Source organism: Centroberyx affinis, unplaced genomic scaffold (genome assembly GCF_046629955.1).
Source record: "Centroberyx affinis isolate AG114_WGS23_722 - 3 ecotype Tasmania unplaced genomic scaffold, CSIRO-AGI_Caff_v1 ptg005173l_1, whole genome shotgun sequence".
Classification (NCBI taxonomy): Eukaryota; Metazoa; Chordata; class Actinopteri; order Beryciformes; family Berycidae; genus Centroberyx; species Centroberyx affinis.
Genome location: NW_027282570.1, coordinates 3704 through 75792, shown reverse-complemented (window position 1 = coordinate 75792; position 72089 = coordinate 3704). Strand labels below are relative to the sequence as shown.

The window sequence follows — 72089 nt, the reverse complement described above, 5'->3', positions numbered from 1 at the left end:
TGAGTGTGCAAAAACACCAGCTGCATGGATAGTACTGAAGTACAGACAAATGACAGTGGAGAGAACGGGAGAGAGGTTTAGTGGGCTTAGGTGTGAAATTATGCAAATAAAGCAAAGGAGCCACACTCAATTTATAGAGGAGCAAACTAATGGCTTATGTTCTGCTCACCTTCTATGCTCGAGTCCCCAGTTCACTAAATGCTGCCAGCAGCGACTTCTAACTTGTTTCATTAGTACTTAAAGCAGAGCCTTAATGTAGGCTGAAGTGTCCTGTTGTATGGTCTCCCTTAACTTTGCAAAATTTTGCTCACTTGGACTCATAACCCAATATATATGAGCAGTCTGACAGTCTGGCAGTCTGACAATCAAGAGCAAGCATCCATACAGAAGACCAATTCAGATGTCGAAAGAATGATGTAATAACCTAGGAACGTACAGGACATCAGCCTAAACTGTCAAATTTACAGGACCATCAGACAGGCAGCACCATTCACGAAATGTTACAGCACTGAGTGTGTGAGTGCAGATATGTCACTGAGGTTATTAAGTGGGTACTTCTTATCACCGATGCTTCATTAAATTAGGCCCATGACTCCTCCAGAACACTGTATTAGTCACCTACACCACCCTGTAGCCTGTATGCCTGGGCTGATCCCCAGTTCCCAACATTACCCAGTAATTTGCAAACTTGCTATGGGTTTCACCATCAAAAGGCTAATGGGACGGCTGACCTCCTGGCTTGGAACAGCCCGCTTAGCAGTTCAGAAATTGTACGTTTAATTATGTACGATAATTATACCAAAGGCTGTGAACGGTGTGACGAGCCAGTCCTGCTACCATAGTTATATTATATAACTCGTCTTAGTCGCTCTGCAAACTTTCCATGGACAAAAAACAATTAAAAATGATTTTATTCAACCAACCTGTTGAAGCTGTTTAGATCCAGCTCTTTTGGAAACATATCAGGTTGGTGCACACATATGCTGACTCTTTAAACGATGGCACAGTATGTAACAGAAATTTATAGCTAGTTTCCCCTGCGGAGTAAGTTGTGGGCCTAAATTCAACGAAAGATGCGTCATGGGAAGCGTCCCTTTGATAACCTCAAGGCCATACCCGCTCTGACCCCACACCCGCCTCCCTCTAACATCCGAAGCAGTATCCTCAATAGGCTCTCAGCCTAAAAAGCACAAAGGATAGTTACATCAGATCCTGTGTGCTAGTATAAGTGATGATGCATGGGCAAGAGCTGTGGCTTCAATCAAATCCACAGGTATATACTGTAGGGAAATGAACACAGAAAAGCACAAAGGCCCTTTTTTTTCTACCGCCATCACTGGAGCTGCCATTCAAAGCAAACTCAATTCAAAGCAGGATCCACAGTGAAGAGAATATTCACAAAAACCCAGGCTACACCTACGTAATGGCTACCTACAATGAAACCTATGAGGCACAAAGACCTCCACTTTGAACATTTGAGCCAAATATGATGATTTCCATATTACCTGTTGTGGAGCAATAAGCAAAGATCCATGACCTCTCCATGCTGTTTAGGGAACAGTGAGTATCGTGATGGGATACAATAAAACCTCTCAAGACTTGATAGAAAACAACATCCAGCAGCAAATTCTGACTTGTTTCCCTGGTACTCAGAGAAGATACCAAGATAACCAATATTTTCACTTTGATACTAATATCAGCCAACGCATTTCGATTCCAGAACAACAAAAGAATCCAAACTGTAAAATTAAAATTAAGCTGTTTAAAATGCAATAATTAGCCAGAACCGTCTAATCAAATTGTGAGGCACTGAAGCAACAGGTTTTGGTAGAGGCGGTATGAGAAATAATAAATAATAAAAAGGGTTATTTTACAACTGGTTCAGATTTATTTCCTGCACTGCTGTACGTCTTGTCCGCCACACGCTGGATTTAGAGTGGAAATGGTTGCACCTACATTTTAAGGTCAGACTGGAGAGGGTCAATCAAGGGATTTACGACATGTTGTGAAGAAATGACAAAGGGAAATCTTTGGATTAGCGAAAGACTAATTTCTCTACTCTAAATAAGGACTCATCTTATCCATTCATCCCATTCCTGCATCCACTGCATTAATTCAACTACTGAATTCCCCCCGCTGCAGGGAAATGTAACATGTACTTGGACACAACCCATTTTACAACAACCATCAGAGCTATTATGAGTTATCAACCTCAGGAAAGCAATAGAGTGCATTATCTGGTCATTAACGTGGGCAGGTTCAGTGCTTCACCTTAATCCCTGATGCTGCAGAGTATCCTACATCAGTGATTCTCAACCTTTTTCATATCAAGGACCCTAATTTAGTCCACATAGGGCCACAGACTCCCATTTGATGAGATTTTGTTTCTCGCACCCAAATCTGAGAATATTTTTTATTGTTAGATATGATTTTGTCCAGAATTCCATGACTATCTGTATCGTAGGTAGAGAGATAATGAAACTATGATCAAAACAGTCATTCTTCTACATTCTCTAATTGTGTTAACTTCTTGTAAATGAAATAATGGTGAAGTTTCACAATTCATTAATTTGCTGGGGACCCCCTGGAACCCCCTCAAGGACCCCTAGTGGTCCCCGGACCCCAGGTTGAGAACCACTGTCCTACATGACGTGTGCGAGGGCTCATTCACATTAAACCATGACGCTGATCAGATTGATTATTCCAACCCATTATCTTGGACGTCACCTCCCCCCTTGAACTCTAGCGACATTTAAGAGTCACTAAGCGGCTTGATGAAGTTGTCAAGCCTCTACCAGATGCAGACGGAGCGATTAGGTGAGTCAATACATCGGCGGTCTCCAACTACGTGCCACCATGACCCAAAAGTACGTAGGTTTTCATTCCAACCAACCACTTCACCAGCTGCTTTCACTGATTAGCACGCCTTCGACCACAGAAAAGGAATAATTCAGTGAAATCAGCTGGTGGAGTGTCTGGTTGGAATGAAAACCTGCATACACATGGTTCTTTATGGCACATAGGCTAGTCCATGGAGACCTATCTTTACATGAATACAGTTAGAGCTGCAACGATTTATCGATTAATCGATTAGTTGTCAACTATTAAATTAATCGCCAACTATTTTGATAATTGATTAATCGGTTTGTGTAATTTTTTAAGAAAAATAAGTCAAAATTCTCTGATTCCAGCTTCTTAAATGTGAATATTTTCTGGTTTCTTTACTCCTCTATGACAGTAAACTGAATATCTTTGGGTTGTGGACAAAACAAGACATTTGAGGACGTCATCTTGGGCTTTGGGAAACACTGATCGACATTTTTCACCATTTTCTGACATTTTATAGACCAAACAACTAATCGATTAATCGAGAAAATAATCTACAGATTTACTGACAATGAAAATAATCGTTAGTTGCAGCCCTAGTTCAGATCCCAATTGACATGATTTTCAAGACCTGCTGTTTATGCTGCGTTCTGAATGCTGATGGAGCTGGTAGGGAGTTCAGTGTCTTGCTCAAGGACACTTCAGCAGGGCGGATGCTTGCCCATGAGGGAGCTTGAACCCAGGATATTCCAAATGTCACCGCAGACAACAAGCTCGCTTTTGGTCACGAAGTCACCCTAGCGACAGCAATGCACTTAGATCAGTGGTTTCAATCATGTGGCATCGTGACGCAGAAACACGCAGGTTTTCATTCCAACCAAAGTGATTTCACTCCAACCAGCTGATTTCCCTGATTAGCACACCTTCAATCAGAGAGGGGGGGGGGGGAACTAATCAGTGAGTTCAGCTGGTGTAGTGTTGGTTGGGATAAAAACCTGCAGACTCTTGGGTTACAATGGCAGATGATTGAAAACAACTGACCTAGATTAGAGAGGCCATCCTTACATGACATCCTTACAATACATTACAATGCTTTATGAATATAGTATAACCAGTTTATGAGGCTGCTTTAAGTAATGTATTTACCGTTGAAACCTATTATTTCTTTTGTTCATAAGAAATTGAATGTCTTATGAGCTGCGAAGTGCTTATTAGTGTGCCACAATGTCTTATACTGTAAGTCTATTGTTTTGTTAGTATGACACACTAATTCTCTCTTCATAAACTCATCATATTGCCTCATATAAAGTGAGATCAACTACATCTTTATAAGTAAGGCATGGTACATTGCGATATGTATCTAATTTTAATAGGAGATGTAAAATAACTGTTGCATAATATATTTGAAGAGACAAGATTTTGGTTTCAAGAGCTTCATTATTTCTGTGTTCATCTGAGGAATTATATAAGATGACTATTCTAAAAAATAAATAAATAATTGTGAGCGCAGTTCTTAAAGATGACTTCCCATAATGGGCTTTACTTTCATGTAAGCAATCATTTTGTGGGGATAGACGTCATTATTTTCAAATGGTGGATGCAGCATCTCACTAGTTGTTTCATTCTGAAATGAGACTTCATATATAAATTGTTACAACATGTTATATTTTCTATGCATGTGTATAAGCTCCTATAAATAATTCTAAAGGGCATATTTTTAGTACATAGTGCTATGTCCAACAGCAGTGCGAACCCATTTCATGTCGATTGTAGATGCAATCTACAGAGTAATTGTATTTCTCAATATTTCTCTGTGCAACCCCATTCAAATGAAAAAGGTTGCCCACGCGCATTTGTATGTGTGTTACAGCTTCCCATGCATTTAAATAACTCATTACATCGGGTCATAAAGACGGGTAGTGTTGTGCTTCAGTCACTGCACTGGAAATATGATCTTTCATCTGCACACACACACTTACAGACACAATGGGACGGTGGGTTTAAAAGTAACACACCGACTTCTTTTCAAATAAGCTCTTTGATCAACTTACTGTTCATCTGGCAAGAAGATCGGTAGCAGTTTCACCTCTGATCCTATCTAGTCTGTATACACTGTTGGATGTAATGTTGTTCTAACAACTAATGAGTAATACAGTATGTTATTTATTTTTGAGTGATGAGCCCAACACTGACTGTAGGGAACTAAATGATAAATACAAAACACACCGAGGTGAAACTGCTGCCAATCTTCTCAGGCAACAGTTGATCATCATACTTACTTAAAAAAACTGCTGTATTTGTTTAAAGTAAATGATATGAAAGCAAGGTATTACTGTAAGTGAAGCATTGGCACAAGGAAATGTATCGAGTAAATACATAAATCACATTTCATGCCTACTTTAAAGGTGTTCATTCTGTCGATGTTGTGCATACACCCCAGACTGTGTGTGTGTGTGTGTGTGTGTGTGTGTGTGTGTGTGTGTCTTATCAAATGGATCCACTATGAGATAAGGCATGATGCTAGTGGGGTTGCGTTCAAGAAGGGGAAAAAAAAATCAGGGGTTTTAACAAATTGTTCATGAAACCGTACGTAGCCGGCAAAATTGATCAATAGGTCATCTTATTGATTCAGCAGAACTGGACAGAGACAACCGCTTCACTCACATCAACACATGACATTCTCGGTCTATATAGCCTGGACTCCCACTTTCTTTCTTTCTTTCTGTCTTTCACTACCTCTATCTTCCTGTCAGTGAGTCGATGAGTAAATTTACAGGAAAGTAAAACGGTGCCCATTCAAACTTCTATCTAAAAAGGCAGAAACACAAATTCCTCAATATAAACGGTTGATTTTGATAAACCTTGCAAGTTACATTCAGCAGAAACACCAAGTCTCATATAAGAAGGCAGAAGCACTATCCTAAGAAAGTAATGGCATTTCTCTCATTCATGTTACACCGGATTTCTCAGTGTTTTAATTCATATTTAGCAACCGGCTTATATATGGCCATTGACTTTGACTCTCACTGAACTGACCCACCTACAGCAGCTGTGGTGCCTAAAGACTTATGAGCTCATCACTGCTGAGTCATTGCCCTTATATCCACACAGAATTACTAATGAATTTTATTGAATCTCTACACGTACACTTACCAGTAAAAAGCTTGGATACACACATTTTTCCTCATTTTTGCTGTTTTTCACGTTTTAGAATAATAGTAAAGACATCAAAACTGTGAAATAACACAAATGGAATTATGCAGTGACCAAAACGTCTTAAACAAATCAAATCATAATCTTATATTTTAGATTCTTTAAAATAGCTGCCCTTTGCCTTGATGGAAAGGCAAAGGCTTTGGAAAGAAATTCATACATAGGCATCAACTTCACTATTTATATTTGTCTAAGAAAAAAAATTCTAGCATTTAAGCATAAGCCTTTAGATCAAAATGGCTTTAAGATCATGAAAAACATAGTTCATTCAATCAGGTGGGTCCAAACTTTTGACTGGTAGTGTATAATTAGATTAGACATTATAGATATGATGTGATATGATGTGCTGCCATCTCCCCAAAATCTCAGTCGGGACCCTGCCTGTCCCTTGTGTTCAGGCATAGCTAATTTTAGGCATATTTTGCCGGGATGTAAAAGGAGTCTTTCCCAAGGACGATAAACTTGGCGACATAACAAAGCACTGAAGTGTCTGGCAGCAGCTAATGAGTGCAAACTGTTACAGATGAATTTGTCAGGAAGGAAGGAAGGAAGGAAGGAAGATATTAAAATTAGTTTTGTTCGTGAGGGAGGAAAGACGAGGAGTGAAACATTTTTTGGAAGGCCTGTTGTAGGTCAGCTGAGGGTGGGCAAACTGGCAAAAGGCAGTAGATTTGGGAATAATCCCACAAGAAATAGCGAGCACTACCTCAAGGCCAGACTTGAGCTGATTATTAAAGCCAAGACTTCCAAGTTGATACTCGCGACCTCATGGAAAATGTTCTTTCCAAGTTTTGTTGCAGAGAATGAATGTTTCTAGACCACAAGAAAGAAGACGGCAGCTCGGGGCTTTCGAGGGAGAATGTTATGGATTATTGCGATACCAAACAGGATGAGAGCTGGATGATGTTGCTTGCGAAATGGATATTGTTAATGGCTTTGGAGGACAGGTAAGAGGCTTGTCAGAATCTGCTGCACAGCTGCTCTCATCCTCATAATGCAACAGTAACATGTAAGGTTTTCCTCCCCCTAAAAAACAACTATGCAGTATTAGTCCTTTATTTACATTGTTGAGCATGCAATTTCACATTCATCTTTGTGTGTGTTTTGTAGTATCTTCGCTCTTAAAATCTTTGTACTTTCTTATGTTTCTGAGTGTATTGGCATTCAGGACATACTGGAACTTAGGCTGGTCAGGTTAAAATCTGTACTGAATGGACATGCTGGGATACAGGCTGCTGCGGTTTGGATTGCTAACTGAATGGCGATCAAGCTCAAATTGCAGCTGGTTAACTTGCTGTGTGCATTAAGTGGTTAGCTGATGCTATCAAGCTGCCTAGGTCAATTGTTTCCACACACTAAAAAGAGGTGGTGCTGAATTGTTTAGAAAAGTACCGTAGTCAGTACAACTTCCATCAAGTTTTATTATGTTTCAATCAATTTTGCCACTTGAAATGTGGGTGAATGTGTTGTGGAGAGCATTCATTTTGCAACCAGTAATTATCGATCTCGCTGAGCAGAAGGAGTTTATCCACCATGTTTTCAAAAAACGTGTTTGCATGAGTTTTGGAGATGGATGTGCCATTCTTGCAGTGAATCTTTAGTTTTCCTATTCATTCTCATGAAGCGAGTCGCCATCCAAGGCATCTTCAATATTGAGCCGTTGGCAAGTAAACTAACAGCATTAATATCCGTCCTTGGCATTCTGTTGCTTTAGAATTGTACTTCAACTGTAAAATATTACATCAAATGCATCACGTCATGCAGGACACAAGAATAGACAAGAGCACGCGGAGAAAGGCCTTTGGTGTCGTGGTCAGAGACGCAGATGACTGTGTGTGTTTGGTGGAGCTCACGGTGTCATGGGAAGACGCAGGAGATGAGGCATGCGAAAGGAAAATGCTTAGGCAGAGAAAGTGGAGCAGCAGGGTTGGAAAGCTAGAGCGCGCCCCGTGGAGTCTGGATGCCAAGGGTTTGAAGCAAAGCCAACTTTAAGACTACCAGGTGGATTTGGCATTCAAGGGCAGACTGAAGGAAAATTCCACCCCCGGATCCTCTTACACCGTTCCTTATCATCAACCTGTGATGTTTAATTAATGCATTCCAGGTTATTTTGTGATGAAGTGTTGAAATTTACTTTTTTGGGGTACCCAGTTAGTGATTGCACACATTTCCCAGAATGCCTTTCGACATCCCCCAGTGAAGCTGTTGGTTTTACATATAGGTGGAGAGAGCAGTAAGGATAGCAATAGTGACAGCACGAGAGTGAGTTTTTATTTTAACCTTTATTCTTAGTCCTCACCTTTTTGATAGTATTTGCTTTTACATTGGTTTGGTGGCATAATTGAATTCCTAACCCTCCTCTATCTGTTACTTGTATGTTGCTATGTTGCTTTTGTTAGTATGTAGCCTATATTAGCTTGGCAGCACAACTGTACAACTGTGCAACCTTGTACTCTAACCACTCCCACAGAAAGGAAGGATACCAGTTGGGCTCTAAATATGGTAATTTAAATATTTAATCTCAGACAGGAGTAACAGCAGGAGTAGCAGGAGTGTGATTCTCAGCATATATAACTATGCTTATTATTAGCTGATACAATTCAGTTGTGAGCTGCTGAGTGGGCCGTTTCAAGCCAGATATGATTGGGTTGTGAACTGAGTATAATCCTATGTATAGGGCGAGGGCAGTAAAGGAGACTACAGTTCTGTTTAGTGTTCAAAATGCATTTGGAGCAGGACGGTTCTGGGGCCGCAGAACTTAAGGTGCCCACTTGATAACCCTAATAAAATATCTGCAATCAGATCTATGTCATCATAGCCTGATGTCCTCTACAGTAACCATTTGTGGGTCAATATATCATTCTTTTGACATCTGAATTAGGTTTCTTACAGGTACATAAAATAAACTAATTAAGGATTTGGCATGCAAACTATTTCACACTATTAAGGCATAACACTGTCATGTGAGCAGTAAGAAATGCTTTGGAAAAGTATACACAGAAAAGTTCTGGTCCCTCAGTGGCTCTTTGAAGTGTATAGTGGTGCTACAGAGTACCACCATTACACAAAGAACCATTAATGTCCCTATAAGGTTCTTCAGAGGTCTGTGACTGGTTCTTCAGTTCTTCCTGCAAAAATAGTTGGTGAGATGGGGTTTGCTGCTGAGTCACTGGTGCAATTGCGGTAAACAATGCCAATAAGAATCCTTAATTATGGGTGCCATATTGCACCAAAACGTTTCCCCTATGATTACGAGTCAAAGAACCAGTTTTGGCTACTGATTAGAACCTTTTGTTGTTAGTGTGTAGGCTGCTGCTTTCAGCATTAGAGGCTTGTGCTGATAGCGCTTTCTGTGTGGATTTCTGTTTAGCTTGCCTCAGGTGTACAACACTTAATTAAAAAGCTTTGTTTAATGTAAAACCAACTGTTAACAGATGTTTGCATCTACAGTATAAATGATAAAAGAACTGAGGCATTGTAATACATATAAACTGATCCTGAGGCACTGTGATACGCAAAGTTTGCCCACTGGGAGGTAAGAGAGAGATTTCAAATACAATCAAACTGCAAACTGGACCGTAAACCACATGGCTCAAACCTGAGCAGTGGGGACTAGTTTTAACAGCCATAAAAACTGACAACATTTAGGAAGTGTATTTTATCATGCTGAAAAAAACACAACCTTGTTGATCTCCACGACATGCTTTTAGGATGACAAGATAGCTGGTTTGGATACATCACACACAGCAAACTTTGAGCTTCCTGGCTCTCCAGTCTGCATAGTAAAACAAAGCACTGACTCGCTAAAAAATGGATGACGACCCGAGGGTGGAATTTGCAAACCAAATAGCACAGATAGAAACGGAGCTCACCCCAGAGCCCACTGATCACGCACTTAAAGGATCAGTTTCTCCAGGAAGCAGAGGAAACTCACACTAACCTCTGTTATTCAACGCCTGGTGTTCCCTGAAGGCAATGTAGCATCAAAACCAGTTTCACTGTAAGACAATGGAGTGAAGACGATCCAAGTGCTAATCTGCACTTGGGAAAGCCAGGCCAGGTCCGTGACCTACACATCAGTTCACAGACCATGCTAAAATTAGACTGTTGGTGGCTGTCGGGGATTTTTGTCGTTCTGTTGGGAAACAGCAAATAACATTCTCTGCTTCCATCAGCTCATGTGAAGAAGTTACAGTAAAGAACGGACAGGATTTGTAGAACATTATCTTTACCATCCCATGATGAAGTTTGATTGCACCCCGCTGCAGCTAATCGCATTATTCAACATTTGAAAATCAGCTTGCCATCAGCTGTGATCCGACTCAGGAGCTGCCAGGACTCTACCTGAGAGTTTCCAGTCGTTTTTCCATAACAACAGCCAAGAGAGACTGAGCAGAGAGCAACAGTGTCCAGAAACCCTGCTGACAAAGTTCAAGCAAAAGTGAAAGAAGAACCACATCAAGCAAATGATAGCACATTTCCCTGTGGCCATTTTGCATCCCTTTTCATAAGGATTCATTATGATACAGAAACGGCACAAGTGAAAGAAGCTAGTAGGAATGGCAGGAATGGCAAAAAACTCCCCAAACACCAGCACATCAGCAGAATTAGTTTTAATTCAATTAAATTCAATAGACTTTATTTACCCTCGTGGGGCAATTGGATTCTTGGCACTCATCAGATTAACACAAAATGCTGGCTACTCTTTTAGAGTGAGCTACTTTGTACTATGAACTACTTCTTCGGTTCAACATTCCTTACCATTTAACTCCTAGCAAATAGCCAACACAGACAGCTCTCTTCATATTGGAGCAATGGATGTATTAAAATCTACAGTTAAACTGCGCAAAGGTGAGAAGGAGCCAAAGCTCAGGTTTAAAAAAACAACCCTGAACCCTCCTTTTGAATACTTCTCAGTATAATGACTGATCATTAAGCATTCTGTGCTCTTTTGGGCAGAACAGAGCAAGGACAGAATCCGGTCATTCCCCCTCCTTCCCACACACACACACACACACACACACACACACCCACACACACACACACACACACACACACATCCACAAGCGCAGACACCCACACTCAGCCTGACCTACTTACAGCCCCAGATGAGCAGAAACATTAAAGTTCATGTAAATAATAAAGCAGCATTATATGATTATGGGAGCCTCTGTGGGTAAACGTTGCCCCTCCTCTTTGCTTTTCATTTTAATTCTACATTTTCACACGGGCCCACACTGTCCATACTCTGTCCAGTGCTGACTGAAGTGGCCCCTCCCCTTTCTGTCTCTAGAAACTACGAAAACAGGGTGAACAACAGACCTTACTGTGTGTTTGTGTGTATGTGTGTGTGCGCATGAGGATGATGTGCTATACATACACATGAACATGAAAATTTAATTTATGTTCTTACCAGCCCTTGGTAGGACTGCCAGTCCTAAGTGACTTATGCAAACAAAGGATATGTTCTTGTTGAATCCTACTATGTACTTGTTTTTAAGATTGGCAAATAAATTCAATCAATCAATCAACAAGGCCCAGTGAAGGAAACACACACAGGCTGGAAATTCAGGTTTATCACTACTGACTAAAATCATAATTATAAAACCAGCTGCATAAACCTTTCAAGCTGGAGTTGGCATACCGGGAAGGGTTTCAGTGGTACTTCTTTCTGAATGCTCCATGTCAACATACAGTGTGTGTGTATATGTGTGTGTGTGTGTGTGTGTGTGTGTGTGTACTCTGCATTCATTCTCTGTTTTCAAACCACCATGTTTAAAGCTGCATTGCTCAGTTTTCATGATATTCTTTGAAATGAAGCTCTAAGGCGATAATGAGAGAGTTATAATAAAACACTAATGAATGCCTGAAACTACACACTCGGCTACAACTTCTGAACTGTAAATACTAACATCTGCATCTAATGTTTGACCTCAGGCCTATACCCCTGATGTTTGACTAAGCAGCGGATTCTTTGACCACCTCCATCATCACTGCCAATTGCGTTTGACCTGTGAACTCACCAGGATGGGGAAGCCAGTCAGGAAGTCGTAGATGAAGACGATGCCGCTGATCAGGTAGGTGATCTGCAGCGACGTCTTGAGAGGCTCGGATCCGTCGATGGACGATCGGCGCTTCCCCTGGGCGTCCTCCACCACTATGGTGGGCACGTTGAACTTGTTCTTGTCGGCGTTGTGGCCCGCCTGAATGGAGAAGGTCTGGAAGAGGGCGATGCCGATGCAGATGACGCCCATGGCCACGCTGCCGCCGATCAGCAGCAGAAAGCACACGCCGAAGCCCAGGCCGATCTCCGTCACGATGAAGCGGCAGTCGGAGGTGTAGAAGCGGTCGATGGTGTCGTGCCAGCCCACGGCCGGCAGCGTGGACAGGATGAAGGAGACCATCCAGATGCCCATCACTGTGTGCACCGCCTGTTTCTTGGTGTTACTCAGCCTGGAAGCAGAAGCAGAGATGTTCAGCACAAGTGAAGCTGCTGTCAGACGTCCAGGTGAAATAGACCTTGGCCTTGTTTAATCCTGCTCCACTAGCAGAACCGTAGTGTAATCATATAGACCTTGATATGCTGTATCGTATTTTGGGACATTAAACAGTTCAAAATGAGACAGTTCCCAGCTAATAACAGAACCAATAATCACCAGAATATTTGACTTGTTCACTGACCCAAACACTTACGAAATAAATTCAAATGGGATACTATGATGAGAGCTTTTGTGTGAAGAAAATGTGCTGAACATCTGACAATATGGTTTTATATTGTATGGAGGAGGCTGATGGTGAAGAATAGGGGGCATGATCCTTATGAAACCACACCACACCTCAGCTGTGGGACATAACTGGAAATTAGTAAACTTAGTACTTTGCAATGCCAGAAAATGGCAGGGCCTTGCCTGGGAAATATAATCTGAAAAAAAGACAAAGACCATGATGAAATCAGCAAAAAAACATTTTTTTTAGTACCATCCCAGAGGGTCATCACTCAAATAAACTGGAGTTGAACGGAGGGAAATCAATGGTTTGCTGATGGCAAAAGATTGCTTTTCACGTCCCTCGGTCTATTTGTCATCTAGGTCTATTTCAGCGCAAAGGGATTTCTATTTCCTCTCACCTCCAAGTAATTGTTACAGCCGAGCAATTTGCTGAATGTGTTTGTGTCCTCTGGCGGTGTGGCACTTTCAAGGTTTGCAACAGCACATGTACATCTAAAAATATGGCAGGCAGTGACTGGTGTTCCAATTTTCTAAATGTTGACTAAAGACTGGGCTAGTTTACCAAAACATTTGCACCTAAAGTAGCGGTGAGTGAAAAAACACAAGGAGGGCCATCCGTCTTAGCTTGTAGAGTAGATGGAGTCTAATACATGGCCACAGAAAAGAGAACACCTCTGAATCTGATAGCCCCTTCAGTCCATTTGGCGTCTAAAATTTGGCCTACATCAAAAGTGGGTATGATATCAAGGGACATGTGGACAGAATGCTACGGTTCATTTAAATGGACCTCTCCTGCTTCATCTGTGTAGCGATGACATACTGTAAGTTCTCTGTTTAGTGTCAGTTGTCCGGGAGCAGTTTTGGCAGGAAACCCAAGCTGTCTCCCTCAAGAGAACCAGAGCACATGCTATCAGTCGCCTATCCTCTCCTGCCTCTCATTTACATACTCTGTGGAAGCGCCGGCTGCGTACAGAAGATCTCCGCCGCAGAAAATGAACCGAAGACATATTTAAAAAAATATTTGTAGTTAATAACGCGTGCCGGCACAATGGGAGTGAAACAGAGGCCTCCGTGTTTGCACTACGGCTCTGTGCAAAGTGAAGTAGGTCTTGTCGCTGTGAGTAATAACGCTAGCCTTTCCTGGATGTGCCTGAGGTTCATATGATGGAGAGTTTACGTCACCATGCTGCTTGAATCTATTACCAGAGAGAGAGCGTTGTGAGGGGAAAAGCTCCTCGGAGATAGTGAGCGCAGGCTGATGAGAACAGATGCTGAAGTACAAGGTTGGAATTCATAATTCAGGCCTTCAGTGTGCGTTAGTGTCAGAGACGAGGCAGCCATGCTAGCTCAGCAGGGCGAACGTGGAGCGATTCAAATGAAAGATGAATAGCAATTATATGGCGCATCACCTGAGCTATCACTCCACTATGATGTTGGTAAAGGCGACTTGAAAAGAAAAAGAGGAGCTGCAGAGAGAAGAGTCAACACTTCCAGACAAGAGATGAGAGGGAATATAGTCGGAGGGAGAGAACAGAGAACAGACAAGAGAGATAAAAGCATTTGTGTAAAACCTCATATCGCTGTTTGGGCATCAGCCAATAGTGACAGCTGCACAGGCAATATAGATAGCAAGATTGAGGATAGATGAACAAGAAAGTTTGCATATCTTATTTGAACGTCTGCTTATCTGAGTGGAGCTGGGAAATTGGCCTAGTTGACTGTAGGCTGAGCATCTGTGGGCCTGACGCTACAAGAAGTAAAATCACTCTGTTCTTCAGTGGGGGAGGAAGACAGAATACTGATCAGAGCAGCAACTTTGCTGTTTTCTATAATAAATCTTCCAGCTTTTTTGATGAAATGATGATTCAATTCCATTCCAATTCATCCGGTCTTTACCACGGAGCTGAAATGTACCACAAAACCATTCCTGTGCCATTTTGAACAACCGACAAACTTGCTTGTGTGGTTTCTGCAGAAATGAATAGCACTTTCATATGTGCTCCGGCTGCTATTTGCCATGGCATTTGCTCTAGAAATGCACTCATCTGCAAATGATTGTTCTGCGCTTGATGACCAGAAAATGGAGTGGAGATCTGCATCGCCATAAATAACAGTGACGAGTGCAACAATACCAAGACCTTGGAGGTTTGCTTTAAGGTGAGATGTCAAGTCCCTTGGTGGGTTTTATCTCACCTGCACAAATTAGTTACTTGTCTTGCATCTCTTCTTTCTGTTTTCTTTACCATTGTATTCTTTCTATCAGTTCTATGTTTCATTGCTGTGCAACTATCAATGTCATGTATCTAAAACTGACAAATACCAGGCTACAATCAAAGGTATCAGCATCTAAGAATTTTTGTAAAAAGTCAGAAATCAAAGTAATCCCACTTTTTTGCACAAAGGACGTTCATTTGCACCAGTAGAATTCACTATTAGCAAATGGTGGGTATCTCATTTTGAAATGAAACTGCATTTTTAAAGCAGTAGTTAAAGCATATAGTTTAAGTGTATATTGTTGAGTAAAAACAATGGATGATCAGTACTGAGTAATGATTGCTAAAAAAAGAGTAATACACTGTCAACGGTATTGGTAATGAAAAAGTGGCATTAGCTCATCCCTAAATACAGTCAGAAATAACAGCAAAATCTCATATAAAAGCATGCAGTAATGTTGCTCTAAATATCTGATTTTGTGTTAACAGCAGACTTGTGGCGGGGCTAACAAAACTGAAATGGTGTTGCCCTGGCAGGGTGCTGATCGTTAGTGAGAGGTGAAGTTGATCCTTAATTGACTGTTCTCATGTTATTCAGTGTTACTTTGTTAATTTCACTTGTTGTGAGGAGCCAAATGGAGCTGGATGCTGGAGTTGGCAGATGTTCGCAGTCTGGAGGATCGTACACGGTGTTACCCTGAATAACCGCTACCAGCAGATGTGTTGGCAAGAGAGAGAGACTTCACCTGATACACAGCATCCCTCTGTGAAACTGAAGGAAATAGGCTGACAAGTTACTCTGTTCTATATCCCATCAGAGAAATATGCTCAAAAATGTAGTGAGAGGCCAATATTTCTCAGCCTAAACGTTGTCTTTCCAAGTAGCTCTGGAAGATGCTGTATTATATCAAATGAAAAGCCTTGCAAGAGCTTAAAGATTTTCAACAGGGAAGTATCTTCCAACTTCCATTGCTAAAAATGTTAGACAAATGCTTGGTTGGCTGGAAAAAAAAGGCAAAGTACTGTAAAGTGATCAGCGTTACTTTTCAAAATATGTTAATAACAACACATATTGAAAAAACGTATGTCATTAGTATCACATGTTGTGTTGAAGAGTGTGCTGTCCAGACAGGTCTTAAAAATGAAACCTTCTTTAAGCGCATACGCTGAGCTGTTGTTTAAAAGATCATTTTTTTTTTTTACATTTTTGCCCTCATTGAATAGTTCAAAGTATAAAGAGACAGGAAAGATTGGGAGAGAGAGAAGGATGACATGCGACAAAGGTGCCAGGCCGGATTCGAACCCAGGATGTCGCGTTTACAGTTCATGGTACACGCCTTAGACCACTGAGGAGAGCCAAATGCATCATAAGTTGTAATAAGAAAACCTGACATCTTACCTGTAGTTTACGGGCCAGCGCACCATCCACATGCGGTGGTAGGAGAGCGAGGTGACGGAGAAGCAGGTGACCAGCGTGAGCGTGTAGAAGGTGGAGACGAACACCTTGCACAGGCCCTCGTTCCACTCGTAGTTGGAGTGCTGCCGGCGCAGCGTTATGACGCAGTACATGGTGATGGGGATGGCCATGTTGAGGATGTGCGTTCCCGCCAGCGTGCAGATGAGAAACTCCAGGGGCTTCCACTTCTTCTGCTTGGCGCTGACGCTGAGGATGCCCCAGGTGTTGGCCAGGATGGACACGCCCGAGCAGACCAGCCAAGCCAGCGTGTTGGCGTTGATGACGTCATCCTTCATGGTGGTTACCTCATCCACCATGTTGGAGCGGGGCAGGGCGGAGCCTGGGGGGCCGGACGGAGCTGTTGGCGAGAGCAGGTACACGCGAGGAGAAGGAGGAGGTGGTGGTGGTGGTGGTGGTGGTGGTGGTGGTGGTGGTGGGCAGGAGGGGATGCAGGGCGTCGGGCGAGGCAGGCATCCTATCTGGGTGGGCGCGCACTCTCCATGGGTTGGGCACAGCGGGCAAAGGGCATGGCAGTAGTGCAACGCAGGGGGACGACGGAGGGGGAGAACGGCAGACCGGGCCGCTTAACTTCCAATCCTGGAGCTGGAGAGAAGGAGAGAGAACAAGAAGGAACAGAGAGAGGAAAGAGAAGGAGGAGGCACAGAGATCAGAAAAGGAGGAGGGAGGGGGGTCAGAAAAGCAAGGATGGAACGAAAATTATATTAGTCAGTCCAATTCAGCATAATCCCTCATCATACATAATCCTTCATCCCAGTGAACTAATAGGGTTATGTTAATCACAACACATTTACTGTTACTGCTAATATTGAAAGCCATCTATCTCATGCAGCTAAGAGAGAACAGTAATCAGTCAGCAGGCCCCGACTTTCAGATTTCTGCTAATTCACTGACAAAACAAACAAAGACGCTACAGCAGTTCATAAGTGCTATTTTACGGCACCTCTTTAAAAAGTCTGACCCAATAGTTCACATTAGTGAATCCAAACTCATAGGCGTAATGGTGCTAGCTGTGCAGGCAGTGATAAATTATGAATGTGGAAATGATGGGAATGATGGGAATACTTTGCACATGATGCCAGTAAGACATCTATTTTAAGCAGGGGTGCAATAAAATCAAGTTATACCAAAGTGCTATTTCACAGCTGTGACTATTGACCACTTTAAACATGGGTCACAAAGCAACACTGAACCTCATGTAATCTTGTTACAGGCAGCGTTTGAAAGAAAACACACAAAAAAAGGAAAAAAACATCAGTACAATTCAGTTTTTCAGGGCCATTTCCTACATAACACAGCTCCAGCCAGAGAGCATTGTCACCAGAGAATGACTTTTGTTCCCCCACTGTAGAGTGAAAAATGCTTGGCACAGCTGGAGCGTGTTGTCACATCTATTTCCTGTCTTTTGGCTTGTCCAAACACTGATGCGCTGTGGGCAAGACCCCCGAGAAGGGACACTGGAAATGACAAGAGCCACGTCATCGTCATCCTTCTCTCACATCCACCGCTCTCATCCCCCTCTCTCACCCCTCCCTCCCATGGCACCCAGTAACATCTGTCAGCCAACCAGATTCTACTACAGGAGCGTCCTGCTAGTACAAGAGGTTATGGAGCAGCAGCTATGCTCCCGAGGATCCAAGTGACCCCGTCCACAGAGTCACACTGCTAACACACACAATATCGTACTGTATGCCAAACATACATGAGGAAATGTTCTACTGGTTCCTCATTGAAGAGCTGTAAAAATCAGTTTAATTTAATCAAACTCTGGAGTGTTTACTCCTTTAGTTCGGTTGCCATTTGAACTCTACTGGCACCAAATAACCGCACCAAGAAGCCTGAAATTGCAGGTCCAGATCCTCTTCCAAGCAAATTGTGGTTCGGTTCATTACTAGTGAGATAATCATGCTGCATAATCATACCAACTATGGGAAACTACACCAAAATGCAGAGTTTTATAGGTATAAGGAGACAGATGATGATAGTTCCTCATGCTTGTCAAGTCTAGCATAACAAAATGAAGCGAGGTCAAACCGCAGTCTGGACTGATGCTCATATTCAGCTGTTTCTTCATGTGTTCTTAACTGGTGTGAACACCAGTGAAGGTAAATTACTGCAAAGAGTGCAGACAAGTCCATCATGTTTAGCTAAAGTTGCAGGGACTGGAATCAGATTTGTTTTGACTCGCCCCCGCTGCCAAAAACTCTGACCTTGCAGGGTGCCAGGTTACCAAACCTCTGTCCAATAAATTAGCTACGTGAGTCCATGTGACTTTTGTTTTAAAGCCCTTGTTCGCTTGTCATCGGGCAGTACTGTGAACCTAAATAAACCAAATACAAAAATGCAACAGAGTAATCTTTTCCACTGTGGTTCGGACCGAAGAAAACAAACCGTAGGTGTGATCACACCCTAAGAAAGCATAACAAAACACATTAAACCAGGGTGAGATATAAAAAGAATGAGTCATGGCTTTGATCCAAGAATCCCCAGGTGGTTGGGCTAATTTTTGCATTAGTACAACTTGGCCTTCATTCAGAGAATATCTGCTTTAACTGTAAACTCTGCCTCTACCTACACATCTTACAATGCTAATGCTTACAGAGCAAACTCACTCACTGAGTTTACAGAAAGGTAAGTAGAGATTTCCTAAATGCCATGCACAACATCGTTAAATTTGTAACATATGTTACATGGTTAATAAAAGTCTAAAAACAATATATTTTAAGCTCAATTAAATTGGAACCAGCTTTGAGGAAATCTTTTCCTTGGAGCAGGAGTTGGCACAGGACCTCTGTTCAACAAGATAACAAAACACTAATAAAAAAATAAAAAAGGCATTACATTGACTTATACAATACTGCTGTCACAATAACCAAAATATCGATACTACTTCAATACCATTGCAAAAGATTGAATTCAATGAATTTTATAAACGTTTGATACGTTTGATATACTTTCATCAAATATGTTCTGCAAGATGATATTCTCCTCCAGAGGGTGAAGAAGAAGAAGAAGAAGTCCAAGTCAATGCAGTATACAATAATATCACATTTTTTGATAATAAACTTGGTGTATTGGTGTTGAAGTCAAAATTCTGGTATTGACAACACTACTATATAAACAGATAAAGCTGTTTTGCTTGCTTTTGAAAGTACTTAAAGGGGAATTTAAGGGGCAGTTAAGTCCAGCCACAGTTTAAACAGTTAAGACTCATCTTAAGTTACAACAACACAGACCAAACGGCTCTGCGGTGGGAAAAGATTTGTGTCTCCACCTTTCAGCAGATCCACTTCATTGCCTTTTCAGGCCTTGGCACCGGAGTGGCTCACTGGCTCCCCGGCAGCCTTTATTATACTCTGATAAGGCATAATTCCATTTTTCCATTCTCATACCTCTGTCTCTTACATTTGGAACCACAACACACTGCCCCAACAGATAAGCTGCCAATATTATAGCTCAAGTTTCCTCTGTGGGTTCCCTCCCTCTTTCCATCTTCCCCAAACGACCACAATGAAAATAAGCTCTTGAGATTTATTGTCTTATCCTCACGCTTTCCTTTTAATTTGTGCATATCGTCTGTCTGAAGAACTGTAATTGAAATCTGTCTAATAAATTCAATCAAATCAATCAATCACACTGTGGGTGAGTCTCTCTCCAGCATTAAGATACTCCTGGATTAAATACAGGATTGTAGTGACTTTAACCTTTTCAACTCCGTTACACTCATTCCACTAAACTCCCTTCACTCATCAATATAACGACCTCACATGAACAGCAGTGCTCAACATTATGATCCATGTCACAGCACCAGTTGGCTTTATTCTAGCTAGCGAGGGCTTCAGTTTCCTCTTGGGGTGAGTCTCGCTCCAGTCTTGAACCCAGGAGTCCTGTGCCTGCCAGCCTGTGAGATGGTGGCACTAACAACTAAACTCAAAAGCTTGCTCTAAACGGCATGAAAGATGGTATTAAAAGGATGTGGCAATTGGGATCTTTTGAGCATAACAAAACTGGCCAATGCCAATTTGATGTAGTTTTGAGCAATAAAATAATTTCTCTATCAGTGATTTGCCTTTGTTCTCAGCAGTAGAGACCAGGACCTTTTTATCTACATAGTAAGTACATTGATCATTGCCACTTGCCTAAAGGTACACAAAAGCACACACATCCAAACTATAGGTGTTGGACAGAAAAACAGTCAAATATTAAAAGATAAAGTCTGCACACTAGAAATGGCTCCCATGGCATTTATTGGTATTACCATAATAAGAATAAACGTGTGGGGACTCTTATCGTTTAATATCATTGCCACTTGCCGCAATAAAAATGTTTAAAAATGTTAACAGTTTGAGCCCACACTTAGCTTACTTAACTTAAGTAAGTAAGATTTGTTGTTATGGATGTCAAATCTATAATCCTGATTTTCTTCTATCTATTATTTTACTATATGGTTTCATACCAAATTAGAATTTTTCCAGTGCATTCATAGGGTGCACTGCAAATAAGAATCAAATATTAATTAATTAATTAATTAATATTTTATTTTTGTGTCATGCCACTTTGTGGCCCATCCCATATGGGATTATAAGACACATCAATAATCAAACAAAAACAATACATGGGTAGTGCTCGGACCAATGAGAAACCCTGTGCGGCTTAGGTGGAGAGACGGGGATCAGATGGTTTATCGCTCGTCTCTCCAACCGGCCACCCAGCAGCCCCCCATCCCCCGGGCACATCCCCGCATGTATAAAATTTACATCATCCTGACTTCCAGTTGTTGTTGTACCCTAGTGGGGGTTTTCAATAGGTAGAAGAAGCCACACCACCGTACATATACATACATATTGCACATAAATATACATAGGCTTACATGCAGCACATACATATACAAATATTACACATACATATCAAATATTTCAATCCCACTGAAGGAATTGGTCCCCTGACATTTTGAATCCAAAATGCCACATCCATTATTCTGGAATAGCCCAAAAGATGTCACATAACAACCATATAACCACCATAACAACCATGGAGACACTACAGAGAAGACTACTTAACTAGTAGTCTACTCCATTATCAAAATACATCATGTTTCATCATAAGCACTGCATACCAAAACAATCTCTATCCATTCCAACTGTGTTTGTAGTTTATCAACATAGGCAGAGAGCAGCAGAAAATAAACTCTAAGCCCTTCTGCTTAGGTGACTCATGCAGCTCAAGAGGGACAATGGCAGCTTTCAATTAAATACAAGAAATTGCAGTAAGGCCAAACAAGGTTATTCCAGGACACTGACAAGCAACTGCAATCTCTCTACCTCTGGGAACAGCTTGAGGTATTGTGGCGATTTTGAAAAAAACAAAAAGAACAAAACATGGATGAAGAAGTGGTATTTTCTCAAAAATGTCAAACATTCATTATTGCGAGGTCTCAGAGCTTCATGCTGGTGGTGTCAACTCCAATCCAATTTGTGCCTTTTCTTCTCACTTTGATAATTTCAGCCTTTAGAATAAATCATCCCTGCGCTCTAAGACGGCTCAGTTTGTACTGGTAAACATTCACCGCTACCTCACATATTCAGAAACAACACAGCAAAGTTTGTCCAGCTCTGTTATCTGAGATACGTCACACTGATGTAAGGCTCTATTGAATCTGTTGAAAACCAGGAAAAGAGTAGTACTAGGTTACTAGCCTACTACTACTACTTCTTATACCAATACTAGGTAATAAGATTTAAAACCATGATCAGTGCATGAGAAAAAGAGCCAGGAGTAAACGTTTAGCAGTTGACTTAACTTCTCATTGCTCTTGCTCACAGGGATCAGGCAGCTATGATAATACCCAAATTACTGTTCACATCATACATGTCTCCTAACAGCTGAACTTGACTTTTGTGTACAACGGAATCACCTGAAACTAACGGCTTAAAGTGCAGAACAGAAGCTACAATGTCTACAGGAACATCAGGAGTGTCAGACAGCACCTGGAACACAGTGACCCACCATTTTTATCGTAACTTTAGTCTGAAGTCTTAATATTCATCAAAATAGTTCTTTTGTATTTTCTTAATTTTCTATGAATAAATGGGATTCTTGAAAGCAAAGTTCTCAATTGTGTTCATAAATTTGTTCTTAACTTTAAGATAACCTTCCGCTTGTCTTAAAATTGTTGCAGATTATTGCACATTTTATAGAATTAAGTTGGTAGGCTTTTTAAGCTTAACATTTTATTGTTAAGCTTAGCTTGTCACTATTTTTATTTGATGTATGTCTCAAATCTCATGAAAAGTTTGACAGTAAAACTTGTTAGTCCTTTATCCAAAAGGAAATAACCAAAATTACTTAAGTAAACCATTAATATATTTAAAGTTACCTATTTAAGTAAACCATAAATATAGCCACCCTAAATATCTGTTCCAAATTGTTTTCTAGAAGAAGTACTATGTTTTACAGCTTAGGCAGGAAAATACCCCAAGACTGCTGAGAGACAGAATGGATCCCCTTACACTTCCCAGTCATATTTACAGTACTATTGGTTGGTTTATCAGTTTGTATTAGCTGATGCCATTTACACTGTTAACATTTTCTCCTTAAAGGTCATGCGAGTGGATTTAAATCAAACCAACAAAGGTTATATTGCTGTAGCTAGCCAACAGAGTGCATTAATGTCACCAAACATTCTTATTTAAATTACTGAAAATACATTTTCACTTTTATGTTTGTTTATGTTTGTTTTGTTGTGGTTTGTAGGTTGGCTGTATTTGAGAAGTTCATAAGTAAGAAATCAAGATAAATTTGTAAGAGATGAGACTAATCATGCAGCTTTCGGGCCAAATGTTTGTGTCTCTCTAAAATAATTCAGGAATACAACACGAAATGTAGTTGACAACAGGAACATGGATTCCTTGACATCTTTTGATCCTGTTTATGAACAGTTGTGCTTAGTGGAATTCACTCTCGTTTGAATAAAATTCAATTAAAATGTGCCAGACAGTCTCATCAAGCAGCACCTAACAAGGCCAAAACAAGAGAGACAAGTAGATTAAAATGCACTAAACTACTGTGTTTGTGCTGCATTGCATTTATAATTATTTTCCACAGTCTATATTGGGAGGTGAGCAAGACAATAAAAATACAGACATAATTAAATATCTCTGCAATGTAGATAAACAGTACAACACAACCCAAACTACAACAGCAGTCTAGACGAACAGAAGGACCCAGAGAATCACATTTGATGGCATGAACATCCAATCTGAAGTTTGAGCGTGAGCAAATCCAAAACTAGAGAAGAAGCCTAAACTTCACCACATGCCTCTCTTGTCCACTTAGGATGGACAGGAAAGAGAAAGCAAAGGTGGCGGTTAAGGAGCCGAATTCCAGTATTCAATCAGCCTATTTATTTTTTCACTGATCAGACTCACTAATTAAGCATGATCAATGCATCAGTTGAGGTTTACAATCACTTCATAAAGTGAGAGGAGAAAAATACAGAGTGGTAGCTGACTGATGAGGATGGGTAACTAAACTTAAAGGCGACATTTTGTCTGTCTTGTGTTTGGACAGTGGATCAAAGGGAAGATGAGCGGGTTCAGCAATATAGGATAAAGGAAATGGAGAGATATGGGAAAATATCAATCTAAGACTTGGCTGGACCATTATATACAGTATGTCTCTACAACAACTTACTCCAGCCAAAGTGGCCTTCATCCAAATATGAGTATCACATCACCCGGGTCAATTTCTGTAGATGAGTCCATGTTTTTGTTTAGCACTAACGATGCCACTATGAAATAAAGCTCTCTAAACGTTGTCTGAGGTCACAAAGACTGAAATAGACTGAAAATAGACTGAAATATTCCCTTTAATACTAGTCTCCAGGCTTTAAGCTACAAAACAGCTAAGAAAGGGATTACTTGTGTGTAGTTTTGTTACAAGAGTTACAGTGGCCTACATTTAGTGTGAAAAATAGCACATGAACATTAGCAGGAACAACTAAGAGATTTAGACCAGAGGGACACTGAAGAGCAAAGTTAGTAAAAAAAAAAAAAAAAAAACGCAATTCGCTCACTAGTAACCCTTCAAGGAATTTGTAATTTTACAATATCAACACTTTTCAGCAAAACTAACACTTCCCCATAAATACTGCAAAGGCTGGCGACTTGTCATGCGTTTACTGTAGAAAGCCCCTTGCATTCTTTGAAAATAAAATAAAAATACAAGCACAGCAATTGTCATAAATCATTGCTTATTCACCAAAATAAAAGACGCAATTAAAACACTTGCCAAAGCAAGCAGATTATCTACACATCTGTTGACTCACAATTTTCATCACCACACTTAGCTCAAACATAGAAAGTTTGCAAATTGGAAAAAAAAGCAGTGTGCAGTAACATCAGGTAATTCTGACTGTAGTAAAACACATAAAAACACTACAAATTATCTAGGGACTGCTATGTACTTCCACTAAGCTCAGTAAAGGTAGCCAAGATAACAGGCAGTTTCAGGTCAAAGCATTGGGAAGGTAGTATTATTATTATTAACAGTAGTAGTAGTAGTAAGAGTAGTAGTATGTCAGGCTTGATAGATAGGCTCCCCACCATAGTGGGATTAACGCGTTGGCTGGGATCACCCAAAATCCCCAGGGCCTCCGAGTGAAATCTGTCCTCTGCACAGGGGAAATCAGCACTGACAATTCTGCACACCGCTCTCTAATGACTTTCCCTCTCTAACGGCAAGATATTGGACATAAACAGAATGGCACAGCTTCATTGATCTGAAATGATAGGACACAAAACAGACGTTTGTCTTGGTAGTTGTAATTACTTTTTCATAATTACAAATTCAGAGACACAAATGGAAGATGGACAGAGAGGGGTAAAATAAAAAAAAAACATAGCCAACATTGCTACAAGCATGGCGAGGAATTTCTATAGTTTTCCAAAATACGTAATAGCCCAAGTTCCTATATTCTGCACTCTGCTTAGCCTATAGATCTGTTTGCAGCCAACTAAGCACAACCAGTTTTAAAGTGAAGAATATTACCTCCACAAAGGAGGTTATATTTTCATCCACTTGAATGGATGAAATCTGGCGGACAGATCGGCCTTGGGCCAAGGAACAACTGATTAGATTTTGGTGGTGATCCGGATCTGTGATTTCCGCCATTAGACGATTATCATTTTTTAGCCAAAACTATGAAACTAACAGAGACAGAGACTTGGTCCCAAGCCCTGAGGGTGTGCTTGCAGGGTCAAGGAATCAATTTAACTTAAAGTTTAAGTGATAGGAATGATGTCTTTGGGTGTAACAGCAAGTTGGAGAATTCGCTCTCGGAGTGCCTTCTAGTTACTATTTTGCCTCAACTTTTTATCAGGTTTTTACAATATAGTGTAACAATTCGGTTGGATTAACTTTTTCCAAATTGCTATTTACAGTAATTAACTTCAATGTGTCAACATGGTACACTTGAAATGTTCTGAAAATGTTTTGAAACCAGAATGTGTCTGGATAAGAAATATGTTAATTTCTGCGGTTTACCAACACTAAACACGTAAAACATCTTGCTGTCTTTGTGCGTATCTATACCACTTAAATATAATTTATCATCCTTATCCTTATAACTTGTCAATCCTATCTGCCTTAAAACTAAAAATACTGTGTCGAGTGTGGACAAAAATGTGTGACAGAACAGCATGAGCAGCACTAGCACCTGGACATTTTCCGATATTAAGCATAATAATCCACACACTACCGCTCTCTGGCTGTCTGCCGGATGGTAGACACACACACACACACACACACACACACACACACACACACAAAAACTCACTTAATGTGGTGCCAATCATAACATTTTTCAGAGTAGCAACACAATAAATCTCTAACAGGATTGCTTGTCTTGTTTTACTTGGTAATGTTGCATAAAACAAAAACAAAAAGATTTCGGTAAGCTTTGTCTGATAGTGAGAAATTGTTCTAGGGTTGAATTGTTTTTTAAGGTCCTATCAGCGCTGCCAGTTGGCTAAACCCAATTTAGTGCTATCACCATACAAAACACAACACGATAAGATCTGCAGCTTGCTTTCCCAGGCTGACTCAAGAAAATCCCATGTCCAAAAGTCTTCTAACAGCCTAACCGAATGTCTTACAATGCTTTCTAAAATCTTCTGGAGAGTGGGAACTTCAGTATTTCAGTATGTGATTTTGCCCCTCTCATTTCTTGGTACACCATGACAACCATAATGTAGTATCTGTCAAATCAAACTTACAGGATAACAGGCTGCTTGTATAATTTAATTAACAATTATTGCGCTTACAGCAATATCAGCAGCAGTGTGGAAGCCTGCTGTAAATCGCTGCATAAGGAACCGTCTCTCTGGAGGAAATAATTTATCACTTTGCACATCACTCAAATTTGGGTCCCTGAAAACGGGACCGCACTTTTTCATTCCTCATCTCCAACTATCACACTAATCAACCCGAGATGCAACCAGGAATAGGGAGACGGTGACAAGACAGAATTTGGCAGACATACAGACAGATATTTCCCCTAAAAACAAAGGCCAAACTGGATGATAATGTGTCAGAATGAGATAAAACCAGCAATTACAGGAAACCTCATCCAGCGGGACGGAGATATGACGGTTTTCGGGGGCTGCAACTATCCTCCCTCATCAGCTAAAATGTCGGTCAGTGTGTTCGTGAGTGGAACAGGGAGAGAAAGCGAGTGTGTAGATGTGTGGTGCTGACCTAGATCTCTCACCTTCAAATTGGGAGAAGCTTGGGGGGGTAAGAGAGAGAGAGAGAGAGAGAGAGAGAGAGAGAGAGAGAGAGAGAGAGAGGGAGGAGGGGGGGGGGGGGGTCCCGAATGACAGGTGTGATGCATGGGGAGCTGTCAGAGAGGAAAACACTCTGCTCCTGGGGGCAACAGAGTCTTTTTTTTTTCCCACAGCACAATCTCCCATATATTTGTGATACATGACAGGAACTTTACTTTGAAAGTCAGGCTCGTTTGCAGCAGCGATGCCCTGCTTCACATTCTGTTACACACGTTCACACATGGGAGCGGCACACAGTCTCCCGCAGCTCGCCACTGCAGCAGCTGGGGGTCGAGAGCAAAATACAATGTTGGTGGTACAGTTAGTGAGGGAGGGGAATGTGTTTTTCATTCACTTTCCCCAAACCCAATTAAAAGTAATTAAAACTAGAAGGGCACTCGGAGAGCGCAGACCTCCGCCAAGGTTCGTGCTGTTATTGCTTGTTCGTGAGTCGGATCTGGATCCACTCCAAAATTTAATGGGCTCTTCCTTGGCCCATGCTACACCCTTCCACGAAGTTTCATGTTGATCGGGCCAGTAGTTTTTCCGTAATCCTGCTAACAGACAAACAAACAAACAAACAAACAAACAAACGAAAACATAACCTCCTTGGCGGAGGTAAAAAGCATCTATGGCCACAGCACCTCCCTCCCATCTGAGTGACTGCTGTAAACTGTTGCTCGTCTGGCATCGTTTATTCCCTGTTATTTTTCTCTCTGTAATCTGTTCATGGTGTCTAAGTGTATTGTACATAACTCATGTTTATTTAGTTGATATATATATCTATATGGATATATAGATATATATAGATATATATGTTGATTGTTCTCTGTTATTACTGTCTGTTTGCCATCCGTCTAGTCATTTATATATACGTTATCCTTATCTAATTCTACCATGTAATGTGATATTTCCTGTTTTGTGTGGAACCCCGGAAGAGCAGCAGCTACAAGGATAGCAGCTAAACGGGATTCTAATAAACTAGTAAATCCTGATTTTTCCCAGTCAATCCAAGGATTACTTCCAGTCATAAGCCCGAAATAAGTCCTGATTCAAAGTGGCTGCTGCAGTGGTGAGTAATGCAAAGTTCCAAGATGAAAATAAAGAATATATGTAATGAGGAATTTCTACTAAATGAAAATACAACTGTTAATTTTTCCATTCTATAGAATCGGAGTTCTGGTACCAAAAGTGATCAATTTTACGCTTTGATTTAGAAGGGAAATGGCCTTATTTCCAGACAAGGCAACTCACAAATAACAAGTTCACTTGTTATTTAAAGCTGCATTAGGCAATTTCACACATTGGTCGGCAGTGACAAGAAACCGGAAAAATTTGAACTTCAATACCCAGAAATCCTGTAAACGTCACACAGCTCGCTCATGTTGACCAGCCCCAGCTGGTCTGTGATGCTTTATACCAAAAGAAACCAAAGAGACGAGAGAGGAGAAGATCTAACGTTGATGAGTCCAGCTTTCTCTGGACTCAGCACTGCTCACTGCTGTTCAGGAGACACTTTGGATTTCACTCTGAAGTTTTGATTCTTCCTGTGGGCGGAAGAAGTTTACAAACCCGACACCAGAATTTCATTTGGGCAAATAGGGTGAATCAATTATCGGAGGAACAAATAATAAGCATCTACAGGACAAAATGGATATTTATCTTACAGCGGCAAGGGACAGTTTAGGAATCCTCTGCTGGTCTTTTATTTTCTTTTGTCTTATTTTGAATCAAAATATTTGATCATTGCATAACTTTTAATATAAATAATCAATGATGTAAATGAAAAATAGCACAAAAAGTCACAACTATTTCTTTTATGATAATTTTACTATTCCATCCCAGTCACAGACAGTTTGCATGTGGAGCACTGAGTCACCCACAGCGCAGGCAGAGGGCTGCGAGCTCTCCTTCACCCCATGAGGGATTAGGAAGGCCCTCAGAGGCCAAACCACAATCAATCTTACTCATCTTCAGTGAGCGCTCATTATCCAGTTATCAATGAAAGTCCCAGAGAGGTATCTCCTCATGTGATAAATCATCAGCTGGGTCTGCTTTAACCAGGTGTCTTGCAGGAAGACCGCCTGACAGAAGAGTCTTTACTGATTATTCTGACAACGTAGGTGATAAACCTCTTAAAGACAAACTGATATCCGTGATTTCTCTAGGGTTGTGTTGTCTTGTTGCCTTTTGGGATTTAATAAAAGATCATGACATTTAAACAAAAAAACAAAGATGCTGTATGTTTTTCCCATTAAACCCAACCTCAAGTTTTCACTGAGCGGGGTTAGTCTGAAATGCCAGTAAAAAATTCCTCCTTCCTTGCATATTAACACAATTCCCGCACATTGTGATTGGCTGAGAGACATTCCAAGGAGCGCCTACTCTAAAACCTCACCTCATCCGCCTTGTTTACATTCTATACATACAAAAATACATGCTAAACCCTGTGATGGAAATTCTGAAAATAAAGTCTATAAAACAAGTGTCTCAGTCACCTGTTTATTCAGCTTTCTGCGCAGAAAGGATCAGTTACAGAGCATACAAGATCTGGTGCAGACTGATACAGAGTATTGGGTGAATCTGCCTTTTAAGGGAGGAATGTGAGTGTCACTGAGAGAAAGAGCAAGTGTTACATTTGGAGGCCGGCGCACCAGGCGTTGATTAAAGCCTGGTTACATGAATGCATAGTAATTTTCCATTACAACCCAAACTGCAGTCAGGATTCCCGTTGGTGTTTCTGCAGCGTTGCCCCCTCGCTCTCTAGCCGGTATTGGAAAGTATTAGAAAGTTTATTACTGCAGCCAGTGGTGTGAAGCTAACCGGCTAAACTTCCTGCCACTCCACAGCAGTGAAAATAACTCTTCCTCCGACCACAGCTCTCCACAGCCGCTTTATTCACATGATAGCCGGAGGGCTCATTGTGCGCTCCGCTCCACTGCAGTGGAACTGGACTGGAGTCTTCCAGTGTATGTTGCGTGGCAACGGATTCAGTCTTGAAGACTACATTTGCTAGCAGAGCGATTTTATCTTTCCCTTACAAATATTAACAATAAAATTGTTGATTAAACTTTTTTGTTATAGCAATAAAACGCTCAAAGTTGTGCTATATCGTAACATTGTGATATTATTGCGACTGCAGCACAGTGGTGCCAATATCTCATGGTTTATTGCTTAAATAACCACCTTGATTTGTTGTTTCAGCAATATCAAATCATTACTAATTTTTTTCTCCACTAGTAAGAGTAAACATGAGGATCCATGGCGTATCGCAGGTATTAAATAAGGGATTCCAGATAAAACTGCAAAACCACGCCCTCCCAGCCTCGTTTATAGCTAAGAACACTTCAGCACCTCTCCAGTACCAGTGTTTATATCCGGTAAACGGCCTGTCTGCTCTTTCAAACCTTGGTGAATGGGTAAGAAGACACTCAACTGTGACAGTGTGAAAATGCAGGCTATTCAAATCCACTTTCTCATGACTTTAAATCCATGTCATCATCTCGTTTCAGCCTTTCAGGGGTAACAGAAGGAGACCGTTCAGTTAGCCGGTGCATGATTATGAGCTAAACACTGTGTTGTCAACACTGTTTTGCTATTACTTGAGTCAGATGCCACTCTGGATTGTCAGGCTGAGATAAGTTGTGAGCGAAATTATTTATGAAACTGAGTGAAATCAAGATGATGGCTGCTGGCACTGCAAACAGCAGCCCCACTGATCTGCGTTGTGTTTCCTTTGGTCCAGATTAGGAGATTTTGAGGTTGAGTCTCCGGGAAATCTTTTGCGATAGACTAGTAAATTATTAACAGCGGTATATTCATAATGGCAGATGATGGAATATACAAATATTTTTTACAAAAAGCAGCGTACAGGTAAGGCTGAGTAATACGGCCAAAAATGTGATCACAATAGGTTTTTTTCATACTGATTGATGTTAATGGTTATGACAAAACAACATTTCATACATTATCAGTCAAAAGTTTGGACACACCTGATTGAATGTGTTTTTCATTAACTTAAAGCCATTTTGATCTAAAGGCTTACGCTGAAATGCTTGAAATTTGTTTTCTCAGACAAATATAAATAGTGAAGTTGATGCCTGTGTATGATTTTATTTCCAAAGCCTTTGTCTCTCCATCAAGGCAAAGGGCGGTTACTTTAAAGAATCTAAAATATAAGATAGTTTTTTGTTTTGTTTTACACTTTTTTGGTCAATGCATAATTCCATTTGTGTTATTTCAAAGTTTTGATGTTTTTACCATTATTCTAAACTGTGGAAAATAGTAAGAATAAAGAAAAATGTGTGTCCAAACTTTTGACTGGTAGTGTAGTCTCTAGTGCCTGTCCAAGTGCTCCAGACACTTCACATCATGAGGGGGAAACTCACCTTAGCCACTGACTGTCAAAGTGTAGCATCCAGTTAGGTGATACAGGACAGCAAATCTGCATGAGCACTCGCACTCAAGGACCGACGCAACCACAGTGACATGTTGCAAGCAAATGCCCCTTCTGCTTTATCACAGCGTTTCGTTAATGGGCATCAGGGTGGCACAGTGAGTTGAGACCCTGCCTTTCAACCAGAGGATCTGGATTCAAGCCCTTGAGTCAGCATCCGCTCTGCTGAAGTGTCCTCGACCACGACACTGAAGCCCTGCCAGCTCCAGGCTGCTGCACTGTAGCTGAACTTGACCTCTGACCTCCCTGTGGAGAGGGGCAAGCGAAAAGAGAATTCCCCTATGGCATCAATATCTTATTGCTGTTGTTATTGTTCAGAGGTGTGACCAAGTCAGCTTTGCTCAAGTCCTACGTCAGTCCCAAGTCTTGAGGCACAAGTCCCAAGTCAAGTCCCAGGTTTAAATGTAGATTACCAAGTCAAGTCCAAGTCAGAACAAATCAAGAGTCCAGTATCAATTTAATATCTTAAAGAAAACAAAATATCTAGAACTTTACAATACAATATGGTTTTAATAGGATAAAAACTTGGTAAGAGCATCATGAGTTTGATTTCTATAATCAGTTTCAACTTCAATAAATTCAATCATTCCATACAAATTCAGCAAAACAATTTAAATTCAGTCGTCTGGTGGAACAAATCTCATCACTTTCAATCTGAGTCATTTACACAAACACAAGATATTTTGTCAAGACTTTAGAAACCCTTTCAAGTCATCAGAGTATTCTCTTCACGCATCAAGTCAAGTGACTTGAGTTCCCACCTCTGATTATTATTAATGTTAATGCTGTAACCGTTGAGGCAGCTCGACACACACATGGAGGTGAGGTGCTCTTGCTCACAGGCATATCGGCAATATTGAGTACTATTGGTACTGCAGATCAAACCAGCAAACCTTTGATTACTAGGCAATCAGCCCACTCTTCACAGTGCAGAGGTGAGGAACGTATCAGTCAATCATTCAGCAATCCAGAGATGATTAGGAGGCGATGTCAGAGTGTAGAGCCTAGTTGCTACAAGAAGACTCTCAAAAGCAGAGTCTGGCAAAAGAGCACCAACGCTGATACAAGTACAAGTCGCACTGGTGACTTACATTAAATATCAATGATCAGTGGTATTGTACTCAGAGGTCCCTTAACAAGGTGGCAGAAGCCATGAATGGGAAATGTAAAACTCGAGCTCCTGGCTGTTGCGATGCAGAGCGAGTAACTGGAGCGGTGCAGTCTGACAGCAGTGTGTGTGTCCTGTTCTTCCCTCCACAAAGAAATTACAAATGACAACAATAAAGACTTTTTCAATGGTAATACTTTTTCCACTGTCAAAACATTACAAACATAACACTGTAATTAGAGAACTTACAAATTGTTATTTATTCTAACTGGGTTATTATTTGGTGGTCTATTAAAAAGATAAGTTCAGACTATTTCCCTGACACTCGACATGGAAAGCTTCTCTCATTTTGTTGGGTTCTTTGGGGATGCATCCAGAAAAAAACATAAACATAGTAAGACACGTTTTTCTTAAATACTGGACGCAATCATTAGATAATTGCGAGCCCCTGGCACTGATGAATCACTTCTACTGCCGATTTCCATAATTCTCTTTCTCTACTTTGCGGTCCAGCCTTGAAACACCTACAAATGCTGTGCAATAAGGCAAAAGATCAGAAAGAACTTTAGTAGATTAGTAGTACCAGCCCTACTGGTACAATCAGTGACATGGGATATTTAACAACCACTACAACTTTAATGGTAGGGGTTTAGTAAAAAAGGTAACAAATCACCACAGTTGGTGACGTTACTGCCAGCTCACTGGGGTGGGGGGATAAACACAGTTGTGCTCTAAAACTGAGGAGCAAAGTAGGGAAGAGGGACAAGTGTCCTTAATTCCACGATATTTTGCATTTCTGTCTGTTTCTTCCAGCCAGCAGCTCTAATCGATTATAGCTGGGTCTACCTGTTTAAAAGATGGTGGAATGTCACAAATATGGCACTAGTCGAAGCGTTTCTGCATGATGTTTCTTCTGCATAATAAAAATATAAAAATTTGCATAATGATAACAGAAAGGGTTTGGAAAACCCACGTCTTTTTGAGTGTGAACCATCTGTATTCTACTGTTGTCAGGTATTGGTGAGTATTACTCACTGAAACCAATGGGTGCCAATGTGTAAAAAGCAAGGTAGCTCAGTAGCTTGCAGCTAGAGGTTCCCATTGTTCTCAAAGAGGAATGGTAGCAGTGCTAGCCAGCTGGTTTTAGGTAATAGGTAAATGACAAGTAGAAACATTCAAAAGAATATGTCAACATACAGTATCTCTTTAAAGAACACCCCACATAGTAAGAATCAAAAAATTCTGTGTTTTTCTACTGTCTGTTGTGTGAGTGACACAGGAGATGGGAGAGCGAGGGGGGCGTCACGTGCGCCAAAGGTCACGAGTCGCAGTCCAACATGTTGCTTGATGTTGCTTAGGTACACGGTAAGTAAGCACCTTGCTCTGCTGAGCGACCAGCGTGTCAAAGAGTAAGTAGTTGAATTTTCCATCACAAACGTAACCCGAGAGCCTCTCTTCCTGTTTATGTTTGGCTGCCTCAAGCTATGAGTGCAGCTGGAAGACTGGGCACCACATGGCAGAGAGTTTAGAGTCAGGATTGGAAACAGGTCTGCACTGTGCGGGAGGTAAGGTGGTCGAATAAACCCATACTTTGGAAGTTTGTAAATAACTACAATTACAAAATCAGATTATTAACTTTAAGGCCTCAAGCTGGTGCAAGAGACTCCTGAATATTCTCATGATTAGAGCCTGATTACAAACCAGTGTTGTCCAAGGGAAGACCGACTCTGTGGTAAATGTGCTGTGGGTGAGTGGAAAAGTGGGAAACAGTGTGAACGTGCGCTAACACAGTCGTAAAATGACAGAGCCAAACGTGTGACAAACAAAATGTCACATATGCCCCGTAAAACAGACAAATCTGTTGTGAGGCTGTGTGGTGTCAGGCAAACTGTCACATGTACAGCGCTCTGGTTTTGTAGGGAATGTGATTGTTGGCTTTGCTGCTTTCTGACCTGTGATTATACAATACTGTTTTCGGTGTGTGTGTGTGAGTCGGCAGGCTTGTTGTGGCAAATCCAATGGGTACGGCGTTATATTCTTTGATAGAACGAGAAGAGCAGCTGTTATGGTCAACCATGTAGAAGAAAGCCTCACTAGTCATTCTGTGGTGATTCGTCATTAACATAGACTACAATGAAAAGAAGCTATAGTGACTGATGTACATCTTATACAAATTACCTTACATAATCACAGCATGACCTCACCGTTTCCGAAAGCTCCAATATACAACCATGCTGTCGTATCGTGTATACTGTGCTGTTATTTGAGTTCAGTTTTACTCAAGTCAGGCGTCCTTGTCAGGGAAAACGACTCAAGGAGGAGTAAAAGGTAGCTCACTAAAAAGTACACAATTATTTAGTTACTTTGAGAATATAAATCATTAAGATTTCATGCATGTTGCAAAGCTGTATCCTGAAATATTAACTGATTTGGCAGGCAAATTATTTAACGGGTAATTGTCTGGCCTAGTTTTGGGAGTTGTACACTTCTAATCATAACAAATTAGTATCAATTATGGCAGGTCAAGTCCACCGTTAAGTGTAAAGACACTCAGTATGCTTATGTCTAAAAATTCAAACTTACTCAGGTAAAGGTAGGAGTAAATGCTTAAAATTACGCAAGTATACAGACTTTCAAAAGTACTCAAAAATGTACTGAAGTACAGTATCTAGAGTAGTGGGAGGAGTTACATGTGCTAACCAGCTGGCTTTAGGGTGGAAAAAGGACAAGTGTAGAAACTTTCAAAAGAATATGTTAACATCTCTCCTAAGACAGAGCAAAACATTGATGAAGTTACCAGAAGCTGGCTTCAGTTCACACTTCACAAATTGTTTTAGGGTAATCTGACATGCTGAATTTTGAATTGGACTATCTTTACTCTGTACAGCAGCCTGATGTTGAGGAATGAGTGCAAATCACATTGTACATTCCTAGATTACCTTCTATATTAATAACTGTATTCAAAAAGATAGATAGATAGATAGATAGATAGATAGATAGATAGATAGATAGATGCAACGGTAATGGCTAAAATGATTAAAACAAGCATTGTTAAAAAATATGATTACACATTTCATAAATTATTTGCAGAAGTTCCCATGTCCATACTTTCCAGGCTTTCTGAATGCAAGATACTCAATTCTCTTATATCTACAAAATTTAACGAGAAAGAAAGCAGACTTTCAAAAGTACTTGAAAATGTACTCAAGTAGCTGCAGTATCTGGAGTAGAATAGTTGTTCTGAATTACAGGTGCATTGCTTGCCACCTCTAATACTGAGGTAACTAACCGTCTTATTTTGGTAACTGCTAATATCCCACACATCCCAGCTCTATCCAATGACTATTAATAACGCATCAGACACATTTAATATAAAATATGATCTTCAAAATTGGGGTAATACAATACAGTCATTTAACCTTTGAATTAGGCCACTTTCTGTCACCGTTATCTTTATCCCACGATTACTTAGCCTACACGCAGGGAAACCTAATTTGATTATCATGCATTCCTCAAAATAGGTCAAATTTGCACGATAAGCCCACGTGAATGTTGAATTCGCACTTCAAATATTCACATTTGTGTACTTTTCTTACAAACATTAATTAGGCTACTCGTGCAGTAGGCTACCACCTGTATGGGTGATTTTCTTTACAGCCACTGAGAATAGGCTTGATCTCTGCTGAATAGCCTGACATTATGATCATCTGAATGAGTCCTACCTTTCACAAGACGTTCAGGCTCGTAATGGCTCGTTGTTCCCGGGTACAGAAACACTCTCTCTGGTGTGTCACATCAGTTCTGGTCCGCGAAAGTCATTTTCCAGCCTTTACATCCCCAAACTGAACGGCGGTAGGCGCGTCGTCAACATCAACTTAAAGGAATGACCTGGAAAATGAAGGATGAGACCTGGAACAGCACATCATCACCACAGCTGTACTCCTGTTGGATCTCCCGTGCCCTCTTTGTCTCATTGGCGGAAAAATGACAGATTTTCGATGACTTGGGGCAAATCTCTCAGGTTCATCCCCGCGACACGGCGGTCTCTGAGAAAGCGCGAGCGCTCCCCCACCAAAAAAAAAAAAAAAAAAAACGTTTAGCAAATTTAGTTCAAAGCCCGAATTCTGCTATTTTCCGACATTGGCGAGGCGACCGATGGATGAGGCATGACTGCTGCGCGCCCACGACAGCACAAGCGCGTTCACGGGTTCACGGACGCTCCATGCCTGGCGCTCTCTCTCTCTCTCTCTCTCTGCGTGGCCGTGGGAGTAAACCGCAATAAGAAATAATTCATGGAAACGAGGTCGTCGTTTTGATAGAGCAGGGGGGAAAAAAACACTGCTCCTACATATTGAATATTAACTTCCAATAGTAACAGGATGCTGCCGGTTATTGAAAAGTGCGTCTATAACCTTTAAATGACCGCATGGCAGCTATATGCATCTTCTCATTAAAGGTTTAATTTGAAAAAAGTTGATTAAAAATGATAGGCCTATACGTCTACAGGTTTAATTAAGTGAAGATGGAAACCAGAGTGGACCATCAGCTCAAAAATATACAGGATAGGCCTATAATATATAATAGATGTAACAGTCTACATGCTAATTTGGCTGACAGACTCCTGCATTATATTTATCAATCGCATTTCTTCCTGCCGCCACGTTTTCTCGTGTTATTCATGCTTCTTTAAATGGCTCCTTTTCATTGACATTATCCGACTTGTTATGTAAGACCTGAGACTTCTTCCCTGGATGATTCTGTAAGAGCGGCTTTCCTCCCTTGGGGCTTAGATTGTACCCAGTGAGAAAACTAATAAACCCGTACACGAGGGGGGGGGGGGGGGGGGGGGAGAGAGAGAGAGAGAGATGCTTAGATTTAATAGTTTAGACACCATTACAAGGATCAAGCCATGTCATCTGAAAGACAAACTATATTCTTATTTTCTTTTTTGCCCTTCTTTTTTTTTTTAAATTTTATGTATCTGGTGGAGAGGCTGCTGAACACACACACTCTTCCTGCTTCTCATTCACACTTTCTCTCTCTCTCTCTCTCTCTCACACACACACACACACACCTGGCAGCTGCCCAGTACAACCAATGTATTTATGTTGTGGTCACTGAGCAGCTGAACTGAAGTGCCATAAATGAAGACGAGCTACAGTAGATATTAAAGGAGGGGAGAGAATTCACATGCAGGGATTTGAACCATCCACCTTACACGTCACATGCTATTCTGACCTATTGCTGCCATGTTCTTGTGCAAAAAATACACCTTTCTTTTCAGTCTAAATCACAAACTGGGGCTGCAGCAGAGAAGCCTAATCGAGACGGCCAGGATTTTCCCACATTAATTTCAGTAGTTGTCAGTATGGTCGATGGCGGGAAAAGAGAACAGAAGGTGACAAATCAAAATTTAAGAGCGAAGTACAAAACTTGATCCAAAAACGGCAGTGAGCGAGCGCTTTGTCGAGAGAAAACTGGACTCGCCCAAATGTTTTCCTCGCCCATTTCCAGCCCTTCCAGCCACTAAGAAGAAGACATTTAGGTCAGAAGAGTGCGCTGTTTACTGACTTCATGTTAGAGGATTTTTTGGGTAATGAAGTCCTTCAAACTTTCAAAAATTCAAACAGTTTTTGAGTTTTCTCCTGCTGCCACTTGGGGCCACCAAAGTGCAAAGTTGCCTCGTACCATTTTAACTCAAATTTACTTTTTTATGTTATTTTTTTATTTTCTCCGAAGTAAAATTATGTAGAAACTTTAGCCTACCTTGTGCATCTGTCACAAGTCTAGTAACACCGCATAAAGTCACTGTATTTGAATGGTATTAGGCGTAATGGGGGTTATGAGCATGCATGGATGTGTTTAGTATTGTTACACAAGCTACCTGAAGTCTTCTTAAACTTTCCTGAAAGCAGAGGACATAATGCTGCGGATGATGAAGCTACAGCAGCAGCAGAGGAGGAAAAGCCCCTTTTTGACTCAATAAGACCTGATAGCAGCATCATAAGCCTGTGTGAATCACAGATCAGAGGCAAAGATAGAAGCAGGGAGGAAGATAATGAAAGAAAGGATGAAAGAGAGGAAGTTGATAGAGTGTGCAAGAAAAAAGAGGTTTGTGTGCGTGTATGTGTGTGTGTGTGTGTGTGTGTGTGTGAGCCAAAGGAGAGAAGAGGTTGTGAAGGAAAACGAGTAGAAGCAGTCTCTCCTAGCGATGGCAGACACACAAATGAATTGATCTTTTTGAACAACCCTTTAAAGTGAATGATGCAATTTGATTCACAAATATTTTCCAATATTTTCAGTCAACAGCAGCATTAGACGAGAACATGAGTCCTGATCTCTCACTAACTCAGAGACTCTTAAACATGCTCATCATTAAATACTCAAAGCACTCTCCAACCATCAGTGTACAGTGACTGTCTGAACACATCGGTCAGACACTGAACGAATTAGCAATTAATTTACTGAATTAGCACAATGGACATCATTTAATTCAGGCCTCCTATCCTTACTTAATGGCTTGCACTGAACGAATCAAACATATTTCTGATAATCATCTGAACCAGGCCCGCATAACAAAAGTTTGTACGGCTGCTATCGAGTATAAAAGTGAACAAAATGAGGGTTTTCGTTCGTTATGATGGGACAAAAAGCAGCCGATATGTGCTGCTTTGGCCGTGAATTTAATATTTCTGTGTAGGTGAAATCAAATGACCCAAATGAAGCCGTTCATTAGTATCGGACGGGGGCAAACGACTCGAGTTAAAAGAATCAGACGGCCCATCTCCAGCCTTTCCTGTGTGATGCTAGGTGACCTGGAAGTAAAAAGTAACAGAAGGCATTCCCGCCCACTGGCTCCGCTGGCACCGGGCTGCCCCCACTCTCTCACCGTCACAGCACACACACACACACACACACACACACACACAGCACAGCACACACACACACACACACCAGCTCTTAAATACTTAACACTGTTTTGAAGGTCCCGCTGATGTGCTCTCTTATATATAGCGTCTACTTTTTTTTTCCCACGTCCTCCGAGGATCACCACCTTGCTGTGGCGGAGGAGCCTGTGTGCCTTACAGTCAGTGGGAGCCTAATTTAGTTCTACTCCCGGTAGAGTCCCCCTGTGGGAGAACAAGAGGGAGGTTCCAGGCCAGACAAAGCACGGTCCATCACCTACTCCTCTGCAAGGAAAGCCCCGCTGGCCCCGAGCCCAGATACCAGAGGAGGACTGAATGTGGGACGAGCTGCTTTGCTCTGTGAAACTGTTCCAGGAAGCAGAAAACAAAGCATTTTTTTTTTTTACAAAAAGGCACCGAGTTGTTTTAGTGTACGAGGCTCTGAGCATCCGAGGCTCGTGCCAAGAAACTTAACACAAGTGTTGCCTCATACAAATATTGATGGACTTATTTTTATGGGTGACCTTGGAGTGTAACGTGCACACGGTTCAGGTTTCTGTGCCTGGAAGTAAAGCCCCCGCTGTCAGAAAATGACAGACGACAGAGACTTTCCTGAGCTCTGTGCACAACGAGCAGAAAATGCAAAACAGGTCACTCAGTAATGAAAGCGGAGAGTTTTCTCTCGCCGCCTCGCTTTATCGTTTATCCCTCCTTCAGAGCCCCCTAATGGCTTTCCTCCTGCCCCGGAGGATCGTTCATCTTCTAAGTAGCCTTGTCAGTCTCTCTACATTGGGATACAGTGGTGAGTGGGCCGCTAGTCCCCTAATTCTGATGCGAAGACATGAGTGGAAGTATGATATCAGGTTTTTGCCTTCATCTCATTATACTCCGAGGAGAAAAAGACTGACTTTGAGGTGCAGCTTGCTTTGGTGTTGCTGTCTTTGTTTCTATAGAAAGTTTGAGTTTGGGTTTGTGCGCTGTTAGACAGTGTAGTATCTTTATAATCATTGTCACTTTTGTTCCCTTACAGTAGCTGCACTATTTGATGCTATAAATCATTCCAGTTAAGGTAGAGAGTACACAAATACTGCACTCAATGTATTGAATAAATAATGTATTCAATATGAGGCAAGCACAAGGCATTGATTGATTTCCTAATGATGCAATTTAAAACAGATTTTAACGATTCAGTTGCTACCTTTAGGAGAAACATCTATTTTTGATAATGTCATCTTTTCTGTTCCAAGTCTAGTCTTTGGCATACTGTAAGTAACCATGGTTACCATACTGTGTCTAAGTATAAAAGCCAGCCACTAGCAGCTGAAATGGCCAAAGACAGTAAGCGACGTCGTAGTGAATGACCAGAAATGCTAATCCTTTGTGAATGTATGCAGTACAGGAGCGCTCAGGCGTGTCTGCTCATGTCGTACATTAGGCCGATGCTTTTCAATAAGCTCATATTTCCCACAAGTCTTTCCTTTCCATCTGAGATAGATCCCATCTTCCCACATTGTGTTCTTCCTCCTCTCCCTTCCTGCACTCTCCTTCTCCCACAAGATGCCTGGACTTCACTGGGGATAAAAATAGATATATCCCCCCCTGGTGCAGCTTGAGACTAACTTTATTTTCATGGGGGAAATGAAAAGCACACATATTGTGCTGCCGGAAGGACCGAGGGAAAAACAATAACCTTCAAGAGCCAATGACAAATCTGTTTCTGTCTGTGCAAGAAAAACAGTAGTGGGAGGCACAAAAGGCGTTTGCTGAGGTTTAGACCTGAGTGGTTTTCTGTTCTTCTTAAAGCCTTTCATTGGGCTTTATTTAGCAATCATTTCATTTCACTTGGGGTTTGATTTCAAATTAATCCTTACCATCTGTTGAACAGAATAAAGCCTATCTACGCCTGGAAAATCAGATATTTTACAGTTAAAATAAAAATCTCAGCTCAATATTTCAACCTTTATGCCAGGTTAGCGATGACAGCCTCTTTGATTCTAGCATGGCCATATGGATATTGATTCCTTATTGACTGATAAACCACATTCACCTCTCTGGGGGCAGGGGCTTATGGATGCCACATTAGTCTTGAATGAACACACCCAAGCAAGCACATGTATACACACTTGCACAAACACACATAAGCACACAGACACAGGATTGCACATTCACCTACGCAAGCACAGAGACAAGCACATTCGGGATGGGACGATACATCGAAATTCAATGTATCGCAAAACAAAAATGTGACAATACGTATTGTGGAGCAGAAAAATGAAGCGCGATATTCTGCTGCATTTTATTCTTCTGTAATAATCACAAATGAGACGGCTTGCCCATCACAATTTCACAAGCTCTCCATCGAAACTATATTATTTGCACTTTGTATTGACATTTTTATATTCTAGCAAGCCAATGCCATCGCTAGAAAGATTTGTGGCTCAGAATAATGAACATAATTCAGACTTTGTTGTTAGGGACGGGACGATATGCTTATCTCATGATACAATAAATACGTGATATGAGGTTTATGATTCGATACAGCCACGATACGATGTAATAAATAAAGGTTTATTGACAACAAGTATAACTGCAGATTTATGTTTATTTCTACCTATTTGTTGTCATTGAACTTTTATTTACTACATCGTATCGTGGTTGTATCGAATCGTATTGTGAGATAAGCATATTGTCCCATCCCTAAAGCACATTCACTAATATTAAAGCACACACACAATTCTCGCTCTGTCTCCTATCAACACACCAGACCATTCGGAGGCCTCACATTTCATCCAGAGAGAGAGAGAGAGAGAGAGAGAGAGAGAGAGACATAGAGTAGACCGGAGGAGACGGATGGGCGAACGGAGTGACTGAGAGGAGCAAGAAACCGACATGGCAGGAGACTGAAGACGGATGAGGGACATGATGGAGAGCAGAGACGGAAGAGGAAAGGACAGTATACGGTAAGGCAGAGCGAACGCTGGAGTCAGAGTGTGACAGACAGGCAGAGGAGAGAGAGAGAGAGAGAGAGAGAGAGAGAGAGAGAGAGAGAGAGAGAGGAGAGGAGGGGGAAGGGCAGGCGTGGGAGAGATGCGAGTTGAGTCAAAGCCCCCCCGAGCGCCGCTGATTTTCCCTGTGAAAGACACGGTGCTGAAAAGACGGATAGCGTGTGCCCTCTCTGCCAAGGCATGCCCAAGACAATGACATCATCACCAAACAAGGCAAGGACACGAGCCGAGAAGCCCAGACTCACGCTTAGGATCTTTTATTCATTATTATTCACTCACTTATTCATCATTTTCCTTGCACTCAGACCGTCACTTTGCACCGACAGTGATCATGAACAGTACTTTAAATAAAAATCTCCCTAAGATAAAATAAGATATGTAGTCTTAGATACATGTACAGCTGTATGTGGACACTTTGGTGTGTAGCACAAAATAACGACAGAGTTAGGTTTAATAGGAGGCTACAGTTAATATATATAGGAAAGAGGGTTTTTTTTTTTTTCCTTCATATGTGTTATGTGGGGTAGTTGTACTGTGGGGAGCAGCGGCGTCATTGCTGGCGCTCCTTCTCTGCCAGTCTCTTGGCCTTATTCTGCAGATAGCGTGCCTTGCCCTCCTCGAACCGCTTCTGCTCTTCCTCTCCTTCCAGCTGAGGAAAACAGAAAAAAAAACACATAAACAAAAGATTTTAGCTTTCAGACGCAGTCATCGTTCACGGCATCGCACATACACATTGTACACCGAATGGTTATTATGTCGACGGTTGTGAAAACAGTTCATCAATCACTCGGCGATCTTGGGCATGCAGCTCAGATCTAATTTGCAGGTTCATGCTATGGGCATTTCCATACATCTTGTTTGTGAAGTATAGAAGGGTTGTGAATGATTGAGTGTGATTAAGAGAACAGGAACAAGAGCTGCATTATGCATACGCCAAACCATGGGGGAGTATTCACTTGAGTTACAGTAACAGTAAGATACACATATGATGTAGATTTGGGTGGAGACAAGGAGAAGTGTCACTCCCCCAAATTATTTCTACCTCAAACCGAACACTGTTGTTTTTACTCGCTCTGTGTTTTAGAAGCAACGTTGAGTTTAAAAGGTTTTACCCAAGCACATATTTTACAAAATGGAGCCTTTCCACTGGTTGTTTGAAGGCAATTCGACACATAATTAGACTATGTAGGGCACTGTGGAATGTATGTTTATTTTATTTATTTATTTACTTAGCCTTTCTTTTACTAGGAAGTCCCACTGAGATTCAAAATCTCTTTTCCAAGGGAGACCTGGCCAACAAACGGCAGCAGGAGTTACACAATAAAACAAACAATACAGTAGGGAAAATACAAAAATAGTAATAGCAGTAAAATAAAAAAATATCACAATTTAGGTTGGAAATGTATAAATGTGTACTGTATATGCCATGTTTAATACTTTTGTTTGATGTTTGCCCTGCTCATCAGGGATTTAGTTTAGTGATGTCTTACTGCTGTTCACATTAGCCAATAATTCTCCTCACTGTGTCTCATACAACCTGCATACTTTTCCTCTGATTTAAGATGAAATGAAACCTGCTCATTTGCATACAGACAGACAGACAGATACAGACACAAACATACCCACGGCTTGAATTTCACTACTCTACTTGTCCCTTCTGTGTGGAGAACACTTCTCCTCCCTCTCCCTGGCTCAGCTGGGTTTGGCTGCACATTCGTGGGAGGAAGCACTTGCTAGCCTGCACAGTTTAATTAGACTGCCTGGCAACCTCGTGACTTAAACAACAATACCACAGCAGCGTCAATGTCAACACTTACTTTTATGGTGCTGCCCGCTTTCCCACTCCCTCATCTACACATTGTTCCCACAGAACAACTCAGCAGGGGAGTGTATGTGTGTGTGTGTGTGTGTGTACAAGGTATATATTTAACTGGCATTGGAGGCCAACTACGGCTAAATGTGAAATGTTTTCTGGCTTAATTTTTGTAATGTAAGTCAATATAGTATAAATTTCTACATTTAAGGCAAATAGATTTTTTTTTGTGTGCAAAAATAAATGTACAAACACTCAGACACAAGTTGCAGTTCAAGATATATAAAAAGTGAAACAAAATGAAAATGATCACCAAAATATTTCAAAATACAGTTTTATAATAGTTTCTATTGCAATTCTTATTTTTAATCTGTTAATATTCCTTTGCAATTTCATTAAGAAATAATTTAAGACATGGAGTGGAACTGAGAATTTTGTACTTAGATATAAAATGTTCCAGTTAAGATGAAAAAAGATTTAATACTGGGGACAAGTAGTTTCTACAAAATTCAAGACTATATGAGCAACTGTAAAATAGCTGTGTTTCTTGTTTTATTACACACTTGTACCAAAAGTACAAGTGTTATTAACATTTTAAAACATTCTTGAAATATAGAAGTTGGTAAAGTATATATTGTGCAAAGTTTTTTAGTGGATATCTCTTGAGAGGCAGAACTTAAATGAAACAATCCATGCCTCATGCCAATTACTGTCTATGAAAGAGAAATAAGACTAGAGCTCAATACTTTAGTGCTAAATGACATGTTGAAATGGGTTTTTGCAGTGAACACACCAGGTGGTTGGCAGATTCATGAGCACCTGCCACTCAACAACACTCTGGGTGCAAAGCTGACAGATGGTGCTTTAACTTTACAGACAGAGCAAGGTGGTAACAGATATGACAAAACATCTTGCCAGGGACAAGCCCAGGGGTCACAGCTCAAACCTGATGTGAACATTCAAATACTGACGTCGAGTTACAAACAAAAGACCAGTATTAAATGAAGCAGGTTCAAGAGTTTTTGTATTTGGAGTTTGTTGTATTCTGGTTATATAACAGTCAACATACTGTTCAGTCAATTGTGCTTTTGCCATTCAGCTGAAAGTAATGGACAATTCCAAATCATTGACTTTCAAAGCAAATAACACCTGAACAAGTGTCACTGCAGTTCGAGTGTTTGAACAGCAAATGTCCACGCTGCTCATATGATCGTGCTCTACCACAAATTTCTTTTGATTGCAAGTTTGAAGAGAATCGACAAACTCTGTTTCAAAAAGCACATATTACCTCAAGTAAACTTCCTTGTTTCAAATGAATGGAAATGTAGACAGTGAGGACCTGTGTGACCTTTTAAGCAACAAGACTGCGATAATAAAAACAGTCTGGAGAGGGTGAAAGTTTTGTTTGATCTGTTTGCACCTCTCTAAACAGATTTTGTACAATCGCACAGCAGATTGGTGATTAATGAACTGATATAAATCTTTTTTCTGAATGTGATCTCACCTCTCTGGCTCCCTGGTGTTCTTCCGCCTTCATCTATTTTATGGAGAATGCAGTAGCATCAGGCTACTTCGCTTGCTAGTTAACACTGCCAACTGAACCATTAGCAAACATAGTTTATGTAAGGGATAATGTACAGCGAGCCGGTCACTATAGTAAAGTAAGCCCTGAAAATTGTGATTCAAGACTTATTACACAGCTAGTTACCAAAGATATTCATCATTTGACATGAAATAATGATTTAAAATGATATCATCCATGGGCTACATTGTAGCAGGATAATAACCAAAGAAACTTAAACAAATCTGGTAAGACTGTCTACTTTTGATCAGAAGAACAAATTAAAGTAAAAGTAAAGATGCATAGGTTGAGTTAAATTTTCACAATATGACAATCTTTTCTTCCTTTTATTGATTAGATACAGCTCGATAAAGAACAGACGTGATTTGTAGAAAATTATTTTGTAAGCCATGATTAAGTCTGATCGCGCACAAGTACAGTAAAGTGTCTCACTCCTGACTGACTGACCTGAATCTTCCTCATGGTGCAGTGGTGACAGAGCTGTGGGAAAAACCAAGCAAGATGAAGCACTACAGCAAGGTCTAAGCAAATAACTTGTAAAAATATTTATCAAAACCATGAAAGTAGGCATATTAAAGTCCAACCCGGAGATTATTAGTAGTAAATCAGTACCTCAGATGTCCCAGTGCCAGCTAGGCCAGTCCAGAGTGAAAAAATAAACATTAATCTTTCCCTCAGCTGAATTGTTTTCCTAAGACATTGTGTAACCTTGAAGGAACTCCTTCCAGGGTCACTGGCTGGCTTTAGGCTCTGGGGGCCTTTGTGTGTGTGTGTGTGTGTGTGTGTGTGTGTGTGTGTGTGTGTGTGTGTGTGTGTGTGTGTGTGTGAGAAAGTCAGTGGAGAGCTCCTGCCTTCAACAAAATTAAGCTTAAGGGGCAGAGAAGATCTTTGACTGGGTGTAGTGGGATGAGAATTTCAGAAATACAAATCAATGTATCAAGGGGTGCGCATATACAGCCACATACAGATGTGTGTACAGACACACACACACACACACACACACACACACACACACACACACACGTAAGTCCACATGGTAGTAAAATGCAGCCATGTGGACACTGCATTCTCCACAGCATGTTTATGGTACAATAAGTCCTTCATCTTTATTAATAATGTCTTTGGGCTGTTTGTACCTTTCATTCTCGCTCTTTCTCTCCCTCTCCCTCTTTCTCTCCCACTCTCTCTCTCTCTCTCTCTCTCCCTCTCACTCTCTCTCTGTCGGTCAAACCCCTCAGGACTGAACCAATGTTTAATTACACATTCAAAACCACACAAGCTACAGCTCTAAGGCGGTAATGATGTGGCATCTTGGTTTAATGAACATGCCAATTAAAACAAACTGTACACCTGACTATTGCTAATGAAGAGTGATGGTTCATAACAATATGAGATATGGCCCTCTATTGTTTTGTCCAAGGCAGGGAAAAAGACGATTATGTCCCGAGTAAATGGGAGGATTTGTGTGTGTGTGTGTGTGTGTGTGTGTTTAAGTACAAACTATGAGGACATAATGGAAACGGCAATATAAAAACCTATCATAGTGAAAGTAGTTCAGTACTTATATGGGGTGTATGCTGTCCTAACTGTAATCATTATTGACGTGCAATCACAACTACAGGTAGTTTTTTTTGGTGCGAACCATGTTGGAACAGTTTAGTTTGTTGCATTTTTGTATTTGGTTCATTTAAGTTCAAACTGTCCAATCACAAGTGAACTGGGGGTTCTGTTCTGTGTCCCTGCAATTTTAGCTAAGTATGATGGACTTGTCTGCACTCTTTGCTGTAGTTTACCACGTCTGGTCTGAATACCAGATAAGAACACATGAAGAAACAGCTGAATATGAGCATCAGTCCAGACTGCGGTTTGCCCTCGCTTCATTTTGTTAGGCTACAGGCTTTCCAAGCATGAGGAACTTCTGGCTATCAGATGTCAACATCCGTCTCCATAGACCCATAAACCCTTTATGTTTTGGGGTCTTTTCCTGTGGTTTGGGGCTGGATTACATTCTCACTAATAAAACCACACCACAGTTTGCTAGTTAGAGGACTGACAGTCACATTTTCAGGCATCTCAGTGCAGTTATTTGGTGACACAATAGTTCGAATGACATTGGTCTCGCCTGGCCAAACCAAACAAAATGAAGGAGTAAACGATTTCAGACTTTGATTAACCGCTCCAAACATGATTGTTGTGAACGCGCCTTAAGTGATCATCTTCATCTTAAGGAGTGCTGTCTTCCAGGATTACAATGACCAACAGTGTTTATCCAGGCTCACCAAGAGGTTTGACCTGCATGATAATGTGGTCAAAGCAAAACTATTAGAGTTAACCTAATTGAATACTTTTTCATTTTTATTAATATTACCAAGATGTTGAAATGGCTTCTGAATATGGCATCATTTTGACCTTTCAGAATGATTGTTTTAGTATTAAGCGATGACACTTTTCTCTGGACCACATTACAAGAAGGAGTAATTACAAAACCATCATGTCTGTTGAGCCTTCATGCTGGTGTTTCCATTTTTTGTCAATGTGTATGTATATATTTGTTTTTACTGTGTATACTATGTGTGCATTCCTGCTAGGGCGCACGTGTGCATGCATATGTTCATGCTCATGCGGAATACATTTGCATAACTCAATGAGACAATTCAATGCTTGGCTCAAAATGTCCTTTTGGTGTCCTCATGTAATTGGTATTCCTATGGTGGCTCAGGTCTAATAACTATGATTATGCAGGATCATAAGCTACTACTGGTGTCTCTCTGATGCAGCGATGCGAGTGTCTCTGACATGAGCAAGTTGCAATCATGCTTATTTTATACTGTCTTCAAGTTGAACGTCTCCACTCCCTGGCTTTTTACGCTCTCAAGATAACGTAAGTTTTCTTTTTTACATTTTAAAGTATTGACTTTGTCTTTAGGATGAGCCACATTTTCTCATTATTTTACTTCATATATGACATATCTTGTTATGTTATGTTTGTATAGTATTTATAATATTTTGTAATCACTTGAAATAAACTGAAGCATGTAGAGAATAAATTAGACATGTAGTAGTCTAGATTGGCTATTAAATGATGACACTCATTATATAATAATGACACTTAACAGGCTAGTTTTATTTTCCTGTTACTGTTAAAAGGTAGAATTGGTAAAATTATGAAAAGTATTACATATCTTTACAATCACAGTAATTATGTATGTAACCCACTTTATGTTGAGTATACTTTTTGTGTATAGTTTGTATGAGGGGTTGGTTCATGACCTCATCAAATGGCAAGTACTGTACTGTTTGCACTAGAAACACATGAAAGACTAATTTTAATGTGTTCTTGTGTGAACCGAGACAAAGTCAGAGCCCAGTGCCTTGGCTTGTCAGGTCAGCTGGCCAGGAGGAACAGCTGGTTACACCTGGTGTGCTATTTGTCCATTAGGTGGACAGTTGAATGGAAGGTGACAAACCAAACGGTGCAAACTTGGAACAGGGACCTGGCCTGTAAAGAGGACTCGCTCAGACGATGCCAGCAAAATGCCAGAGGGGTTCCTTTGTGTTGGCACGAGCTGCTATTAGAGCGGGCACAGGGCATCAGAGGCTCTGCCAAATGCCAGTGTCTCAACAGTAGCACTAAGCTGGAAGCTACCGGCTCAAGAAAATAATAGCCATCTGGACTGGCATGAGTTTGGATGCTATCCTGTGTGTGCGTATATATGTGTGTGTGTGTGTGTGTGTGTGTGTGTGTGTGTGTGTGTGTGTGAGACAGAGACAGACAGAGAGAGAGACAGAGAGAGACAATGGCTGACATTTTAGACAATGCTAAAAGGTGTTTCCGTTGTCAAGATAAACCAAATCCTTTCAAATACTCTGTGTTGGCTTTTGTTGAAACCTGAATGAAGCTCTTTCCATGGATACTTCTGCTCAAAGATGATGAATATTTAATGCTGTCAGTTGTTAGTGTTGTGAAAACAGGATTTCTCTCTGTGTGTTGTTCAGTCTGTGCCCTGTAAACCAACCGTCTCCAATTTCTCACTGATCTGGGCTTCATCTGAGTTTCTGACAGCATCAGTCTATAAACATTAAGAGTATTAAGATATCGGTAAAACAACAGGTATACAGCCAGAATAGATTGGCATTTGTTGAAGGAAAAATCCATGCTAAAACACTTTAACACTGTTAAAAGAGCAGATATTGGTGATATACCTTGCATTTCTGGGCGCATGTTGTTGTTGTTTAGTGTATTTTTCTTATTCCTGTGGATAACCAGCCAAATGTAGACAACGTGACCTCGCATCAAGATATTTCCAGTGCAGTTTGACAGCAGAAAAAGAGATTTTGCCATTTTGCACCAACATTCAACAATCATACATGGAGAAATCCATTGTACAATTGGCAGAGAGACCAATTTCTCCACGTGTTGTGTTGAGTAAGGGCCATGGACACTATCATCACTATCTATCACTATCATAGACACAGTTCACAAACTAGTCAGCAACCTAAGAAATCGCTAACTAAAGTAGAAATAGACGAGGCAGGTTGAGAGAAAGTGGGTACAACAAAAAAGTAATATATTACTGATGATATATAACAGTATCAGAGTATCTGAGGGTGGAATTTTCCTTTAAGAAAGCACAGCATATACTGTACTGTCTAAGTATATATTTGAAACTATTTTAACAGGCTTGTAACATGTTATATCTCTTCATAAAATGAACTGGAACCAGGCTGTTATTTAGTATAATTAGACATATAGAACATTATAGGCTACTACGCATGTTAATAACCACCGTTATAAGGGATTATGAATAATCATGAATATTTTTAATTAACCATCCTTTATAGATTAATGTGTTGAGGAGAGCGAGTGTCGGTATTTTCTCCATGCAGGGCCTCGGATTACCAGAGAGAGAGAAATATCTGCAACTGTGGCACGAGTGCACCCGTTAACCCGTTGCTGATTGTCTTGAATGGGAGGCATCTAAAAATAAATGTGCATCACTTCATGTGGACTACAGGAGGTCGCCATGACAACCAGGCTTGTTTTCGTGTCAAAGGAGGCCAGCTGAGTCTCTGCCAGCTAGAAAGGAAAGGGAAGGAAAGGAAAAGTATGGTGGGATGGATGGATAGAGAGGTGGGGGTGGTGAGGGGTGTAGGAGGGAGAGAAGAAGAGAAGGTAGGAGGGATAGAGAGAGAGAGAGAGAGAGAGAGAGAGAGAGAGAGAGAGAGAGAGAGAGAGAGAGAAAGAAAGTGAGGAGGTACAGTAAGAAAGGATGAATAGAGAGAGAGGGAGGAGGAATGAGATAGAGACAGAAGGAGGGAGAGATAGGATAGAGGGAAAGCAGGAAGGACTGATATGAGGAAAGACGGAAGGAGGAGGGAACAGGATGAAGAGTAGGAAGGTGGGGGATGTATGGATAGAGAGAAAGAGAAAGAGAGAGAGGGAGGGAGGAGAGAGAAAAGGGAAGCATAGATAGAGGATGAAGGAGGCATGGAGAGAGCGAGAAGCAGCTTGAAGGAGGCAGAGTGAAGAGCTCTGCTTGAATAACTTCAGTGCAGATACTTTGTCACTATATATTCACCTGAAATTCATGTGCCAACACACTCACTTGTTGTTGACTTGACTTCACTGTGTGCTGTTGGCAAATCACCTTAAAACGCAAAAACTTTTCACAAATAAATACTGGTTTTATGCTCACATTTATGCTCACTACATCTAGCACCTGTCTTCATAACTACGGGTGTATCCTTTCTGTTGGCAAAAGAGCTTTGATTGGCAATCACACACTGGAGTCAACAGACCACTCATGTAAACTGTAAACAGTGTCGGACGTGTTGGGCAGACGCTAACGTACGAGACGCTAGCATATGAAAGCTAACATTACCTATGAATAAAAAGTGGTGGCTTATTGCAGATAGTTGCATTTTCAGTTGATTGAAGGAACGGCATCAGGGGTCAACCTAGCAAACTTAGCGAACCCACGGAGTGATGAGTTAAATTCAGAATACAGTCCATTGCATAGGGACACTGAATCGGAAACGGAGCCGTACGATACTTGCCAATGAAATAGCCAAGCTCACTGTAAATTTTCCTTTTGGCCTTTGGGCATGTTTCATTAGTGATTTTGTCAGTACGCAAAATCATTAGCTTCTCAAAAGTTACTCACAACAGACTGGTTACAATCTCATGGTGAGAAGGAGGGTGGCGCTTTTGCAGGATATAGGAAAGGTGGGACAAAACCCCAACCAATGATATTTACCGTAATCCTTGACGTAAGGTTTGGTCATATAATGTCGATTTAAAATCTAACAAACCCTGATTTTCAATATTCATGCATACCATTTTACAGCCTAAATACCTCATAACCACACAGAGAATTATGCTTTTCAATGGAATTCATCCAGGGAAGGTGTGCTGGGCATGCACGCTCTTTTTCAGCAACACCCACCTTTCTCATTCATACCGTTCCACACATCCACACCCGGGCGTCTAGTACAGCCACAGTGCAACCACAGCTCTCCACTGCTGGACACTGTGCAGTGTGTTGTCCACTGGCCGCCGTCTGGGGATTCAATGCGGTGACCTTCCAGTAACAAGCCTGCTTTTCTAACCTTGGGGCGACCGCCGCCACATTAATACACACCACAAATGCAACAAAGGCATGCACCGGTCAAAGGCCTTTGCAGACATTTTCAATCTTTTTTTCATGGCGGCGCATCGTGCACATACATTATTCTGGTGCTTTTCAAAGGTACTGCTATAGAGAGACAAGGCATCCCCTTCTTCAGCATTACCTACAGTACACTACCGTTACAGACAGCCCATCCACAACCCCCCACCATGCACACACACACACACACACACACACACACACAGTCCCTAACCCCCTCTAGAGCTAAAATGGGGATGACTAAAAATAGTAAACGCAGATGTTTCACTTGGGAGAGAGAGAGAGAGAATGAGAGAAGGGGGGAAAAAAAGCACCTGAAGTCAAAAATAGCAGGCACTGTCCTTTCGATCGGGCTATTTATAGCACACAACGGCAGCATAATCAGCCGCAATGGCAAGAAAAATTACATCGGGGAGGGTTCGACATCTGTTCATCCAATGTTTATACTCTGTTTATACCGTAGTGCAAGACACCCCGAGCCAGTGGTATACGTGAAAAAAGCACTGTGTGTATTTGTGTGTTGTGGTGTTATTGTGGAGGTCGAATATCCGCTCTTTCCACTTAAATTGCACATGGTTCAGTGCCTTGAGAAAGATATGCAACCACATATATAAATAAAGATGATCTAATGAGGTATAATCATATAATAATAGAAAAAGCCCTGTCACCAAAGGTTTGGCTCTCGGTCCATGGTTGCTGCTGATTGTGGTTGAGTTTGAAGCTTTGCATTGGCTGATGTGAGACTGCATAGGGACGTGCTGGTGGAGGGTTTCAGGTGAGGGGAGCAGGTTGTATTAGTATTAGATTGAAGTGAACGTGCTGGTGAACTGGAGCCAGTGGAGGTTCAGGGGGACAAGGTGGAAATTATTTTCTCAAGGAGGTGAGGGTCAGTATGCGGGCGGTGATGCTTTGAACATAGTGAAGCTTCTGGAGGATCTATGACACCTATACCTATAAAATCCTCCAAAAGCTTCACTGTGTTCATCCTAGCCATAGATGATGATGTTACTGAAGTCCAGGCTTTATTTACTTTTTTACAATTTAATTTTTACAACTTGAAAAAACAGCTGACGTGCACACATGCTGATTTATATGACTATTTAACATAATAGATGGTGGCAATGGCCCCAGGTAAACTCGTTGGAAGGGACAGGGAGACCAAACGTTTGCCGCTATTGTCTGGCTTGCAAGGCTAATTAAGGTCAGTGTTGCCTCTCCATGCCGCACAGTCCCTGCTCCACTGTTAGGGGTAGTTTGGGTGTTAATTGGAGTGACACGTTAAACCTTTCCTCCTGCATGTGACGCTGTCCTTCACGTATGCACCAAGGGACTGACTTCTATGAATAGATGTATTGACATCAGTCCTGTTTGGATGGAAACTCCCTCATTTTCACTCAATCTCATCCCCACTTCGAGCTTTCGGTAAATAGTCAGAGCCAGAAATAGCCCTGACTGAGCCTCGTGCTGCTTCTCATTCTCACATAAATAAACACACACACGCATATATGTACGTGCTCAGTGATTCTCTCACAGCACACAAACACACACACACAAGCATACACATGCATTCAAGATCTCTATCTCTGGCTTCCTATCTGTCTATCTCTCTCTTTCCTCTGTATCTCACATAAACACATAAATTCAAAATCTGGCTATATCTCTGTCCAACTTTTTCTCTCTTTCTCTCTTATACACACACACACACAAATTTCTCTATTCTCTCCCTTGTTTATCTGACATGCTACATCAGAGCCCTGGCAGCCCCAGTCTCCATTTAGATTTCCATTTATAGTGTCGAGGATGAATTATTAAAAACACGAGGAGTTTTTTCTTTTTTTTTTTGTTAAAGCCTCTCTTTTCATAAAAATGAGGTGGGGGGAGGAATTACAATGACTCTAATCATCAATGCAATTCCCTGGCATAAAAACAAAAGCCATGTGCAGCTCGTGTGAGATGGAAAACCAGGTGATGAATGCAGAGCGAGAGACAGACAATGGCAACAAAAAAATAAAGGAGGGTTTGTCTGAAATGGAAATGGGGGCGACTGACGGGCGCTTTTGAAAAGGCCGGCTTGCAGAGATGTACACTTTCTGTCTGGGAGGAACAGAAATAAAGAAGTTTGCGTGGGCGTTTGTGTGAGTGTCCATTTCCAAAGAGATGTGTCATGGCGTTAAGGAGTGATGCAGCACCTTTGCATGTGCGCGTGTGTGAGAGAGAGAGAATATCCGTGTGTGTGTGTGTGTGTGTGTGTGTGTGTGTGTGTGTGTGTGTGTGTGTCGCTGTTGATGGTAAGGAGGACCACTAGAGCACTTGGTGACAGAACACCACACCTTACTACAACAACCCATTTCCACGCTTCACTCTCATCCATACTGACAAGCATGGCTTTCTTCTTGCAAATTTCCTATTTCATGCTAATGTTGAAGCACTACAGGACATGGTGCTGTGTGCCATTGTTGTTTTATGATCTTAGGTTAATTGCACAGCAATCTTGTTTAGTATCTACTTCTTTTTTCTGGTTGAGGTGAGCGGATAGCTGTAGGTTAGTGTAATCCACAAAATAGGTCTGATCTCCACTTATAATGTCCCTTAAAACTCTGCTGCCCTGTCTTAACTGCCAAGGCATTTCCCTGGCATATGCACTTGTCCAGTACTCTGCACAAATTTAAAGTTTAATGATTAGCCCAGGTGCAAACTTTGTGAATTTTGTGCAAGTGCGCACTTGAGGGGAAGGCATGGATAATTGCTGCTACAGGGCAGAGACTTATGACCTGCTGATGGTCTGTTGAATTTCATCTAAGCTGCGAGCTCAGTCCCTGCCATCGTTAAAGAGCTGCTTGACTAAAAAGCAAAGTTAATACTATCATTGTGTTGATCAGAGGAGGAACGCTGCATGGGCTTCAAACGTGTCCACATGTAGAGGAAAAAAGAAGAAAAAAATCCAAGGCACTCTCCTCTGTATAAAGTTTAGAAGCCTTTATTATTATTATTTATTATTATATAACTATTTCATGTTAAAATGTTAGAAAATACACGGGCCACAACGCGTCAGTGTATTTTCTAACATTTTAACATGATATAGCCAAGAATAATAAAGGCTTTTTAACTTTATACAGAGGAGAGTGCCTTGGATTTTTTCATCTTTTTTCCTCTTAATACTATCATTATCAAATTTGTCAAGAGTCTGTGAGTCTAATTCAGACCTTGACCCTGTAGTGCATGTTTTTGCTGTTTTTTTTATGCACCAACTCTGGAGTTACACGCAGGGCTACATGGGCCCCTGCGAGAAGCACACTTGCAGTGATTAATATGTAAATCAAAGCAGCTTGTGACTCTGACTTACATCCATTTGTACGTGCCTTTCCTTATGCAACCAAAACCCTGCAATATGTGTAGCCCTTATTAGCATCCTTGTTTTACATCAGGAAACCGATGTAAAACAAGGATACTAATAAGGGCCAAAGACATCAAATAGAATATGAATTGTTGAGTCACAAAATGTGAAGCAATAGCCAGTATCATTAAAATTAACTAAATATTAATTTTAAAAACAATCTCAATTCACTAAATCCTTCATTGAACGCTTGGAATGTGCTTTTAATGACTCGTCTCTCGCCTCACTCCCATTTTTTACTGACAGCTTCATCTCACACAAAAGTCGACTGAATTTTTAAGTGATAATCAAAGAGACTACCCAGTCGAGGGTGGAGGGTGCCAAGAAATCATTTAAATTGGCTGAGCTTAACAGACGGCCATATACAGCGTTTGCGCATAGGTGTGGCTTGGATGATCAAAGTGTGCTGTCTTCTAAATGATGCAGAGCCAGATCACACAGCAGACATCCCTCCTGCGTCACTCCAGGTAACATGCACACTTTCCGTCCTGGCAACAGGTGCTGCGTCAGCCGGGCAGGAAAAAATCACAGCCGTCTGTCTTTGGCTGCCTGCCGGAGTTATTCATGGTGATGAGCAGGCACACCAAAGAATATACATACGTTGATCAGATATTGACACGCAAAAACGCCCAATCAAAGACGCTTTCCATCGTGCTGTGGGCTTTCCAAATGTCATTGGTGCTATTGATTATGAGGGCAACAAATTTATAGGAACAGGAGACACAACAGTCCATGAACATTCAGTTGTTATGTAATGCAGAACTGGCCGTGGCAAGTGTTTGTATTTAGTTTCAATGCAGAAAAGCAACTGGAGAGTAGCTGGTGGGTGAGGTGAACAGAAAGCAGTTGTCATTAAGAAACTAATCTTTTGACATAAAACCTATTTTTGATTGATAAAATAAACTTGAAACTGAAAAATTCTTTTGGTGATTTCTTTTGGGCAAAAATGCGGAATAGTCAAAATCACTTTGGTATTTGTAAAGTCTATTTTATTATGGTTTTTATCCAATAAATTTCCCAAGGACAAGTTTTCAGTTCAGTCTTCAGGAACTCTCATCCTAAGCAAAACTGAATTAAAGGTGCAGGGCATTTAAAGGCAACACTTCGGCAGGAATACATGAAAAATGCTAAAAATCCCTGACCTGATTTTCCACCATAGCAATGGGAAGGACAAAGAAACCAAGGTTTTGAATAAACCTGTGTGAAAGGTAAGGTATTCTCCAAAGTGAGTCTCAATCTGTGTACAAACCCATGGAAATGTACACAGTCTGAATTGGGCCATTTGTGAATATACCTAAAATGTACAGGACCAAATAAATTCTGGATTGGGGCTTTACAAAAAAAAGGACAGACTTTCTGAAAGCAGGCCCTGGATGGCACCAACCTTAAGAGGAGGGACAGGCAGAGGCTTATTGTCCTTGTCCAGGGAGATGTAGGTGAAGGCGGCGGAGACGGCACGATATTTCGCTTTCTCTGCCTCTATCAGCGGGGCAGCGTCTACAAACACTTCAATCTCCATGGACTTGTTACTGGTGAACGTCATCCGCCCCATCACCGTTAAAACACAGCCTGGGGGAGAAGAAGAACAAGAAAATAAAATAAAATGAATGTTTGAAGTTAATGCAGAACACTGCCTTCCAGTGTTCCAGGATTTCTTTCATCATGAAGTTGAATATACCGACATTTCCAAGGAGTATTTAAACTTTTTTAGTCTTTGTTTTTTTTATCCAAGCAGCGCTCTGCTCCTGTCATTCATGGAAGATGAAATTTTCATTCTGTTATTCAAAGGGGATTTTATAGGGGTGTCTAGAGTAAAAATAAAAAAGTAAAAAGGCAAGAAGTGAAGAGAGGTTTTCAACAAATAGAGAAATCAATTCGCAACCATTTCATACCAGAATGATGGCACCATGAAGCCTCAAATCAACTGAAAACATTAAGTGAACACAACAATGTTCACATGAAACAATAAAAAATGCGAGTTGAAATCAAAGTAAGGACCTCTCCACATACTTACACTGAACAAGAACTGAACATGAACTAAGCTGGCACATTCATACAGCCAGCCAAGTAACAATTTAGGATCTGCTCCTGCAATATACTTCAAATACTTGCATCATAAACTTCTTGAAGTCCTGAGAGACTCAGCAGCATGAAAAGGCCACAGCAGATAATCTGTCTGCAAGCAAGAGAATTAATGCACTAAAACCAATCCAAGATTGTCTGGGCATGTGGGCAAGATTTTGGTTCCAGACCCCCATAACTTGAAACGAAGTATTCTTTTTTTGTGCACCAAACCCATCTTGCACTGTTTTCAGACAATACAAAGTACCAAAGTTTAAAAGTAAAAAAGTTGATTCTCCATAGTAAGGTAATAAAAATAAACCTTAAAATATAAAGTAAAAACAAAATTGGATGTTTTTTATTTTTTTCAACAATATTTGAGTTTTCAACATTTTATAAAAGTAAAAAAAAACAAAAAAAAAACATTATGTATGCATACTTACAAATATCCAATATTATAAAAATATAAACATATACATGATATATACATAGATACATACATATTAATGAACAAACAATATTAAAATAATTAAAATAAATAAATTAAATTTGGATGCTTTTTATAATCTTTGTAAAGACTATAGCCATGTACTTATACAGTATGACCAAACAACAAAAGGTATGTAAAAGAAGTCTTGAACTCTTCTACCAAATTACCTGGAAAGGCTTCTATTCACAGAAATAAATGACTTAGCATCCATTGCTGTATAGTGTTTGTTATACTGGCTTTTGACTTCAGCCAAACCAAAGTGGCCAAACATCCATCCAATCGATCTAACATGAAGGCTTATGCTGAAACGTGTTTCAGTCTATTGAGAAAGTTGCTCTTTCTTCATTCCTTAGAAGGTGAAAGAACAGTCAACCAATAGTACTGGGGATTGCTGATCTATTTCTTCATTCTCTTTGATGTGCCTGTACTGTATTATAACCACTGGTTGTCATAGAAACGAGGAGAGAAGGTGTTATCTTAGCAGTCTGAGACAGCTCTCAAGTGTATAACTGAAATCTTATAACACAGTCAAAGTCTTAAATAATAAAACACATACATGGAAAATGAAAGCCCTTTTTCAAAGAACGTGGTGCAAACCACTCTGACGTTATGAGACCAATTTCTGCAAGAACTAGACTAAATTCTGCAAGAACTAGACGATCTTTATTCAGCGCTGGAGCACTCGTCCTACTCAAAGTACAATCTCACAACATTGTGATTTTGAGTAGGTTTTTCAAGAGGTGTGGACTGGTTCAGAAGTCATGTATCTCAGTATTGGTCAAGGTTCAGTACATTTCCTATGTACTGGGGAAAAATGACAGTGCCAACTCTAAATTTGCTTTTTTGTTTAGGAAAACCTTTTCTTCATTTTCACCCTTCAATCAGATATTGGTTATATTCTGTAGTTTCCATAATGCTGAAAACAAATCATAGTGATTACACACTTAAGAATCTGAATAAGGCATGGCAAAATAGCCACCCATTTATTTCAATGTAACTTGGCACATAGGCCGGAAATATGTTTTCCCCTTCCTCTCCAGTTCCTTGTTGTCTGGCCCATACAGAAAACACATTTGTCTTTTTCCATGTTACCACCAGCAGTAGCAAGCCCAGTCACACTCCTGTCAACATGTGAGCACCTACAGTATCTCTGCCATGGCTGTATTAGGCTCAGTGGCGCATGATCTGCTTGAGCCTTGATGAAGCTCTGAGTGAATTTCAAAAACCTTTCATAATTAATAACTTCATAATTCAAAGAGTTGTTTCTGGACTGACATGTTGAAGGTCAGCCACCATCCCAAATTGGCAGCAAGTCCCGTCCCTGAGGAGCCGTTTGATGCAGCTATTCTGGTGAGAGGAAAGTCCATGCCAGGATTTCATGTCATATGGACTAAACTGGGATGGTCATGCCTCTAATTATCCATAGCCTACTTCCTGTTTTTACAAACAGATTTTAGGTTTTGTTACTATGATATACAGACATAATGCAGGAATAAACTTCTAAAGATGCAAAAACAAGAATATCCACTGACACAACTGTTAGTTTAAGTTTATATTCATTTACCTCTATTCGCAGATTACATTTATGCATTAGCAAGCAAGCAAAGAAGACTAGCAGACAGTATAGAGGCGAAGTGATAGTTCTCACTTCCAACTACTTCCATCTTCACTGAAAATACTGTTATACCGTCATTTCGGGGCTCCTGGATCATGTCTGGTTCCTTTTATTTTTTGCCAATGTTGAATATTAATAGGATTTCTAGCTCCCCTTTTGTCCTTTAAATTTGTGAAACCATGACATTAGAAATATCACAGGGCTAATTTATTATGTGTTATCGACCCAATATATTGTGTCATGGGAGACTTCTCTCTATGCTAGAACGTGCACAGCAGGTGACGTCAGCAACCAATGCTGAAATGATAAAGGTAGTCAATGCTAGCTGGTACACACCTGCCTTAACAAATAAAGAAATCCATATTGAATCCAAAGATCTTAAGCAAAATAGTCAGTGTTTGCGTCAGACGTAGTTAGAGGCATTAACATCATTTTACACCCCTGTTAATTTTCCTGTTGTTTCCTGGAACTGGAATTCCTTATTCGGGCAGAAAATGTACATAACACCTCAGTGGTTTATTCCACCATCAGTTCACCACCTATGTCACACATCATTCCCTCTCTCTCTCTTGTCTTTACTGTCACTCACTCACTGTTTGTATAAAATTACGCTGGATCAGTGAAATTAAATCTAAAATCAATGAACAAGACCATCATCATGAGTATTGTTTATGCACCTCTCTCCCTCTTTCTCTCCCTCTTTCTCTCTCGTCCCTCTCAGCTCTTTATCGCTGGTGAAACTCACTCCTCCCTCCCCCCAAATCTCTTTTCATCCCAGGTTCACCTTTTGAAGTTTTGCTCATTTTGTCCGCACTCCATGCCTTTCTTCTTCTCACTCTTTCTACCTCGAGGCTTTTTGCTGTAATGGATGAACGAGAGGAGCGCTGACTGAACTACTGTCTCTTACATCAATGGCCAGCACCTCGCTGACTGATTTTCTCAGTGCCAAATGAGACCCAGTATATTGAGAAAGACATCAGAGACTTACCTGAGGTACTTTACTTTTCCCAAAGTCAGTGGTTGGGAAATTTAAAAAAAAACATGAAATGCTTCACTCTATAAAGGCAAAGAACAAGAACAAAAAGACATAAAAGATTCAACTTAGGCTTGGGGTCGACTGTTCATGCTTTGTGAAAGATAATCAAGGCAGAGTTTCAGCAGGACTGAAGTTGGAACGAGGGATGGGACAATAAGTATTATTATATATCACGGTAAAAAACAACGGTTATGACACCGGCATTAATTTTTACTACCGTGACCACTAGGGCTGAACGATTTTGAAAAAATATCTAATTTTGATTATTTTGACTTTTATTGCAATTGCGATATGATTTTTGATATTAGAGGGAATGATAATTTTTACATCATTATTCTCATTTTCATTGAAAAACATATTAAAGGGGCGCCCTGGTGGCTCACCGAGTAGGGCGCGTACCATTTGGCTCAGGCCTTCCCGCAGCAACCCGGGTTCGAATCCGACCCGTGGTCCTTTGCTGCACGTCCTCCCCTCGCTCTCTCTCCCATAGATGCCAAAAATAAATCTTTGAAAAACGTATTAAAATGATTATGGTGTGATTTTTGCGGGGATCTGTACCAAACAAAGATGTTTTCTTAAGTCTGTAGAATATGATGTGTAGGCCAGGACATCTCTGCAGCATGACAATATTTAATTTAAAATGGTATTTTGACACACATTTCGCCTTTAACAAATATTGCGCCTCCTGTGAAAATTGCAGTAGGCCATATTGCGATTTCGATAAAATTTTGATTAATTGTTCAGCCCTAGTGACCACCGCGACAACCACAGCTCTCGTGCTATTTTCCTAAAAAGGGGGAGCGCTCTAATAAATTGTTCATTTTGCTGGTTACTGGTTAAACCCCACATGACTTTAAATCTGTGCAATTAGTTAAGTCCACTGTTCAGACTACAGACAAAGTGGGACCTCCCACTACTCATAAACAAAACAGCTGAACATTCTCTCCATGAGCCATCTATGTATGGACACAGACCTGAGCCTGTTTAATGTTCTGGGTCTTAACTTCCCACCCATCTGTATTTTGTGTGTGTGTGTATATGTGTGTATGTGTGTGTGTGTGCGTGTGCTATCTGTGTGTGGTCCTCAAGCTTCACATAAGTTCACATGCCATACATATGACCTACATGTTCTTGTACTGTACTGTTTATGGCAAAGCATCACTTCAGACAGTGCTGTTGCGATGGGCACTTAAAGGAAAAATCCACGCTCATCTGCTTCTACTTCATTTAGTTCCTACATTCCCCAGAATGCCTTTTGACATCCCCCCGTGAACTCAATCGGACTTGTTGCAGAGAGCAAAACGATAGTTACATAGTTACGGCAAGAGTTTTTTTCCAGTTGAAAAAACAAGAGTCTCGTCCCTTACTCAAAAGGCAAAATGTCTTGTGGCTGCATTGCATTCTGGTCAATTGAGGCTGCTGTGGGCGGAGAAATTGGTCTCTCTGCCTCTTCTATGATGGATTTCTCCCTGTATGATTGTTGAACGTTGGTGCAAAATGGTGAGTCTAGAAAGAAGTCCATTCTCTTTGATTCTGACACCAAATGATCAACCTGTTTTCGACAGCCGGAATATTTTCTGCTATCAAACTCCATTGTAGCTGCGCTGGAAATATTTGTGACGTCACGTCAGCTACATTTGACCGGTTAAACATGGGAATGAGAAAAATACACCAAACCAAAAAAATGGACCCAGGGATGCAAGGTACATCGTGAATCGCTGTTTTTTTAAGTGTCAAATATTGTAGTGTGGATTTTTCCTTTAGTCCCTGCCTATTATATTCCTGTGCGGTCCTCCTGAGTGTTTTGTCTGACCACCCTAAGCAAAATGGGAAACCTACTGGTGACATAACACCTAAGTCTCTGTAAAAGCCAGGGGAAATCATGTCACCACCACCTAAGCTCAGTGGACAGATGGAGGCAGCAAGTGGAGTAACCAGGACCAGCTGGAAGATGTGGACATGGATCTCAACATGTCTGTCCAAGGTGTTGTTCAGTTTTCTGTTACTGCAACTTGGAACCAACTTGCTCTAACTCTCAGAAAGTTGTGTTTTAAATGTTTTAAACCTTCCCTTCCTCCCACCTTACTACCCACTCCTTTTCACCCAGGACTTATAGAAGACGGTGTTTTGGACTGAGTGAATTTTCCTGCTTGAATATACTAGATAAGGCAGAGTTAGAGCTGAACTGGGACAGTTGCACTGAACCGTGTCGTGTAAAGTTTTCCTACCACATCATATTTCAGCTGGCATTGGAAAGAGAAGTAGCCGGTCCAGTGTAAACACAATGTCCTGAGATAATCATAACATCTGAATCTCAACACTGGATATCTGGATCATATCACATCCAACACATGAATAGACACAGACGCCAACCAGAGCAAAACTATAATCCATAAATGTAATCCATCCATTTACTCCACTTAGAGATGTAATGTGATTGCTTTCAGTTACTTTTGAAATATTTTGCTTCTGCAATCAAGATCCAATTAACAGACTGTCATGAGAATGTTGTTTTTATTAATAGGGATGTGTTAAATTCTGTATCCCTGGAGTCACACAGTCAAATTGCGGTTTCCCTTCAAACATGTTTCTCTGAATAATACAATAAGTACTTGGGTTTACTGTGGGTTTATTTCAGTATTTGTCAGGGGTTACTGTTACCAATTTTCTTCTTAATCTTATTACTGTTTTCCTGTTGAATGCAATTTGTTACTCCCCATCCTGGAATTTAAGGAGAGGAGCTTATCATGCTCATGAGACAAAAAATGTTCAAACAAATGCAGTAATATTCAGTAGAAACACACTTTACTGACAAGCATGAAAGACAGGGGTAAGCCTTTTCACAAAAAATATATTGAAAAAATGTCATACAAACAGCCAGTGAAAACTGTTGAAAGGATTTACACCTTTCGAATTAAACGGGGGTATAAATGGTGCCACCACCACCTACTCAAGGACAGTGGACCCTTTTCCCCACTAAGATACCAAAGGTTAAGTTGATAACGGCCTTTGTCAAAAAAAACAAAAAACAATGAGATTCTTGAATTAACTTTTGAAATAAGAGGCTTGGGTTTCGTACATATAGTCCCTGAAAGGATTAGGGTGACTTAAATGGTTTCTCACTTGAGCAACGAGGAAACAATGACCCCAGAGACAAAGGTTTGTAATGGAAAATGGTTAAAACATAACAACTATGTGTTTTTCCAGATGCAGCAGCTCTGCGAAAGACAACTGGTCTTGATTAGGAGCAACGTGACAGCTGTTAACGTTGGCTACTCCAAATGTAAAATACCACTGTCTGAGGCTGAATTTATAGGCTGTTGGGTTTTTCCACATTATCAAGTAATTGGGTATTTAGAAAGTGTGGTTCGTTAATGCCAAAGCAGCAAAAGCACAAGAGAAGCAACTTCACAGAAGGTGGAGACGTCGCTTCCTGTAGCCACTGGCTGCAGCAATTAGGAAACCAATTTTAGCGCCATTAATGCTAAAGTAACACCAACTCTAGTTATTCGGTTTATTTTGGAGAGGTATTCCTAAACCCTGTGGATATTTGTAACTATCAGTCACTTAAACTCTCTCTCTGAGTTTGTACCAAATCTGATTAGTAGCAAATAAAGAAGGTATCTGAGTGCATCTTCCTCACCTTTCTTGATCTTGCGATGGAAGTTGATGGCGTCCACAGAGGCAGTGACGATGTTGGTGTTGCAGTGTCGAGCCGCCACGATGCCGGCGACCTCGTCCATCAGCTTCATGGTCACACCTGTTTCAAGACACACAGTTTGACTGTAGCATGTTTTCAGAGGACTAAAACCTGATGTTTTGTTACGATCCTTGGTTTATCACCTCTAGTTTGTATCTGAATTTGTGTTCTTTCTTTTCAGTAAGTTTATTTATGTTGCACATTTCGTACACAGGCAATTCAAAGTGCTTTCCACATGGTATATAAGACATTAGATAAGGAATACAGGATACGATAAATAAAAACAAATAAAAAGAGATAATAAAGTGTATGAGAAGAGAGAATAACTAAAGAATTAAAATGCATAAAAATGAATAAATATCAAGTTGAATAAGCAGTGCAAAACAAAAAATATTTGAGCCTAGTTTTGAGCCAGTAAAGCCCTTTGTGATTAAAAAAAAACTGTTTGGTAAATACTGTAAATAAATCTGACTTGACTTGAACATGGACATGGAACAAACCAACATAAAGAAAGGTTCAATTCCACTCTGTCCCAGAAATCCAAACTGGTTCTCCGACTGGTTGAGAACCGTCTCAAAACATTACACATTGCTGCGGCATAGTTGTAAGAATATCACAATGCGTGGTTCCCAAGTCTGTTCTGTTATACCAGCAACAACATAAGGTGAGAAAATCGCCTCCAATATTGTGATTGAATTTCAATTACATATTTGTGTGTTTCATTAATGACTGCATAAGGAGCTCTCCCACAGGGCTAGACCGGCAGCGCTGTCTCAATCTGAAGGACCAATTTCAAGGTAATTTCTCCTCTAATATAATTTTTCCCTCATCTTATCAAAATAAAACACGATAATGTCCTTCAAACATTATCAGTAATCAAATGGCTACTAAAATGGATTAAAAATCATTGTCATAAACTGAAATAAACTAAAAAAAACTGTACTAAAACTAATCTTGCCTACTTGTAAAACTAAAATAAAAAATACACATGAAATGTTTTTAGTTTTCATCTTTTTTTTGCAGGGTAAAAAATGAAGAATGAGCTTTGGGCCGGAAATTTTGAAGTTTGATGAGGATGTATTGAAAACGTGTAAATATTATGTAATACTTTTTCTTTTTTTTTTTCAAGATTTTTGTGGTTTGTATTAAACAATACCTGCTGCAAACATATACAAAATACCTGTTCTGAACTTCTATCTATATTTACCACCCCTACCAAAAATACTAAAACTACAACTGAAACAAAATAAAAACGAAACACAGATTAGAAAACAGATTAAAAAACTATGAATGAAATCAATAATAACCCTGTAAACATATAGCATTTGTTGAATCATCCAAATATTGCCCATTTAAAATGAAGACTCCCATTAATAACTGAGTGAAAGTGACAACAATGTTCTGGATGAGAAACAATGACTAGTCTAAAATGTTTTGATCACAAAGTGGATCAGCATTCCTCCTGTGACTTGTTAGTCTCAAATGAATGCTGCATGCCACAATAAAGCCTTTATGACAGTTATCAGAAGCTGCTTGCACTTTCTTTCGTCTGCAATCAAAAGGCATTATGTAGCATGCTGCGCTCCTCTCATCACCAGTGAAACAGGGCCGCGCCACAGTGGTTTTCTCCGCAATTCAAAAATAGCCGTTTAGACAAGGTTAAATGTAGTCATTATGCTGGAGGAATACTCAGCAGTGTCTGAGAGCATGCTGATAGACTAAATGAGACACTACCTGAAATTGTTTTAGTAATGCCTAATGGGTTTCCTAATACAATAAAAAAAAAAAACAATCTACCTGAGGTTGAATTATGAATGAGGCTCCTTGCAATTTCCTGCCATGCAGAGCTTCCATAACATTACATTCTCATTCAGAATTGCCCTGTGTAAGTCTTAAAAATGTCAGATATACAGTATGTAGAGTCTTTAGGAGTTTTTAGGAGTGAAATGTTTTTGTAAGCCCCTTGGTCTTCTTGGTCTCACTCGCTTTGCTTGTATTACTTTTTTGTCCGCTCTGTTTTCTGTTTTTTTTTTTATGATTTTGTGCGATTAAACTAAACCTCAACCTAAAATGAACCTAATTTTAATTTGGAACAGAGGCAAAAATGTCATCAACAAATTGTCAGAGCTACAGTATGTGAACTCAACAGTGGTGAAGGCATCTGACCAGCTTCTCCTAGCCTGGACAGTACAGCAGAGTCAGAGGCAACAACTTGGCATCATGGTATCACACAAAAAAGGACATGAATTATAATTAAAAGGTGTGCCTGGGTTTGCATGCTTATGCAGATAATGTAGATAATTAGATACTATTCCAATTGCAAAGGATGCTGCTTGAGTACAATAATGAAATGTGAATGCAGTTTATCCATCTAATACCAATGCGTTTCATGTGGACCAAAGAAGCCTGAGTCCTAGGCTGCTTTAAGATGGCTACATTTAGATGCAAGACAACGTCAAATTATAATTCATAAAATAACTTTGCAGGGCAGTTTGCCAATTATCAGCCTAAAGGCTTACAAGTGCTTCAAGGGGCAAGGCAACACTTAGACTTAGTACACTGATAAAGGCCTGAGACTAAAACATTTCTACCTATTATTCTCTTCTCCTCATTAAGTTATTCAAACACATTTTGCATCTACAGTCGTCTTTTTAGCACAAACCTCTAAGACTCATTCTCCATTGAACACTGAGAACAGAAAATCAAAGTTGCAGATTGTGGTTTGAAAGCCATAAGGTTGCTGCTGGAGCAGAGCCCACAAATTGGACACACAGGAATTCACAGAGCTGCCCCTGCATTTATCTCGACAAGGCTGGATGTGTTGCACATATGGCAACGGCTGCCCGTGTCGTGTGTGAAGGAAACACACAGTTGTTTGCAGGTTCCTCACAGAAAGTGGGACATCTTAGTGGGTGGGTGGGTTAGAGATGTCTAGGAGGGAAGCAAAGGAGAGGGTGGCATCTGTTTCTCATCTTGGAGAAAGTGTGCGCGCATATGTAATGTGTATGTGTTTGTGAACGTATGCTCACTTTAAGATATGACATTCAGACCCTTCCCTAGACACTAGAGCCGCCCCAATCACTCCTTCTGAGTTGTTTTTGTGTCCCTGTGATACAGAAAATCAATAAGTCTACTTGGTGATGGCTGGGTTGGCTCCCGAAGGCTCTTACCATCTGCACTGTGTGGCTGTATTTATGACAGCCAAATATGTGGGAGTACAAACAGAATGCGCTGCTTGCTCCCGAACGCAGCTTTCACTGTAATAGTGGGCCTGCTGAGTTGATTAAGAATTAAACATGCTATTACTTTGACTTTTTTCCTATCCCAAATGGTCAGAGTATCACTGCCATTTGATTTCGCTGATAATACTAACATCTATGAAAGCCGCTGGAAAGTAACTCCTTTCTCTCCCCAAGCTAAATCTTTCTCTAAGAGGTGAAAAAAGCAGACTTAAATTTCCCACAGGACATTTCAAAAGGAGATGGCTTGATGTTAGAGATTTCACTTGAATCTCCCTCTGATTTTAAGCATGATTATGTGGTTTTACCCATGCTGTAAAAGGCCATCCCAGCAGCAAATGTGACACTTTGCGCTTGCTGTACATGAAAAGCTATGTCATCTTAAACTCTCACCAAATCACTGCTGATAGGGGAACTACATCCTTTAAAAATGGCCTCTTGATTTGACTGAGGTTCATATGATGCAGCCACAGTTCAGAAAGACTACAGCTTGTGGGGCTTAAAGTGTGGAGGAGTGGAAATATTTCACTGCCTCCCTAAAGTCTGTTGAGAGGCATTTTCCAAAACCCTGTCTATTTTTTTGCTCCCCATCTCCACCATGTCATGTGAAAATTGATGGGATCTCACCTAGGATTGAAAATTTCCCCTGGGTGCGAGGCACAGCAGGCTGCTGCTATTCAAGGTCTGGAGTGGTCATGTCTGAGCATGTATCCATCCAGACACTTACCAGAGACGGCTCACTGATCAACATGATGTCATAGAACATAAAATACACTTAATTATGTAAACTGAATCTAAAATTTTAGATTAAACTTCAACTTAAAGTTGAACCAAAAGGACATTTTGATGACCATTATTCTAGTTTAGACCATGGACATTATACATGTGTCATCTGGCCTTTATTTGATTGGCTCTGCATGATGTTCATCTCATCAATGACATGAACTTATAGCCATTCAGATAGCAGGCTCTGTTTTCCCACAGTTTTTTAGGGGCAGTATGTCACAGGGAAACTGTGAACCTTTAGTGGAAAATCCATTATAACAAAATTGTTGTTTGCTTTTTAAATAACTTTAAGGCGATTTCAGTCTGCCAAGATCATCTACTGTAGCTTTAGAGCAATGAGAGTCTGCTCTTGGTTGCTATTACCAGATGTTTATCTAGTAAACATTTTAAGGTGTATCAGGAATACCGCAGTAACAATAACAACTGTAATGGAGTCAAAGAGGGGCATTTTAGCTAAGAGCATTTTAGGATCTATTTAGCTAGCCAGATAAGATAATGATAAATTGCTGGTCCTTGCTCTTTTTAGAAATATAAATTCTACACTGTCAACTCATATTGTAGCAGTGTTGAAAAAATAGTAGCTCTTCTCTTTGGATTTTACAACTGACTTCTCTAGCTTATCAGCTGCTGTGTGAGTGCTGTAGCGATGATGCTATTAATGCTTGAAACAAAGTGACCTCAGATTTTTGGCATTTCAATTTATTTGATGTTCCATTTGCAAATTTTGACCGATAAGAATTCAATTAGATTTATTCTGTCCATCTGTAATGCGCATCAGGGCTCTCATGATAATGAAATGATCTTTAAGAGGTTATTTGCGGAAAATAAATGGATCTTAAGGGAGAGAAAGCCTTGTTCAGCATGCTATGTTATAAAGTGAATGCTAATGTGCTCCATGGCTAGATTGGAACAGTTGAGAGTATCATCTCATATTACAGCACATCAACTCTATAACTCGGTAAGAACAGAGCATACACTTATGTATCAAGGACTCGGTCTCGGTTACTTTGTGCCTGGACTGTGAATTTCTGAGGGAAGTCAAGTGAGTGGAGCAGTGAGGAGAGTGGGCTCCTGTTGTCTTGTTCCCCGGCTCCCCAGTGTTATCAGCTCTCCAGATATAGCCTTGGGGAAAACGGGCTGGTGGGGGTGGAGCGATAATTACCCCAGTTTGCTCTTGTTCCTCTCTTTAACACACTCCCTAAGAGATTTCACATGGTCTAAAAGTAGTTATGAGTAGTTAAAAGCAAGACGTTTGGATGTTTGAAAATACTGATGGTGTTTAGCTAGAGAATGAAGTTAGTTCTGGTGGCAGAGCTGAGAGGCAATGAAAGGTATTAAATGATACAGGTGGAAGTGGGACTCTTAGTTATCTTTTGAATTTTAGTTGGTTATTTTTCTTCACCAGATACTTGTCACATTGTGGGAAAATGCTTAAGCGTTTCCCCAAAATGGTTTGTTAGCATTAATAGTATTCCTCATTGAGAGCGGCACAGCAACTGTAGCTGTAAGCTTGGAAGTCCCTTAGTTTTAATGAGGAATAGCCGACTAACAATGCTAAGAAGCTGTTTAAGGGAAACATGAGGGACAAATAAGAAAGTTTTCCTAACAAAGTGAGGCAGGGGAAAAGTAACAAATTCAAACTGTCAAGGTATCCGTTTAACATATGAGCAAATGAATGGCTTCTCTACTGTACATGATATAAGTGCTCCATGCACAAAAAGTGAGAGAAATAAGGTTTTCCAGAGTTTTTTTTTTTTACCTCCATAAATTGATTATGTGAAGGAGGCACAATTACAAACAGCAGTAGTTTGACACTGAAATACCACAATGGACAGGAAATGCATTGTGGTCAAGGTGGTGGATGAGCATATACATCTGCCTCCAACTGACCTGGGTTCAAGTCCCAACTCATACCAAGGAGTTTTCTGCTGTAAGTGAAGTATTCACTTTTAGCAAAAGTTGTTCTTGTTCAACCATGGTTAACCATAGCCAAAAACTTACTCTAACCTTAACTAAACTGTTCTACTTGCCTAACTTTAACCAAAGATTTAGTTGACTAAACCTAATCCTAACACTTCATTACTTTATAAACACAACAGGGATATTGCTGAGGAATAAGAAAACTGTTTAATGAGGAAACCTTAGAGACTGTGTTGAATATACAATTCATCTGGTGCATTCATAAGCAACCAGTGACTGAATGTCTAGCCAAATCATGTGGAGCACTGCACTGTCCTTGAATCCCATAGATGTTTGTCTAGTTGTCTTGATTAATCACTACCATCAGTGAAATTGTTAATGCAACTCCTGCAAAACCTCTTCTCCTTGTACAGTCGATGTAAAAGGTTGAAGTGAGGCTCAATGTGAGACTGCAAATGAGGACAAGCGAGGCCAAGACAGCCGTAGGCCCGGCGTTACACATTCACAGAGTGACATGGCACACTATGACTCTCCCTTTGCCGTAGGGTGGGAACACGAAAGGGAGTGGGGGGGAGGGATGGAGATGGAGTGTGTGAAGAGGAAAGAGGGACAGCTCACTCCAAATGGGGAAAAAAAGGGCAATTAGTAACCAAGTCCCTAGTGCAGCCCAGTTTGCCACGGGGCAGAATACCTCCGTGATTAGATTCCTTGTGACGATTTCCCCAAATCTTCTCGCACAATGCTCTCCATCGGCAACAGGCATGAGAACAATGAAGGGAGTCTTCCGGGCAGCTCTTGTCGCCCATCACCACTGCCCACTAACTTCAAGCCCTTTTAATTAGAACCAGCTCAGAAGCAGCACTCCATGCAACACACACACCAAGGAAAGAGGGAGAAAGAGAAAGCAAGAGTGAGACCGAGAGATATCGAGAGCCGAGCGGCCCTTTGTCATACGTGACCTCTGTCTCTCTCGCATATTCTCTCGTCATTTCCCTTCCGTCTCTCCATCTTAGGCATCTGACTCTCTCTTCTCT

The 72089-nt window shown here is 40.7% G+C and overlaps 2 protein-coding genes across 2 annotated transcripts in view; both read right to left on the bottom strand.

The window, feature by feature from the left end:
• Positions 1–16753, bottom strand: part of gpr153 (G protein-coupled receptor 153) — a 24373-nt gene extending 7620 nt beyond the window's left edge. The window contains exons 1-2 of the mRNA XM_071546207.1: positions 16380–16753; positions 12063–12492 (exon numbers count right to left, since the gene is read on the bottom strand). Of these exons, the coding sequence (XP_071402308.1) occupies positions 12063–12492; positions 16380–16753 (804 nt within the window). The remainder of the gene's footprint in view (positions 1–12062; positions 12493–16379) is intronic.
• Positions 16754–42992: 26239 nt separating this feature from the next.
• On the bottom strand, positions 42993–65173 carry LOC139666866 (cytosolic acyl coenzyme A thioester hydrolase-like). Its single transcript, XM_071546206.1, has 3 exons — positions 65054–65173; positions 57593–57777; positions 42993–43400 (listed from the first exon to the last, which is right to left on the bottom strand). Exons 1-3 carry the CDS (start codon positions 65160–65162, stop codon positions 43302–43304), a joined length of 393 nt encoding a protein of 130 aa, XP_071402307.1. The 5' UTR covers positions 65163–65173; the 3' UTR covers positions 42993–43301.
• Positions 65174–72089: the final 6916 nt, after the last annotated feature.

Coding starts and splice junctions, on each gene's coding strand:
- LOC139666866 (XM_071546206.1), bottom strand. CDS start 65,162: ATGAAGCTGATGGACGAGGTCGCCGGCATCGTGGCGGCTCGACACTGC. Junction 57,778..65,053: donor CCATCGCAAGATCAAGAAAG/GTGAGGAAGATG, acceptor CTTCTCCCCCAG/GCTGTGTTTTAACGGTGATG. Junction 43,401..57,592: donor TGCCTGTCCCTCCTCTTAAG/GTTGGTGCCATC, acceptor TGTTTTCCTCAG/CTGGAAGGAGAGGAAGAGCA.